Genomic DNA, 72,089 nt, shown 5'->3' with positions numbered 1-72,089 from the left:
ATCACTGCTGAAGTGGGTATCCACTTACCCTGTGTGCCAAAACTGGTCTCCCTCTGCCCCCGAGGGTTAGGGCTGCAAGGCGGCTCAGACCCCACCCTTATGCTACTTGGTCGCTGGGTTACCAGCTCCCACCCAATTCTGGCTCTGTGACCCTGAGGGCGGAGCTTGCCGGGGCAGATTGCTCACAATGGCTGCCTGTGACCCAGATCAAACACTATTAGCTCCGTCTGGCTCAGCGGTTCAGACTGGGGCCCTAGGCAAAGGCCAAAGTTCTCTGCACTCCCGCTCAGGCTCTCCCCAAGGCAGTTCAGCTGAGTGCCAAGTCCAAAGACACCAAAACAGTTCACAGGTAAGGTCTTTCTGGTTTGCAGTCTCGCTGCTACTGAACTTACAGTTGTGGGCGGGTTTTGACGGATTGAACACACGCGACCACTTTCCGTTTTTCCACTGTTTTAGTCCTCTTCTTGGGGTCCAGAAGTCTCTCGTTGACTCCCTGTATCCTCTCAGGGGTAATGATAGGCAGATCCCACCAGGCAGAGATGCCTGGAGTCCTATCTCCCCAGACTCACGGTGCCCAGATGCAAGGAAGCTGTTACTCGGCTGCCATCTTGCTCCGCCTCCGCTGTATTTAAATTTATTAAATTCTTGAGACAATTTTTGTAGTTCTCTTCAAATTTCTAATTCCGACTTTTGAATTACTCGTCGAATTTCTAGTTCCAAATTTTCTTCCTTTGTATTAATCTTGTTTGCAATCCAAATTCTGAATTTGATTTCTGACATGTCATGCAGCTATTTATGAATGGGATCTTCAGTTACATATGACATATCTTTCCCTGGGGGGGGGTGGTAGTTTGATCTATTTTGGTTATTCAGGTTACCAGTGTTTTTCCACTGATTCTGCCCCATGATTATTTTACACCGTAATAAAGAGAAATATTATAGAATGACCTCGTTTTTCTTCAGCAATATGAATGTTATATTTACCTCAATGTTTTTTAATTTCCTTTGTGTTTTCCTTGTGATCCTGGGTTATTTGTTGATTTGTCATTTTATATGTGTAGTGTGTATATAAAACACATGTATATATTGCTTCATTCCAAAGGAGTCAGAGATTCTTCATTTTAGTAAAATTGATTTCTAGCTTTTTACATTTTCAGAAAGGGCTTATATTCCTTGAAAGCATTCTTGGAATTTGTTATGATTTGCTTTATAGCACACTATTTGGTCAATTTTGTTTAAGTATATCCCTTTCAGTTTTATTCTTTTTCTTTTTTTCAGATAGGTTTTAACTGTGTTGCCCTGGGTACAGTGCCGTGGCAACCCAGCTTATAGCAAACTCAAACTCTTAGGTTGAAGTGATTCTGTTGCCTCTGTGTCCCTTGAAGCTGGGACTACAGGTGCCTGCCACAATGTCTGCCTTTTTTTTCTTTTGTTATTGTTTCTGTGTTTGTTTAGCAGGCTCCAGCTGTGTTGGAAAGCACCAGCCCGTGTTTGTGGCCAGCGCCATAACTGCTGAGCTACAAGTGCCAAACCTACTTTCACTTTTAAAATAAGTTTAACCAACCCTTTTCTGAGAATGTGGAAATCTGTATATGATGTCCTCGTCAGCTCCAAATACGAAAAACAATGGATAATCTCCAAAAGCCAAATCTCTTCTTGAGCCTATAGGAGCATAATAAGAACTTTCAAGGCGAGATCGAAAGCACAGCCGGTTCCGCATCTGCCAGAGTACCAGCTGCTCAAGAGGCAGAATGAGGCAGGGCAGGAAGCAAGAGAGAGTTTCCCTGAGTAGTGCCACAATGAAGTGGGCCAGTGGATGATGCAAGAGGAATCTTAAGTTTTTGTGGTTTGGGGGGTTTTTAGAGTCCAATGCCTAAGTACTCTAATGGGTCATCACTGTACCTCCAGATCTCCTGGATTCATTAGAGTTGGGATTTGTGGAAAATGAGCCCCCTCATCGGGGTTATTACTATTATATTTTGTAATATTAGAAAACTTGTTGTACAAAGAGTTGTAGAATATCGATCATGAAATCACATGCATGTTAAACACGCTGCTGGGTACCTGCAGAATGCTTTACACATTCAGAATAAAATATTGGGAGCCAAAGGTGATTTTCAGAATCATGAGCGTTTGTAGAGAAGGAACTGTGGGCCATGTCAACAAAACTGCATTTCAGTATGGTACTTAATTTGTATCATCCTTATTGTTGCTGCTTGGAATTCCGGTGTTGCTGAGCATGACATACAAATATTTTTATGAAGTTTTTCTTGCGTATTCGTCTCATGCATACTGAATTATGTGAGAAATAATTTCAAAATCAAGTAAGAACTTTTTATGGTGGCTTATATTTGTATGTTCATTAAGGAAAAGGGATTATCATGGGTCCAGTGTTGTATGTGTGTAATAATTTGGTGCTTCAGTAGATTTTGGGAGTTCATTGGCACTCATTAGAGCAAAGGAGGGGGGGTGATGTCGAAGACCAGAAGGGGAAAAGAGTACTTTAGATCATTTCCTCTGTTGTGGGTGAATGAGTAAAATAGGTACTATGTGAGCTATCATAAGCTAATGGTGGGTCTTACTGACAAAATTAACAAAGATAAATGGCTTTCTTGTTGTAAACAACAAATTATAAAAATTAAGGTGGAGAAAATAGTAAATAGGAAATTAAGAGATGAAAGTAGAGGAAATACTGTTAATAGACCAATCTTACAGGCTATTCCAAAAGCTGCCCTCCAATTTTCCATACAAAGGAAAAATGGGAAATTGCAGCTGTTTCATTATTTACAAAATAGTCATTAGAAAATTTTACGAAATATTTACAGAATATTATGTATGTGTTGGCCATGTCTTTGTAAAATGTTGCAATACATCTTTTGTAAATAAAGGTACATTTAACTACATTTCCATCTTCCCTGTGTATGGAAACTTTTGGAGCAACTTTTGGGACATCGTTTATTCTGACCAGTTTTTTATTTCCTGTTGATCTGTATTAAGGAACTCATTTGAATACACAGTCTAGGACCAAAATACAATATAGATATACATAAAGAAAATATTTGGAGAAACAATATTTTTAACTGCCTAGAAACTCAGATTGTTGTTCTACATAAATAACATTTAGCTGATTCTATTCTTGTATGGGCTATGGGGAAGTAACAACAAATACCACAGAGATAGATCATATCTGTGTAGTACAAGAGACTCTATGCCTAATAATTTGACAATGTGGATGAAACAGATTAATATGTGGAATCACACCCTCTCCCTAGATTTTATGAAGAAGAAATAGATCTCTTGAACAGACCGGTTTCAAGAACCGAGATCAAAGAAACAATAAGAAATCCCCCCCCCAACAACAACAACCCAAAAACAGTCCTCTTCCAGATGGCTTCACCCTAGAATTCTATCAAATCTTCAGAGAGGAACTTTTATCCATAATACAGAAATTATTCCAAAAATTGAGAATAAAGGAATCTTCCCCAACACCTTCTAACAAAGCAAACATCACTCTGAGACCAAAAAAGAAGTTTTATTTTAACTTCTATTTTTTTTTTATTCTGTCACTGCCTTATTTAACTTAGCATAATGTCTCCCAGGTTCATCTATGCTGTCATTAAAGGCAATATATCTTTCTTTTCTAGAGCTGAATAATAGATTAGTGCACCTTGATATATCTATGTGTATAGATACAGATATCACAATTTCCCTATGGGTGTATCCATCTATGGGCACTGAAGTTTCTTTTGTGAATAGTACTGCAATGAACATGAGACTGCATGTATATCTTTTATGTACTGATTGCATTTGCCTTGGGTATGCACTCAGAAGTAGGATTGCCATGTGATATGGTAATTCTATTTTTAATTTTTTGAAGAAACTCACATTGCTTTGCATAATGAATGTACACAACCACTTCCTGTCCTGATTGTGGTGTCAGGGTGATGTTGACTGCTAGAATGTCTTGGGGAGGATTCTTTCCTTCTCTGTTTTGGTATAAATTCTGCAATGCAGGGGCAAGCTCCTCTTTGAGTGACTGGTAGAATTTTATAAACCGTCTGGCCCAGGGAATTTTTTTGTAAGATCTATAATTTCTATTACAATTTTGGTGCTTGGTATTGGTCTGTTTAAAATTTCTAGTTCTTTCTGGATTGGTTTAGGGAGGTGGTGTGATTCTAGGTATTGGTTCATTTCCTTTATGTTTTCACATTTGTGGGCATAGAATTTTTTTGTTGTTGTTGTTGTAGTCAGTGATAATCTTGTGTATCTCTATTATTTACAAAATAGTCATTAGAAAATTTTACGAAATATTTACGGAATATTATGTATGTGTTGGCCATGTCTTTGTAAAATGTTGCAATACATCTTTTGTAAATAAAGGTACATTTAACTACATTTCCACCTTCCCTGTGTATGGAAACTTTTGGAGCAACTTTTGGGACATCTTGTGTATCTCTGTGGTATCTGTTCCTATTTACCCTGTTTTGTTTCTGATTGAAGCTCTTAGAGATCTTTTCTGTTTCTAGTTAATCTTGGCAAAGGTGTATCAATTTCATTAATTTTTTCAAAGAAGCAACTTTTCATTTTGCTTGTCTTCTGACTGGTTCACATGTTCTCAATTTCATTTATTTCTGATCTAATTTTAGTTATTCCTTTTGTTCTGCTAGGTTTGGGATTGGATTGCTGTTTCTTTTCCAGGTCCTTTACATGGTTCATTAGGTTGTTGATGTGTGCTTTTTTTCTGTGTTTTGAATGTGGGAATTTAATGCAATACATTTCCCTCTGACTACCGCCTTTGCAGTATCACAGAGGTTTTCATAGATTGTGGGTTCATTGTTGTTTTGTTTGAGAAATCTAATGATTTCCTTCTTTATCTCCTCCTTCGCCCAGCTGTCATTCAGCATAAGCTTGTTCAGTTTGCATGACTTTTTTTGGGTGTTAGGTTTTTGCCTGAGTTGAGTTTTACCTTAAGTTCCTTATAGTATGAAATGATACAAGGAATTATTTCTATTTTTTTTTCATTTTGTTGTAGTTTGAGTTATGGCCTAGGATATGATCTATATGGGGGTTCTAATTCATGAGCTGGTGAGAAGAATATATAATCAATAGTTCTGGGGATGGTATGTTCTGTAAATATCTATTAAGCCCCATTGTTACAGGGTTGTGTTTAATTCCCGTATTTCTTCATTTAGTTTCTGCTTGGAGGATCTATCAAGTTCTGTCAGGGGGCTGTTGAAATCCCCAGTTATGATGGTGCTGGAGGATATCACGTTAAGATTAGTGAGTATTTTTTTTTTAATGTGGAATCATTTAAATTGGGTGCAGAGATGGTTAGGATTGAAATGTCTTCTTGATGCATTGTTCCCTTGATGAGTGCATGGTGTCCATCTTTTTCTTTATTTTGTTGGTTTAAGTCCAATTTTATCTGTAAATAAGAATGCAACCCTGGGCTTGCTTTTGAGTTCCATTTCCTTTCATCCTGATTCATGTTTTGTTCTTGGAGATTAGTTGTGTTTCCTGGAGATATTGTTGGCTTGGGCTTTTTTATCCAGTCAGCCAGCCTGTGCCTCTTCAGTGGGGAATTCAAGCCATTCACATTTATTGAGAGAAGTGATAAGTATGGTGCAGTTCTGTTCATCTTGTTTTGTGGGGGTCATTAATTAGTTTTATCTAACCTTGTTTCATTTTGGACACTAGGCTTTATCTTTTAATTTTTGGGTGTCTTTACTTTTGGGGTGACCTATTTTCCTGGTCAGTGTGAAGAATAGGTCTGAGTACTGCTTGCAGAGCTGGTCTTGTAGTGATGAATTTCATCATTGTCTCCATGTCAGTAGAATATTAAGTTTCTGCATTGAATATGGAACTTATTTTTATCAGGATATAGAATCCTGGGCTCAAAATTGTTTTGTTTAGAAGATTAAAGACACATGACCACCCTCTTCTGTCTTACAATGTTTCAGCTGAAAAGTCTGCTGTCACTCATAGGTCAGAAATTGCTCACACCTGGCTGCTTGGAGAAATTTCTCTTTCATTTTGTCTTTTGCCAGTTTAATTACAATATGTCTAGGAGATGCTTTGTTTGAATTTGGGTCATGCTGGGGTTCCAAAGCTATCTAGAATGTGAATTTTTGGGTCTCTCGCAATTCTTAGATAATTCTCAACCATTATATCCTGATGTAGAGATTCCATGCTTTTAGGGCTCTCTTCTCCTTCAGGAATCGCTATCATTTGAATGTTTGACCTTTTGGGGAGGTCCCCTATCTTCTGTCAGAGACAGCTCTGCTTTCATTCTTTTTTTGTCTGCCTCTTTGAATGATTGAGTTAGTTCAAAAGTCTTGTCCTTAAGGGCAGCACCTGTGGCTCAAAGGAGTAGGGCGCTGGCCCCATATGCTGGAGGCGGTGGGTTCAATGCTGGACCCGGCCAAAAACAGCAAAAAAAAAAAAAAAAAAGTCATGTTCTCAATTTCTGAGATTCTTTTTTCACCATGTTCTACTCTGTTGCTGAGACTCTCTACTGTGTTTTTAATCTCCTCAAATACCTCTTTCAATTCCTTGATCTCTGCTATGTCCTTCCTGATTCTCAGTGACTTTGTTTTTATTTTCACTGATTTCTTGCAAGAGCATCTGGAATTCTTTCTGAATTTCGTTTTGCATCTACTTCTCAATTCAGTTCATCTTATGTTCCATCCATATTCTGAATACTATTTCTGTCCTTTCAACAATTTATGAGTGGTATAATCAGCTGTATCTCCCTTGTGGTCTCTTGGAGGAGTTGACCTGCACTGATTTTTTATGTTACTGGGGTTCTTCTGCTGATTCCTACCCATGTGTATTTTCACTTTAATTATATATTTTTAGTCTGTAATGTAAAGTTGACACTAAATTTCTGTGGAAGGATGATCTTGGTCAGGTCTCTTAAGCTTCACCCAGGATGCCTGTTTTGAATCTAAAACTGCCAGACTGAAATCAGATCCACGGCAAGCAAGATATAGAGCTAAGCACTCCATTTCATCACTGACTGATTTAATGGCTGCTTTTATCTCTGGCTGCTCCCTCACACAGTCTCCCAGAGCTCCTGCTAAGGGCTGCAGAGTGTGTGGGGCTCTCAGAACTGGCTTTGCTCTCTCAAGGGCTGGGGCAGATCCCCTGGTGTCACTCCTAGATCAAAGGCTGCTCCCAGATAGCAACTGCTTTCTTCTAAGAGCCTGCTTCCCCCAAAAAGGATTTAACAGAGCCACATTTTTGCAAGAGATTCAAAAGTCAGCAGCTTTTGGCTGCAGTTGGGGGAGTGAGGGAAATCTGTGGCCTGAGGTCTGATTCTCTAAGATTTTCAAGACCAGGGTCTTTCAAGGGTAGACTCACCACTCTCCAAGTCAACAGGAGGGGGTTGTGACGAACCACCAGAGGGGTCTGCTGGAAACAGATGCAAGATATTACCACTTGTACCATTTCCCTTCAGAGTGAAGGGAAAGTTCCAGCCTAGCAGGAGTGAGAGTCAGGAGAGATCCTGTCTTGCCAGAATCTGTGAGATGAGGCTGGGCTGCTAGCAAGCCACCAGTCAGCCAGAATTCCCTGGTCATAGGTACCATATGAACACTGTTCCTGTGACTCTAGAGAGGAGATCAGGAGCAGAGAAGTTCGGGCCAGGTTTACTAAAAGGAACAGTGACCCTCCTGGGAACGGCAAAGCTGGTGACTCTGCCAGGGGCAGGTAGAGACCACAATTATGTGAGGACATAGGGAGGGACAGATTCCACCGATTGCCCAGTGTTCTTTGGTAGGTTGGGGTCCTTTAGTACGATTTTCTTTAGGGGTATGTGTCTAACTAGTTCCTTAGTATTGTTTGTCCTAGGAGGAGAGGAAGATGAGGAGGAGGAAGGATTTGTGTGGGTCCGCATTGGGCCCCCTAACACAAACGTGCTAGCTTCTTCCTTAATGTTCCAGGATGAACTGCCCAGAAAGTCATCCTGTGACTTTGTGCATTTTATGATCACATAGCAGAATACCCAAGGCAGGATAATTTATAAGAAAAGAGGTTTTATAAAGCTCATTGTCCTGTGGGCAGGAGCATTCATGGAGTGGAACTGGCTTTTGGTGAAGGCTTTTGACCTATCACTGCTGGGCCACAGACTTGGGCCAATAAGTGAGACTGTTGCTGAGGCTAAAACAGTAAGAACCTTCAGGTAAAATTCAGCCTGGACCTTGGTAAGAAAACTGGTGAATTCTTTGCCTTTGGCTATGGGCTTGTTTATGATCATGGAAGTTTATAAATATGAATCCACTACTGGGAGAAAGAGGTATCTCTTGCTCCTTATATGAAATCAAAGGAGGAGGAAGGTTGGGATGAGAAATGTATAAAGACTCCTTCCTTTTGCTCAAGTAATTTGAATGTTAATATATATGTTACTGTTAATACCTTCTAATTTCTGTTCTATTTTCCTTCTGGCCCTAGTGCTTTATTTTGGTTTGTTACTATATACATATACAAGAATATATGCTGGAGAATCTCTACTTAAAAAAATGGATTTATAGCTTTTTACCTGTGTGTGAGGGGGATATACTGTGTCAGTGCGTTCCTGAAATTTGTTTCCAGATGGTTATACATGTTCAGGAAGAACATGTAGGAAAGCGATGGTTCTTTTGAGAACCATGAGCTGTCAGAGAAAGACCTGTGAGCCAGGTAGGGAAAAATGCATTTCACTAAATCACTTGATGATATAATGTCCCTTTTGGGGCTTCAAAACGCTAGTGTTTTTCAATATTAAAGGCAAATATTTTTCAGATGTTTACCTTGCATGCCAGTCTAAGGCACATTATATGTTGTGAGAGGTCATTTTGAGAATCAAATCCATTAGGACCTTTTTATTGCTGTTTGGATTTGTTTCAGAAAGGAAAAAAGAGCATTAAAGAAAGGATGATAAAACTGGGACATAATTGGGCTGTGCAAACAATTCTGGGATCCCAAGGCTGACTTGTCAGATGGAGAAATTAGTAAGTCAGATTATTCACTTGGTGGTGGGTGAATGACTAAAACAGGGGTTAAGTTGGCTCATCTAATGGTGTGTGTTACTGACAAAACCAAGAGACATGGTTTTGCTGCTATCAATAACAAGTTATACATATAATACTGATAAGAGTGCAAAAATACTCCAACTGTTGTTTTAAAACTGATTCCCATTCAGGAATTCACTGAAACACATAATTTAGGATGCAAACACAATACAGACATCCCTAGATCAAAACATTTGAAAAACAATACCTCTTTTAAGTCACCTAGAAATGGAAATTACTGTTTTTCAGTAATTTTTGAATTTTCAGTAATTTGAATTTTTAATTCAAAATACTAAGGCATTCAGATTTATCAGATTCTGTCCCCTTTGAGACTATAATCTTTCATTTTTTTTTGAATTTCAAAACTTCATGACCTTGATTTTTTTTATTATTATTTTTTAAGAGACAGAGTCTCACTTTGTCACACTCAGTAGAGTGCAATGGTGTCATAGCTCACAGCAACCTCCAGCTTTTGGGCTTGGGCGATTCTCTTACCTCAGTTGCCCAAGTAGCTAAGACTATAGCCGCCCGCCACAATGCCCAGCTATTTTTTTGTTGCAGTTTGGCTGGGGCTGGGTTTGAACCCGTCATCCTTGGTAAATGGGGCCGACAGCCTACTCACTGAGTCACAGGCTCCACCCTTAATGACCTTTGATTATGCCTCCCTGGCATGACCATAGCATCCGATGAAAGGTGCCTGAGCTCTCTTCTCTTCTGGCTCAGCCAATGAAGGACTCGTGATTCCTGAGTCATTGTTAATGGCTGACAATATAGGAAGGTGACCCCAGCCAGAGGAGTTAGTCAGACCTTTCTGGGTAGCCTGCCTTGCTGGTTGAATAGGGAAGTTGCTCCCAAGCTTCTTAATACCAGGGATCACTTTCAGGGAAGACCATTTTAGCATGGAAGGAGGGGATCTGACACCAGGCTGAGCCTACGTGATGTGTGGTCAAATGACACTTTGTTCTGTGGGACATCTTCCTACCTTGTCTTTATCAGGCGAGAGATGGTAATAGGTCAGCAGACACCCACTGTGTTTGGTGGATGTGATTTGTACCCCAAGATAGCAATCCAATCATGTTGAGACACATGTGACTCACTGACAGGCTCTGCACCTTGTGTGTCATCCAATCAGACAGCAAGCTGGCCCATGACGTAGCAACACTGAGCGTACATAAAGGGTGTTCCCAAACTGCCCAAACACAACACCGTCTGCTCTCCCCCAGCCTGAAAGCTGTGTACGCCATGGCTGAGCCTTCTTGCGGTATGTTGTCTGGCGCCGCCTGCCCTGGAGCCGAGGAGCCCCAAGAGGCAGAGTTATCGATGACCCAGAAGAAGAAACAGCCAGGGTGCAGCGGTCGCCGCTCTAGCTGGCAAGGGGTCAGTTTTACTACCTACTTCCCCAGGATCCTGAAATGAATCCATGTGGGTCTCAGCCTATCTCCAGAGTCCATTAGTGTCTTGGATTCATTGGTTCGCGACATCTTAGAGCAAATCGCACAGGAGGCTGGCCGTCTGACCAGCTACCATAAGCGCTCCACCATAACCCACAGAGAGATCGAGACCGCCCTGCGCCTGATGCTGCCTGGGGACATCGGCACGTATGCGGTGTCTGTGGGCAACAAGGTGGTCTCCCGTTATGCTGCCAGCAAGTGAGCTGCCTCAGGACCCCTGAGCACTGAGACCCAAAGGCTCTTTTCAGAGCCACCCACAGTTGTCCTGAAATAGCTGTAGCCCACCACGAGGAATCTGCTGGCGTTCGGGCCGGTAACAGGTGGTGCCTGATCACTTTTGTGGGGCACGTGGCAGGTGGCATCCTGCAGAGGTACTTTTACCATGAACCTTACATTGTCAAAATTATTCCATATCTGGGGTTCAATGTGTTCCAAAGGGCAGTAATGAATGTCATTGAATGATTTTGCATTTAATCCCTTTAATACATGGTCATTCTTGTCAGTCATATTACTAGGTCACCCTTTTAAAAAAAATCATTCAGGTTGTAGTTGTTTTGATAATAACATAAGTGAACTTCCTAACTCTCAGTCTTCTACATGTATACAGTGGAATTTCCCCTAAGTGTTTGTTCTTTTGGGGCGGGGGGGAGGTCGTGTGAATGGGGATTATGTGGCATGGATAAAATGGAAAAGCAGATATGAGAAATTTGTAATCCAAACTCAGCCTTTTCAACTTACATAGGAAAATTATTTATATTTATGTTTCTGAGGTCAGAAACATAATAGAAATAGCTAAATCAAAATTTCAAGAAACAATTAGTATTTCAAACTTCCCAGAGTCTGAAATTCTTTGATGGGCCCTTCCATGGGGAAGAGCATAATCTCCGGTCTGTGCTGCCTTAGCCAATGACACAATCGTAGCTTCTGAGCCATGGCTAGTGGCTCAAAGTGCTGGGCAATTGCTGAGGATAAAGAAGTAAGAACCTATGCATGAAGCCCAGACTTGAGGTTGAGGAGAAAGGGGGGCCAGTAACCTAATCCTTGGGCTACAGGGGCTGCCCGGTTGTGTGTTTTTAATCACTGTGATTTAAAAATATGAATGCAGATCTGGGAGTATATGCTACTTGCACCTTCATGAAATTATAAATGGAGGAAGGTGAGCAATTAAGAGAACCATTATAGAATGACCCCTTTTTTCTCAAGGAATAAGAATGTTACTATTTGTCTTAATGTTTTCTCATTTCCATTGTGTTTTCTTCGGGATCCTAAGGTACTTGTTGGTTTGTTGTTATATATAGAGAGAGATTCTCCATTTTAATAAAATTGATTTCTAGCTTTTTACCTCTGTGGAAAGAGCTTACATTCCTTAAAAGCCTTCTTGGAATTTGTTATGATTTTCTGTAAGGCGTGCTATTTGGTCAATTTTGTTAAGTATACCACTTTCACTTTTAAAATAAATTTAACCCTTTTCTGAGGATGTAGAAACCTGTGTATTATGTCATTATCAGCCCAAAATACGAAAAACCAAGGAAAATCTCCAAAAGTCAAAACTCTTCTTGAACCCATAGGAGCATAAGGCGAACTTTCAAAGGCAGACTGAAAGAACAGCTGGTTCCACCTCTGCCAGAGTACCAGCTGCTCAAGAGGCAGAATGAGGCAGGGCAGGAGGCTAGAGAGAGCTTCCCTGAGTAGTGCCACAGTGAAGTAGGCCAGTGGATGATGCGAGAGTGCTGTTAAATTTCTGTGGTTTGGGGGGATTTTAAATGGGTCATCACTGTACCTACAGATCTCCAGGATTCATTACAGTTGGGATTTGGGGAAAATGAGCCCCTTTATCAGGCTTATTACTATGAAATTTTGTAATATTAGAAAGCTTGTTGTACAAAGAGGTCTAAAATATCTATTATGAAATCACATGCATATTAAACACCCTGCTGGGTACCTGCAGAATGCTTTACTCATTCAGAACAAAATGTAGGAAGCCAAAGGCTCTTCTCAGAATCATGAGCGTTTGTATAGAAAGTACTGTGCGCCAGGTCAACAAAAACTGCATTTCACTATGTTACTTAATTTATATCATCCTCATTGTTGCTGCTTCAAATTCTGGTGCTGCTGAGCATGACATACTAATATTTTTATGAAGTGATTCTTTTTTTTTTTTTTTTTTGGCCGGGGCTGGGTTTGATCCCGCCACCTTCGGCATATGGGACCAGCGCTCTACCCCTTTGAGCCACAGGTGCCGCCCATGAAGTGATTCTTGCATATTGGTCTCATGCATACTGAATTATGTGGGAACTAATTTTAAAAATCAAGTAGGAACTTTTTATTGGGCCTTATATTTGTATATTCGTTAAGGAAATGGGATTATCATGGGTATTGTGATGTAACTGTGCAGTAATGGGTGCTGTGATAAATTTGGAGAGTTCATTGGCATTTATTAATAAAAAAGGGGTTGATGGGGCGGCGCCTGTGGATCAGTGAGTAGGGCGCCGGCCCCATATGCCGAGGGTGGCGGGTTCAAACCCAGCCCCGGCCAAACTGCAACAAAAAAATAGCCGGGCGTTGTGGCGGGCGCCTGTAGTCCCAGCTGCTCGGGAGGCTGAGGCAAGAGAATCGCGTAAGCCCAAGAGTTAGAGGTTGCTGTGAGCCGTGTGACGCCATGGCACTCTACACGAGGGCGGTACAGTGAGACTCTGTCTCTACAAAAAAAAAAAAAAAAAAGGGGGTTGATGTTGAAGACCACCAGGGGAAAAGAGTACATTAGATTATTCACTCTGTTGTGGGGAATGAGGAAAATAGGTATTATGTATGCTATCATGATACAATGGTGGTTTTTACTGACAAAATTAAAAAAGATGAGTGGCTTTACTGTTGTAAAGAACAAATTATAAAAATGAAGGTGGAGAAAATAGTAAATAGAAAATTAAGGAATAAAAGTAGAGGCTATTGTGTTAATTGAACAAATTTATAGGGCATTCCAAAAGCTGCCTTTAAACGTACTATACATAGGAAAAACAGAATATTTCAGCTAAATGTACCTTTATTCACAAAATATTCATTACAAAATTTTATAATATATTTAAAGAATATTCTGTGTTAGCCATCTCTTTGTAAAATGTTGCAGTCAATCTTTTTTCTTTATTAAATCATAGCTGTGTACATTGATATGATCATGGGGCATCATTCACTAGCTTCACAGACCGTTTACCAAGTTTCACATATACCCTTGTAAGATGCACCGCTGGTGTAATCCCACCAATCCCCTTCCCTCTACCCACATCCCCCATCCCTCTGTCCCCTCCCTTTCCCCCTTCCCCCTATTCTTAGGTTGTAACTGGGTTATAGCTTTCATGTGAAAACCCTAAATTAGTCTCATAGTAGGGCTGAGTACATTGGGTACTTTCTCTCCAATTCTTGAGATACTTTACTAAGAAGAATATGTTCCAGGTCCATCCATGTAAACATGAAAGAGGTAAAGTCTCCATCTTTCTTTAAGGCTGCATAATATTCCATGGTGTACATATACCACAATTTATTAATCCATTTGTGGATCAATGGGCACCTGGGCTTCTTCCATGACTTAGCAATTATGAATTGGGCTGCAATAAACATTCTGGTACAAATATCTTTGTTATGATGTGATTTTTGGTCTTCTGGGTATATGCCCAGTAGAGGGATTACAGGATTGAATGGGAGATCTATTTTTAGATCTCTAAGTGTTCTCCATATCTCTTTCCAAAAGGAATGTGTTAATTTGCATTCCCACCAGCAGTGCAAAGGTGTTCCCTTTTCTCCACATCCGCACCAACATCTCTGGTCTTGAGATTTTGTGATATAGGCTAGTCTCACTGGAGTTAGATGGTATCTCAAAGTAGTTTTGATTTGCATTTATCTGATGATGAAACATGATGAGCATTTTTTCATATGTCTGAAGGCTGCGCGCCTGTCTTCTTCAGAGAAGTTTCTCTTCAAATCCCTTGCCCACCCTGCGATGGGATCCCTTGTTCTATTCTTGCTAATGCGTTTGAGTTCTCTGTGGATTCTGGTTATTAAACCTTTGTCGGAGACATAACCTGCAAATATCTTCTCCCATTATGAGGGCTGTTTGCTTGCTTTACTTACTGTGTTCTTGGCTGTGCAGAAGATTTTTCGTTTGATCAAGTCCCAGTAGTGTATTTTTGAAGCTGCTTCAATTGCCCGGGGGGTCCTCCTTATAAAATACTCGCCCATCCCGATTTCTTCAAGGGTTTTCCCTGCACTCTCCTATAGTATTTTTATAGTTTCATGTCTTAAGGTTAAATCTTTGATACAGTGAGAGTCTATCTTAGTTAATGGTGAAAGATGTGGGTCCACTTTCAGTCATTTACAGGTTGCCATCCAGTTCACCCAGCACCATTTGTTAAATAGGGAATCATTTCCCCACTGAATATTTTTAATTGGCTTCTCAAAGATTAAATAACGGTAAGTAGCTGGATTCATCTCTTGATTCTCTATTCTATTCTAGACATCTACCTCTCTGTTTTTATGCCAATACCATGCTGTTTTGATCACTATTGATTTGTAGTATAGTCTGAGGTCTGGTAGCGTAATTCCTCCTGTTTTGTTTTTATTTCTGAGTAATGTCTTGGCTATTCGAGGTTTTTTCTAATTCCATATAAAACGAAGTATTGTTTTTTCAAGATCTTTAAAGTATGACAGTGGAGCTTTAATAGGGATTGCATTGAAATTATATACTGCTTTGGGTAGTATAGACATTTTAACTATGTTGATTCTTCCCAGCCATGAGCATGGTAGGTTTTTCCATTTGTTAATATTTTCAGCTATTTCTTTTCTTAGAGTTTCATAGTTCTCTTTATAGAGATCTTTCACATCCTTTGTTAGATAAATTCCCAAATATTTCATCTTCTTTGGCACTACTGTGAATGGGATAGAGTCCTTAACTGTTTTTTCAATTTGACTGTTGTTGGTATATATAAAGGCTACCGATTTATGAATGTTGATTTTGTAACCTGAGACTCTGCTGTATTCCTTGATCACTTCTAAGAGTTTTATAGTAGAGTCCCTAGTGTTTTCCAGATATACTGTCATATCATCCGCGAAGAGTGAAAGTTTGATCTCTTCTGACCCTATATGGATACCCTTGATCGCCTTTTCTTCCCTAATTGCAGTGGCTAAAACTTCCATTACAATGTTGAAAAGCAATGGAGACAATGGGCAGCCTTCTCTGGTTCCTGATCTGAGTGGAAATGATTTCAATTTAACTCCATTCAATATGATATTGGCTGTGGGTTTGCTGTAGATGGTCTCTATCAGTTTAAGAAATGTCCCTTCTATACCGATTTTCCTAAGTGTTCTGATCATGAAGGGATGCTGGATATTATCAAAAGCTTTTTCTGCACTGATTGAGAGAATCATATGGTCTTTGTTTTTTAATTTGTTTATGTGCTGGATTACATTTATAGATTTACGTATATTGAACCAGCCTTGAGATCCTGGGATAAAACTGACTTGGTCATGATGTATAATTTGTTTGATGTGTTGCTGGATTCTGTTTTTTAGGATCTTGTTGAATATTTTTGCATCTATATTCATTAGTGATATCGGTCTATAATTTTCTTTTCTTGTTGGGTCTTTTCCTGGTTTGGGGATCAGGGTGATGTTTGCTTCATAGAAGGTGTTGGGTAGTCTTCCTTCTTTTTCTACCTTTTGGAACAGGTTGAGTAATATAGGTACTAATTCCTCTTTAAAGGTTTGGTGGAATTCAGACGTGAAACCATCTGGTCCCGGGCTTTTCTTTTTAGGGAGGTTTTGTATGGTTGATGCTATTTCCGAACTTGATATGGGCCTGTTCAACATTTCCACTTGATTCTGGCTAAGTCTTGGAAGGTGACGTGCTTCCAAGTAATGGTCAATTTCCTTCAGATTTTCATATTTCTGAGAATAATGTTTCTTGTAATATTCATTAAGGATTTTTTGGATTTCTGAGGAGTCTGTTGTTATTTCGTCTTTGTTGTTTCTGATTGATGAGATTAGAGATTTTACTCTGTTTTTCCTGATTAGGTTGGCCAAAGGTTTATCTATTTTATTGACCTTTTCGAAAAACCAGCTTTTTGATTTATGGATCTGTTGTATTATTCTTATGTTTTCAATTTCATTTAGTTCTGCTTTGATGTTGGATATTCCTTTTCTTCTACTGGGCTTGGGGTTGGAATAGTCTTCCTTTTCAGTTGCTTGAGATGTCTCATTAAGTTGTTAACTTCCTCTCTTTCCATTGTCTTGAGGAAGACTTGCAGTGCTATAAATTTCCCTCTTAGAACTGCCTTTGCGATGTCTCAGAGTTTCTGATAGTTCGTGTCTTCATTGTTGTTTTGTTCCAAAAAATTGGCGATTTCGTTCTTAATCTCAACTCTGACCCAGCTATCATTCAGCATAAGGTTATTTAACTTCCATGTTTTTGTATGAGTATGAAGATTCCTGTTGTTACTCAGCTCAAGTTTTATTCCATGGTTGTCCGCGAAGATGCATGGAATAATTTCTATCCTTTAAATTTACTGAGGTTAGACTTGTGACCTAAGATGTGATTGATTTTCGAGTAAGTTGCATGTGCTGATGAGAAGTATGTGTATTCAGTTTTGTTGGGATGAAATGTTCTGTAGATGTCTGCCAAATCCAAATGTTGGATGGTTAGTTTTAATTCTAAGATTTATTTGCTCAGCTACTTGTTGGAGGATCGATCCAACACTGCCAAAGGAGTGTTGAAATCTCCGACTATTATGGAGCTGGAGGAAATGAAGTTGCTCATGTCTGTTAGAGTTTCTCTTATAAATTGAGGTGCATTCTGGTTGGGTGCATAGATATTAATAATTGAGATCTCATCATAGTGAGTATTACCCTTAACAAATATGAAGTGACCATTCTTGTCCTTGCTTACTTTTGTTGGTTTAAAGCCTATTGTATCTGCAAATAAAATTGCAACACCTGCTTTTTTCTGATTACCATTTGCCTGAAATATGGACAACCATCCTTTCACCCTGAGTCTGTATTTGTCTTTTAGGTTACGATGTGACTCTTGTATGCAACAGATATCTGGCCTGAGTTTTTGTATCCAGTCAGCTAACCTATGCCTCTTTAGAGGACAGTTTAAGCCATTCACATGAATGGAGAATATTGATAAGTCTGGTGAAGTTTTGGGTATCGAGTTTTTCAAAAGTCCAGTGGCCATTTTTAATCCTTTCACCAGTGTGGAATTTGGAGTTTGATCCAAAGTTTCTGAGTGAGTTTACTTTTGTGGTATAGGATTGGGTTGGTCATTATGGAGGATAGGTCTGAGAATATCCTGAAGAGCTGGTTTGGTCATGGCAAATTTCTTCAACATATGAATGTCATTGAAGTATTTAATTTCTCTATCATAAATGAAACTCAGTTTAGCTGGATACAAGATCCGGGGTTGAAAGTTATTTTGCTGGAATTGTGCTCAACGGCTTTTTCCGCCTTACTTGGTAGGAGATGGGAGCCCTCAGGCTCCGGTGATGTTGTTGACTGACCAGGTGGGCTTCCTGGATTGAGCATAGACTCCAAGGAGGACTGCTCTCCATCTGGCCTGTACTAAAGGCCATTTAGCAGTGGTGATTCTCCTGCTGGAAAGATGGTGCCAACTTCACATCTGTGACGGAGAAAAGACGACACCTGTGATGAAGATACGGAGGCAGAGCAAGAAGGCAGCCGAGTAACAGCTTCCTTGCATCTGGGCACCGTGAGTCTGGGGAGATAGGACTCCAGGCTTCTCTGGCTGGTGGGATCTGCCCATCATCACCCCTGAGAGGATACAGGGAGTCAGCGACAGACTTATGGACCCCAAGAGGAGGACTAAAACAGTGGAAAACCAACAAGTGGTCGCGTGTGTTCAACCCGTCTAAACCCGCCCGCAACTGTAAGTTCAGTAGCAGCGAGACTGCAAACCAGGAAGGCCTTACCTGTGAACTGTTTTGGTGTCTTTGGACTTGGCACTCAGCTGAACTGCCTTGGGGAGAGCCTGAGTGGGAGTGCAGAGAACTTTGGCCTTTGTCTAGGGCCCCAGTCTGAGCCGCTGAGCCAGACGGAGTTAATAGTGTTTGGCTCTGTGTCACAGGCAGCCATTGTGAGCGATCTGCCCCGGCAAGCTCCACCCTCAGGGTCGCAGAGCTAGAATTGGGTAGGAGCTGGTAACCCAGCGACCAAGTAGCCTAAGGGTGGGGTCTGAGCCGCCTTGCAGCCCAAACCCTCGGGGGCAGAGGGAGACCAGTTTTGGCACACAGGGTAAGTGGATAGCCACTTCAGCAGTGATTCCAGCGACAAGCACTTCCCTGGGAAAGCTTCTGCTCAGCAAGTGATCAAGCGCAAAATGCCTTTTAAGTGGGCTGAAGAGAGATTTAGGGTGTCTACCTGCTGGGGTTTGAGAAACTAGCAGCCTCCAGTCGTATCAGAACTGTGATTAACATCTCATACCCCAGAAGACCACGTGTTGCACAGACAATATTCAATAACATATACATACTGCTTTGTTTTTGGTTGTGTTTCTTTTTTTTTTTGGTTTGGTTGTTTTTTTTTTGTTTATTTTGATGTTGTTGATTGTTGTTTTGTTTTTTAAGTTCAACCTTTTCCATACAGATCCTTTTTCTTTCTCAATTTTTCAAGTTTAATTATAATTTCCCATTGCTGCCTATTTCAATAATTAGAACTTCATTTTTGTTAGTGTTTCTACCGCTATTATTTGGTTTTTCCAGCCAGTTTTATCCCGTAAAGTTTTCTGTTTTCCTGTTTTGGTTTGATTTATAGCATTTTTGTCTTTCCTCTCTACTTGGTGGAGGTGGGGTACTGTGTCTGATCAGGTTAGCAAAGAGCTGCTAACCTCAAGAGAACCACCCAACTGGGTGCACCCAGAAGGTGTTTTTTTTTTTAAGGTTGTATCAAAGTACCTTACTGTACACCTATATTGCTCTGTCTCCCTCTTTCTGTGCCTCTCTTCTTTTTGTCAATATTCCTTTTACCCACCCCCTCTCCTTTCACTATTTTTCTTTTTTTTTTCTTATCACTTGGTCCTCCATTCTTTCATCCCTTTTTTGCTCTTCAACCTTCTCACCCTTCTGGTCCTGTAACCCTTAGTCCACAGGCATGAGAACTTAAAGAGCAAAAGGAAGTGAAAGGAAAATTAGGGCAAGGAAACAGATAAAAGAAATCACTCATGAGGAAGAATCAGCAGAAAACTCCAGGCAACATGAAGAACCAGTCCAGAACTACCCCGCCAAGAGACCATGAGGTAGTTACTGCAGAAGATTCCACCTATACAGAAGTGTTAGGAATGACAGAAAGGGAATTTAGAATACACATGTTGAAAACAATGAATGAAATGATGGAAACAATGAAGGAAACTGCTAATAAAGTGGAAAATAACCAAGAGGAAATCCAAAAACAGAATCAAATAAGAAATGAATGATATGAAGAATATAAAAAGGATATAGCAGAGCTGAAGAACTGAAACAGTCAATCAGGAACTTAAAGATGCAATGGAAAGTATCAGCAACAGGTTAGACCATGCAGAAGAAAGAATTTCAGAGGTAGAAGACAAAGTTTTTGAGATAACTCAGATAGCAAAAGAGGCAGAAAAGAAGAGAGAGAAAGCAGAACGTTCACTGTCAGAAATATGGGACTTTATGAAGCGTTCCAACATACGAGTTATAGGAATTCCAGAAGAGGAAGAAGAATGCCCCAAAGGAATGGAAGCCATACTAGAGAATATTATAAAAGAAAATTTCCCAAATATCACCAAAGATTCTGACACACTGCTTTCAGAGGGCTATTGGACCCCAGTTCGCCTCAACTCTAACCGAGCTTCTCCAAGACACATTGTGATGAACCTGTCCAAAGTCAAGACCAAAGAAAAGATTCTGCAAGCTGCCAGGAGTAAGCGCCAGTTGACCTACAGGGGCAAATCCATCAGAGTGACCGCAGACTTCTCTAATGAAACTTTCCAAGCAAGAAGACAATGGTCATCTACCTTTAATCTACTTAAACAGAACAATTTCCAGCCCAGAATTCTGTACCCTGCTAAGCTAAGCTTCAAAATTGATGGAGAAATCAAATCATTTACGGATATACAAACATTGAGGAAATTCGCCACAACAAGACCGGCTCTACAGGAAATACTTCAACCTGTTCTGCACACTGACCACCACAATGGATCAGCAGCAAAGTGAGAACTCAGAAATTAAAGGACAGAACCTAACCTCCACACTGATGCAAAAGATAAAACTAAGCAATGGACTCTCAGAAAATAAGACGAATAGAATACTACCACACTTATCAATTATCTCAATAAATGTTAATGGCTTAAATTCCCCACTGAAGAGACATAGATTGGTTAATTGGATTAAAAAACACAAGCAATCCATTTGCTGTCTGCAAGAAACACACCTGGCTTCAAAAGACAAATTCAAGCTCCGAGTGAAGGGTTGGAATTCAATTTTTCAGGCCAATGGAATTCAGAAGAAAAGAGGAGTTGCAATCTTATTTTCAGATACATGTGGATTTAAAGCAACTAAAGTCAAAAAAGACAGAGATGGTCACTTTATATTGGTCAAGGGAAAAATACAACAAGAAGACATTTCAATTCTAAATATGTATGCACCCAATTTAAATGCTCCCAGATTCTTGAAACATACCTTACTCAGTCTGAGCAATATGATGTCTGATAATACCATATTAACAGGGGATCTTATCACTCCTCTTACAGAGCTGGACAGATCCTCTAAACAGAAATTAAACAAGGATATAAGAGATTTAAAGGAGACCCTAGAACAACTGTGCTTGATAGACGCATACAGAACACTCCATCCCAAAGATAAAGAATATACATTCTTCTCATCACCCCATGGAACATTCTCCAAAATTGATCATATCCTGGGACACAAAACAAATATCAACAGAATCAAAATAATTGAAATTTTACCTTGTATCTTCTCAGACCATAAGGCACTAAAGGTGGAACTCAACTCCAACAAAAATGCTCGACCCCACCCAAAGGCATGGAAAATAACAATCTTCTGTTGAATAACAGATGGGTGCAGGAAGAAATAAAACAGGAAATCATTAACTTTCTTCAGCATAACAACAATGAAGACACAAGCTACCAAAACCTGTGGGATACTGCAAAAGCAGTTTTGAGAGGAAAATTCATCGCTTTAGATGCCTACATTCGAAAAACAGAAAGAGAGCACATCAACAATCTCACAAGAGATCTTATGGAATTGGAAAAAGAAGAACAATCTAAGCCTAAACTCAGTAGAAGAAAAGAAATATCCAAAATCAAATCAGAGATCAATGAAATTGAAAACAAAAGAATCATTCAGAAAATTAACGAAACAAGGACTTGTTCTTTTGAAAAAATAAATAAAATAGATAAACCATTGGCCAGACTAATGAGGAATAGAAAAGTAAAGTCTCTAGTAACCTCAATCAGAAATGATAAAGGGGAAATAACAACTGATCCCACAGATATACAAGAGATCATCTCTGAATACTACCAGAAACTCTATGCCCAGAAATTTGACAATGTGAAAGAAATGGATCAATATTTGGAATCACACCCTCTCCCTAGACTCAGCCAGGAAGAAATAGAGCTCCTGAACAGACCAATTTCAAGCACTGAGATCAAAGAAACAATAAAAAATCTTCCAACCAAAAATGCCCTCGTCCAGATGGCTTCACTCCAGAATTCTATCAAACCTTCAAGGAAGAGCTTATTCCTGTGCTGCAGAAATTATTCCAAACAATTGAGGAAGACAGAATCTTCCCCAACACATTCTATGAAGCAAACATCACCCTGATACCAAAACCAGGAAAAGACCCAAACAAAAAGGAGAATTTCAGACCAATCTCACTCATGAATATAGACCCAAAAATTCTCAACAAAATCCTAGCCAATAGATTACAGCTTATCATCAAAAAAGTCATTCATCGTGATCAAGTACGGTTCATCCCAGGGATGCAAGGCTGGTTTAACATACGCAAGTCTATAAACGTTATCCACCGTATTAACAGAGGCAAAAATAAAGATCACATGATCCTCTCAATAGATGCAGAAAAAACATTTGATAAAATCCAGCATCCTTTTCTAATAGGAACACTGAAGAGTATAGGCATAGGTGGCACATTTCTAAAACTGATTGAAGCTATCTATGACAAACCCACAGCCACTATTTTACTGAATGGAGTAAAACTGAAAGCTTTTCCTCTTAGAACTGGAACCAGACAAGGTTGTCCTCTGTCACCGTTACTATTCGACGTAGTGCTGGAAGTTCTAGCCAATACAATTAGGCAAGACAAGGAAATAAAGGGAATCCAAATGGGAGCAGAGGAGGTCAAACTCTCCCTCTTTGCTAACGACATGATCTTATACTTAGAGAACTCCAAAGACTCAACCAGAAGACTCCTAGAAGTCATCAAAAAAATACAGTAATGTTTCAGGATATAAAATCAATGTCCACAAGTCAGTAGCCTTTGTGTACACCAATAACAGTCAGGATGAGAAGCTAATTAAGGACAAAACTCCATTCACCATAGTTTCAAAGAAAATGAAATACCTAGGAGTATACCTAACAAAGGAGGTGAAGGACCTGTATAAGGAGAAGTATGAAATCCTCAGAAAGGAAACAGCAGAGGATATTAACAAATGGAAGAAGATACCATGCTCATGGTTATGAAGAATCGACATTGTTAAAATGTCTATACTTCCCAAAGCTATCTACCTATTCAATGCCATTGCTATCAAAATACGAACATCGTACTTTCAAGATTTGGAAAAAATGATTCTGCATTTTGTATGGAACCGGAAAAAGCCCCATATAGCTAAGGCAGTTCTCTGTAAGAAAAATAATGCTGGGGGCATCAGCATACCAGATTTTAGTCTGCACTACAAAGCCATAGTGGTCAAACAGCATGGTACTGGCACAAAAACAGAGACATAGACACTTGGAATCGAATTGAAAACCAAGAAATGAAACTAACATCTTACAACCACCTAATATTTGATAAACCAAACAAGAACATACCTTGGGGGAAAGACTCCCTATTCAATAAATGGTGTTGGGAGAACTGGATGTCTACATGTAAAAGACTGAAACTGGACCCACACCTTTCCCCACTCACAAAAAGTGATTCAAGATGGATAAAGGACTTAAATTTAAGGCATGAAACAATAAAAATCCTCCAAGAAAGCATAGGAAAAACACTGAAAGATATTGGCCTGGGGAAAGACTTCATGAAGAAGACTGCCATGGCAATTGCAACAACAACAAAAATAAACAAATGGGACTTCATTAAACTGAAAAGCTTCTGTACAGCTAAGGAGACAATAACCAAAGCAAAGAGACAACCTACACAATGGGAAAGGATATTTGCATATTTTCAATCATACAAAAGCTTGATAACTAGCATCTATAGAGAACTCAAATTAATCCACATGAAAAAAGCCAACAATCCCATACATCAATGGGCAAGAGACATGAATAGAATTTTCTCTAAAGACGACAGACGAATGGGTAACAAACACATGAAAAAATGTTCATCATCTCTATATATTAGAGAAATGCAAATCAAAACAACCCTGAGATATCATCTAACCCCAGTGAGAATGGCCCACATCACAAAATCTCAAAACTGCAGATGCTGGCATGGATGTGGAGAGAAGGGAACACTTTTACACTGCCAGTGGGACTGCAAACTAGTACAACCTTTCTGGAAGGAAGTATGGAGAAACCTCAAAGCACTCAAGGTAGACCTCCCATTTGATCCTGCAATCCCATTACTGGGCATCTACCCAGAAGGAAAAAATCCTTTTATCATAAGGACACTTGTACTAGACTGTTTATTGCAGCTCAATTTACAATCGCCAAAATGTGGAAACAGCCTAAATGCCCACCAACCCAGGAATGGATTAACAAGCTGTGGTATATGTATACCATGGACTACTATTCAGCCATTAAAAAAAATGGAGAATTTACATCCTTCGTATTAACCTGGATGGACGTGGAAGACATTATTCTTAGTAAAGCATCACAAGAATGGAGAAGCATGAATCCTATGTACTCAATTTTGATATGAGGACAATTAATGACAATTATGGTTATGGGGGTGGAACAGAAAGAGGGAAGGAGGGAGGGTGTGGGGCTTTGGTGTGTGTCACACTTTATAGGGGCAAGACATGATTGCAAGAGGGACTTTACCTAACAATTGCAATCAGTGTAACCTGGCTTATTGTACCCTCAATAAATCCCCAACAATAAAAAGAAATAATTAAGAAAATAAGAAAGTTATTTTGCTTTAGGAGATTAAAAGTTGGTGACCACCCTCTTCTGGCTTGAAAGGTTTCAGCAGAGATATCTGCAGTCATTCTAATATTCTTCTCTTTGAAGGTAATGGTTTTCTTTCTCCTGGCAGCTTTGAGGATTTTCTCCTTCATATTAACTTTAGTGAAGTTAATTATGATATGCCTAGGGGATGTCTTATTGGGCTTGAGTCGTGCTGGGGTTCTGAAGCTGTCCACTATCTGAATTTCAGGATCTCTAGGCATGTCTGGAAAGTTCTCTTTCATAATTTCATGCAGAAGGGCCTCTGTGCCCAGCGAGTCCACTTCATCTGTTTCTGGAACTCCTATGATTCAGATATTCGCCTTCTTCGAATTATCCTAGAGCTCTCGGAGAGAGTGATCCATTTTTGCTCTCCATTTCTCTTCCTCTTTGAGAGTTTGGGAGCGTTCAGAGGCTTTATCTTCGATGTCAGAAATCCTTTCTTCTGCTTGCTCCATTCTGTTACTGAGGGATTCTACTGTATTTTTCATATCTTTGAGGGCTGCAAATTCTTGCTTCAGTGTGTCTTAAGTCTTTGGTGGTTTTGTCTTTAAATTCGTTAAATTCTTGAGACAACTTTTGAATTTCTCCTCGAATTCCTAATTCCACTTTGTTAATCTTGTCTGCAATCCATATTCTGAATTCGATTTCTGACATCTCAGCCAGTTGTTTATGAATGGGATCGTCAATTGCATCTGCCGTATCTTTCCTTGGGGGGGTTGATCTATTCTGGTTATTCATGTTACCAGAGTTTGTCCGCTGATTCCGCCCCATGGTTGTTTTACTCCCTCTGATTTTTTCCCCTGGGGCTTTGTCAAGGGCCTGTACAGTCTTGTGGCCTGAGAAACCTGGGCCATGTCCGGTGTGGTGGGGCTAAGTGGTTCTGTCTTGTTTTCAGCTGGTTTCTGTTCCACCCTAGTGAAACAGATACTCTAGATTGAAGTCTCAGCTGTGGAGAAATACCAGCAATTAAGTCACCCCGCCCCCTACTGGCAAACAATTGGAAAAGAAAAATCAAACCTTCCTACCACCATGCACCCAGGGCACCACCTGATTTGTCCGCAGGCGATTGGTTCATTTCAAGAATGTCCAAATCAATTGTCTCAGTCTGTACCTCTCTCGGGTGAGAGAGTTTAAGAGGTCTCTGGGAACTGGATCACCAGGGTCTGGTGATTACTCCGGTGTGGCTTGCTCCAGTGCTTCGTGGAGTCAGGAGATGCCACCCAGCCTATAAATCAGTCTGGGAAGGTTGCTGCCTCCTTCCCCACCTTGCACCACTTCACATCCAGTCACTGATAGCCCTGCAGTTGGCTGACCCAGTTGCCTGTAGTGAATCGGTACTCCAAGAGTTTGTACCTGCCTGAGTCAGAAGGATGTCTGCCAGGCTGCTGCGCTCTGCCTCTCTCCAGGAGGAGGAGGTGAGGCCTGACAACCTCAGGTGCTACATGAAGGTTGAGGGGTTTTCACTCAGGTCCAGTCTCGCCCCTGATTAATGTTACTGACAGAACAGAAGAGAACAACTCTGCGTTTCCCCTGCAGAAGAGAAGCTGAATTGAGTTCCAAATCAGCTTGTCTTTGCTATTGTATTGTCTATAGGCTGACGATCCCCTGAGGGCCAGGTGCGTCTTAGGTTTAGTAAAGCAGATCTCTTGGTCAGCCCCGCCCTGGGAGTTTCCCCAGTTTGCAAGTTGGAGTTGCCTCAGGCAAAGTTAGAGTCTCTGGTTGCCCAGGGAGACAGGGGGTGTGGCTTCAGAATATTCTGTAGTGAGCCGTATTGCTAGCAAAAGAGGGCTGCTGCCTTATGGCTCAGGCAATCGTTGCTCTGGTGTAGCTCCCCTCCAGCCAACCGTCCTCTCTCTGCTCCTGTATCCCAGAGTCTGCACTGACCGGCTGTAGCCCAGCACTGTCTACACCCCTCGAGGAATTGCCCAAGAGTGTGGACCCCTGGGGGACAGGCCTCCAGATCTTGGAGCGAGAGCAGAGTTTAGCGCGGGGAGCTCTGGAAGCCTGGGGTTGCGGGCAGAGAACACACACAACTTTACACAGTTTTATGCTGGCCATATTGTCACCAAAAGACGGCTGTCACACTGTGCCTCAGGGAACTGCCACTCCAGTGCAGTCCCCTCTCCACTGACCGACTGGGACTGGCCTCCAGACCCCAGTGTGAGCGAAGGGGAGCGCTGGGAGCTCAGAATTCCAGGTAGAGACTATATACAGTTTTATGCCTGGCAGGAGGATGCTGTGGCACCCTAGTAGGGGAGGTAGGTCCAGTTTTTAGAGGGTCTCTCCTCTGGAGTGTAGTGGGAGGACCTTTGTACTCTGTCCGGTTGTTTGTGGGGCACTCTGAGCTGTTCTCATGGAAGAGGGGACTCCTGTCCACTTGGTGATGGATTTTGTACCTTTTGTTTGTATCCTTGTGGTCGCAGCTCGCCTCAGCGGGGTTGACGTGCGTTCTACAACCTTCTCTCTTAGTGCAGCTCAAATCCACCAGGTTACTTGCTGAATTTTTGTCCTTTAACTCTCCTTCTGAACTGGAGCCTCTTTGGAAAGCTGGCTTCAGTCAGCCATCTTGTCTCCTCCCCCAGTGAATCTTTTTTAAATAGAGGTACATTTGGCTCGGCACCTGTAACTCAGCAGCTAGGGCTCGGGTCACATACACTGGTTCTTGAGGGTTCAAACCTTGCCTGGGCCTGTCAAACAACAATGACAACTACACCAAAAAAAAAAAATAGCCGGGTTTTGTGGCTGGCATCTGTAGTCCCCTCTACTTGGGTGGCTGAGGCAACAACATGGCTTTAGCCCAAAAGATTGAGGTTGCTCTGAGCTGTGATGCCGTGACATTCTACCGAGGGTGTCATAGTGAGGCTCTGTCATAAAAAAAAAATAAAAATAAATAAATAAAGGTAAATTTAACCACAATTACCTACTTTCCCTATGAAAGGCAAAATTTTGGGAGCTAAAACTTCAGAGACACTGTTTAGTCTGACCAGTTTTTTCTTTCCTGTTGATGTGTATTAAAGAACTCGTTTGAATACACAGCCTAGGACACAAACACAATATAGAAATACATAAATCAAATATTTTGAGAAACAATACCAGGTTTTAGCTGACTTGAAACTCAGATTACTGCTCTACATAAATAAGATTTAGTTGACTATATTCTTTTATGGCCTATAATTTTTCATTTTTTAAAATGTGAAATTTCATGATTTCTGAATAGGAATCACCAGGATGATGGGAGCATCCAGTGAGAGTAGCTCAAACACCACTCTCTGTTGAATCAGCTCTTGAAGGTTTGCAGCCCCTGAGCAACAGCCATTGTCCCACAGTTTATGGAAGTGGTCGCAGATGACCCACTAACAGGTTTCCTGTGTAGCTTGTTTCCTGATTGAATAAGAAACTGGTGTGTTTGTCTGTTGTTAGTTTTTTTCATACTTTTTGTTCTATGATCATACACATTGAAGGCATACAGCATGATATGTTGACGTATATATACATTATGGAACAATTATTACAGGTAAGCAATGCAGCATATCCATCATTTCCATAATTATCCTTGAGTGAGGGTATTCGTGCTTGTGCGTGTGTGTGCATGCTTGATCATGTGTGTGGTAAGGGCATCTAAAATCTATTTTTAGGACAATATTAAATATACGACACAATATTATTATAGTCATGCTGTTGTACATTCAATGTCAAAATGTATTTGTCTAACATAACTGTAAGTTTGTACTTCATAACATACATACATCTCTCCATTTCCTCCATTCCTCAAACCTGTGAACAACAATTGTACTCTATTTGTGTGTATTTGAGGGTTTTTTTTTTTTAACTTTGTGAATGGCTTATTTCACTTAGGATAATGTCTCAGTTTCATCTCGACTGTCATTAATGGCAGCATATTCTTCCTTTCTAGAGCTGAATAACATATTAGTGCATGTTAATAAATCTATGTGTATAGATAGATATATCAGTTTCCTTATGAGTTCATCCATTTATGTACATGGAAGTTTTTATTTGTGAATAATACTGCAATGAACAGAAGACTGAATATATCTCTTTTATATCCTGATTGCATAGTTTCTATGATGAACAGAAGACTGAATATATCTACTTTATGTACTGATTACATTTGCCTTGAGTATACACTCAGAAGTAGGATTGCCGTGTCCTATGGTTGTTCTATTTTTAAAAAGTTTTTGAAGAAACCTCACATTTCGTTCCACAATAAATGTACAAAACCAGTTCCTTTCTGATGTGGTGTTAGGGTGATGTTGTCTTCTAGAATGTCTTCGGGAGGATTCCTTCCTTCTCTATGTTTTGGAATAAGTTCTGCAATGCAGGTACAAGCTCTTCTTTGAATGACTGGTAGAATTTTGTAGTACAACCGTCTGGCCCAGGAAATTTCTTTTTTTGTAAGACTTATAATTGCTATTGCAATTTTGATGCTTGAAATTGTTCTATTCAAAATCTCTAGTTCTTTCTGGCTCAGTTTAGGTAGGTGGTATGATTCCAGGTATTGGTCCATTCCCTCCAGTTCCCGCCTAGCATGAGGCAGACTCAAGAGAGACCCTGTCTTGTGAGAGTCTGTGTAGCTCAGTCTCACTTTCCTCCCATGGGAGTCAACAGTGGGGACCCAGTTCACAGAGCCATGCCATGCAGCAGGCCCTCAGTATTTGTGCCAGATATGTTAGGGGGCATGGCAGTAGGGCCTGATTCCCTTTCCTCCATTGTCAGTAAGGTTCCTGCCAGGTTGCTCATGCCAGAAATAGTTGCATCTGAAACTTGTTTTCTAGGTTTCTCTGTGGGCTAGGTAGAATGCAAAGCTCCTTTTATGTGACTACAAAGGCCATGTTTCTAAAACATTTCTATTCATGAACACTTTAAGAATCTGATGAAAGTTATGACAGTCATCCGAAGAAAAATGAACATGCAAATACAATTTAGCAATAAGTGTGTGAAAAAAACCAAAAGTTTCTTGCATGACTCTGAATCTGTTCAATTTATGCAAATAAAAGATTGAAAGTTGCTTCTTCTGATTGGTGATACAGTTTTGTGCTGATTGGTGAATGCTGCTGAGCCTGAGTATGTGAGTCCCTAGAGCTGAGCCTTGATTGGTTGGTTCCGGTGAGCTCTGAATGTTCTGAAGTGTCGAAGATTGAGATTTATTGGATGCCATAGTAACCTGTCTTCAGCTAGTGGCTCCTTGACTGTGTTTTAAATTTAGGCCTAATTACCCAGTTATGATCCATCTTGAAAGTCTGGATCTTTAGTGTTTATATTCCTTCACGGTGTAATAAAAGACTAAGTGCATACACTGGAGCATCCATAGGATTAAACATGTAGCAGCCCTAGTGCCAATTGGCAATCCCCAGTAAGCATAGAGCAACTCAGGGCAGGTAGGGGGTGAGTAAAAAAGGATGGGAACGTCAGAGTTGTGTCTGGGCAGCTGTTTCCATAGTCCTAGAGATGGGATGCCTGAGAAAGGGGTGGGAAAACTTTGGGAAGCCTGTACAAGAGTGGTAATGGGCTGTGAGCAACCTGTTCCCTGGGAGAGAGCCCTCTTCAGTGTGGATGCCCTAGCCTACAGTGATGAGAGAAAGGATACATCAGTGAATGCACGGTAGATTTGGGGTAAGCAACAAATGGTACTTAATATACATGTGAATATTACTAAAGAGATTTATTAACTCAGTAAAGAAACCATTTCAGGTCCTTTGCTACTCTTTACAAAATGTAGGTTTTTTTCTTCAGAAAGAAAAGCCTAAATAGATGTGGGTGCTTTCTGGTGGCCAGAACCAGGATTGCATCTCTGAGCATCCCAACTAGGGCACTCAGTAAGGCGTAGGAAAGGAAGAGATTGTGATCTTGGCTGCAAGAAAGTATTTTTCTGGAATTATTCAGCTCATGGTAGCAATTTCCTGTATCCATAATTTCCTGGGGTATCCAAAACTAATATTGGTTCTGACACTGGCCTGCCTTGAGTATGAAGCTGAACATTTGTTTATTCCTGTGATAAAGTGAAATCAGACAGAAACACACATATTATCAATTCCATTTTGACTTGCTTCCTTTCACCATAAAATTCAATGATGAATTCACATCGAAACCAATGAACAAAAGCACATTACTTTTTGTCAGTCTGTGCAGTAGCATTTGTTAATTATTTTTTTTTTCTGAATACAAAGTTTCAATCGTTCTATGAAAATATATTTATAAACTGAAAGTAATGTCCATCTGTCACTGGCCAGATTCCTATTCTCTGGCGGGGCTTTTGTTGTAAAGAGAATGGTGCATACTCTCCAGAGGTATCCCTGTAGGTGTGGTGTATGTGAATATACACACCTACACTCATAGTCCATTGCAAAAGTGGTGTCAAGGCAGTAAGTTTTCTTTTTTGGAAATTATTTTTTCTACTCAGTAATATGATTGGAATTTGTATTTTTACCTTACTAGTACTTGTAGTATTAGCATATTGTAACATGCTTATTTTTCATGTCTATTTTCTTGAGAATTTCTGTGGAAATAGATGCCGGGCATGTTACAGAATGTGATTCACAAGTCATAAATAATAACCCAATATATGAATTGTAGTTTGCAAGTACTTTTCTCTTGTGTTAACACACGTATTGTGTTATTTCATTTATAATGTCTTTAAAATTTCAGCAATGTGAATTTAAAATTAGACAGGTTGGAATTTAAAAAGAACAATGTTGGAGAACACCAGGGGAACACTTCTGTCAGACTACAGGGAGATTAGACCATTGAGGGCCATGGAGTCTCCAAGAATCACTGATGAAACTTTAGAGTATTGCAGACTTAGAAGCTATTCATGAGATAACAAAAGTGTCTCCCTGATTTCTATCAACTCCTCTAAAGGCAGCATCCTAACCTGAACAATGGTCATAATGGTCGTTGTAAGGAGTAAAGGAGAACAGCTGTTAGGATTAATGGAGATGGAATAGAATGTGCACTTGCTTACAGTAGGTTAGTACATCTTAGCACATGTTAGCTCCCTCCTGTCAAGCTCACCTTACCCAAGGCCAACACCTGAGTTTCTGACTGATGCCACTCAGCCCTTCAGGGATCAGTTAACTCATGGGGCCCTGCACCCAGGTGTTTTTCCAGAAAGGCCAGCATTTAATCTCCTTTGTCTTCTTTGGTGTTTGCCTAACGACAGCTCTTGGACGGCTCGATATGTTAATAGTGTATGTTTAAGGCAACATTCCAGACACAACCAGTAGTCACCGGTGCAGGACACTCACATCATGCATTACCCAGCCATGTCACACCAGGATTTTCATTATGACTGTCTCCCTGAGAGCAAAAATACCAACTATTACTAGCATTACTTTCTCACAATTGTCCCTTCCTTTATTTACTATTAAGGATCTATGTACTGAGCTTGAAATTCCTTTATTTTAGTGGAGGCATGACATGTGCCCCAAAGTGGCTGTAAAAGGTCAGAAAGGAAATAAATACCTGGGCAACCGCAAGGTATACAAATGAGATGAGATGGCTGTTTCACATTAACTTGAATATTTTCAATGAATTGGAGATTAATAGAAAAATTCCATCTTGAACTTTTCATCCGCATTTAACCACAGCATCCTTGTCTCTATAATTATAACTGTTCCTGCGTCTAGGTCTCACTTCTCTTTCAAATTCTATGGATCAAAAAGAGTTTCCCATGTTCCCTGTTTACGATCTTCACTTCCCAGACTCCTTATTACCTTGCATTATGACTTCTGTCCCAGGATTGCCATGACTGTGATTGCACCCATGTCACAACCCACATTTTTGTCACTAGGTCAAGTTTTCAGTGCAAATGTATAAATGCAATGAGCATTACATTTAATGACCTCCTCAAATATGCATGCTTGTGCAGACTGCTTCTTTCAGTTAACAACACATCTCTGACAGTTGCTGGAGATGAGGTAGTGGGCACAAATGCAAGTTCATATCCCACTTGCTAATTTCCTCATTCTTTCTGTCCCTCAGTGTCTCATTTGTAAAATGGGCAATAGCTACAGTTTCTACATTGTAAGGGTGCTGTGAGCACTGAATGACAATAGATAAAATCATATGGTATATAAGAAATTATACTTTTAAAAATTTCCTCTCATATATTTTATTGGTTTTGGTATCTCTGTAGCCACAAGAAAGTAGGAGATAAAGTAATTTTTATTCACAAGACATGGCATTTGTAATATGTTGTCAGTAAATGTTTTAGTTTCTTAGGGCTGCCATAACAAATTAAGAGAAACTTATTTTTTCTTGTTTCAGAAGTAGGCGACAAACACAAGTACAAAGCCAAGATATAGGCAGGTCCATGCTCCCTCCTAAAGTCAAGGTGAACATCCTTCCCTACCCCTTACAGCTTCTGGTGGTGCTTGCTTTACTTGCTTTCTGGAAGCATCTCTCCATCTCTCCCTCCACCTTCCCTGATCTTCCCTTTGTGTCAGATCTCCCTTTCCTTTCTCTTTGAAAGATATCACGTCTTGTGTTCTTTAGCTTAATTGTATCTGAATAGACCACAATGCCAAATAAGGTATGGCAGGGGTTAGGGTTGAAATATAGTGGGGGATACAGTTCAACCTATCATAGTGAGACAAGTTATAAAACTAAATTCAAGACTGGGTATCTTTTGTATGTAAATCTGTAAATGCATGCAGATGCCTACATGTACATTTTTCTATTATGTAAATTCTACAGTTGTGTACCGTAATGCTTTAGGCCTCACATTTACTCAGCACTCACTCACTGACTTGCCCAGACCAACTTCCAGTCCTGCAAGCTGCATTCATGGAAATTTTCCTGTACAGGTGTACCATCTTCCATCTCTTATGTCACATTTTTACTGGTCCTTTTCATGTTTAGATGTGTTGAGATGCACAAATACTTACCATGGTGTTGCACTTACCTACAGCCTTCAGTACAGTAACAAGCTATACCTTTGTAGTCTAGGAAGTGGGACACACCATATTGTCCCGGTGTGTAGTGAGCTGTGGCATTTAGGTTTGTGCAAATGCACGTTCTGATATTTGCACAATCAAGAAATCCCCTAACAGTTCACAATTTTTTCTTATCTGAAGGGACAAATGTCTTAATATACATTCAGCTGTTAATAGTGTTTCTATGTAAGCAGAAAACTTTTAATAGTTTCTAGTGATTTTCTTTTTGCTTCCCTAACTTTTCCATTTTATTTGTAACAAAAGTGTGTTGGTTTTGAACGTGGAAATCATAATAAGACTAAATATTGTCAGCCCTAATCACAGGGAATGGCTCGTGTCAGCATCAGCAAAGGATATCAGGAACTAAGGTGGTCCCAAAACTAATGTGTAACCTTCCCCATATGAGAGCCACAACTGGGAGCTTCAGGGAAATTGCAGACACCCAGAAGAAGGGCAAGAATGTCTCTCCAATGAACCTTACCGTCAGGAGTTATATAATGTCTCCACATCCCAACACATCATTGTAGTGTAAGAGGAAAGTAGTTTTATGACATTTTTCTATCTGCAGTGTCTGAAATGAAGCCCCTTGAATTGACATCATGTTCCTCTGCTTACCCACCTTGTTAGGTCCTGTCCCCTTTCTATATCTAACTGCCACAGGGGAGGGAGGGGGTAGGGTTCCCATGAAATAGCTCAGGGCTCAGGACCACAGCTTTCAGAGAGGGAGAATCCTGATGTGGAATGGGAAGCAGGAGAAAACTTGAGTCATTCAGCTCATGTATCTGAGCAGTGTGATAAATAATCTTTTACTGTGTAAGAGATGAGGCCAGCACAGGGGAAGTGGTCCCTCCTTGGTCCTGAATACAAGGTCAGATTTGATATTGGGGACCCGGGAGCCCTGATTTCCATGTGTTGTGTGGCAGACCCGCCTTCCTGCTCTATCATTCGGTACTGTCTACTCTCTGGGCCTCAGTGGGAAGCTGCTATTTCACTGTCCACACAGGTGATAAGAAATAATGGTAAGGAAGGACAACAGAAAAGTGTAACAAGGCAATAATTTTTTTTCACATGGTAATTTTTTTATTTTTAAACACTGAAGTGTACATCTTCCATATAAAAGATGAGATTCTAGCCTTAAAAGATAATTGTTCTTACTAATATTATCTTTACATTTTTACAGAAATCAATGTTCTTTAAATCTGTAGCTTTATTCCATAGTGTTCACAGAATAATAATCTTTTGAATATATTTCCAATATTCTTTAAAAAATAAAAAATTCATATAAGGTATTTTTTATTTAACACATTGACAGGCAGTATAACTGCCCATACCTCCAGCTACCACTGAATACTTTTCCACCAAGGAGAAGCCAATTTGTTATAATAATTAATTCTCTGTATTTACTTTTATTAGAAAGAGGTTTTTGTAGTGAGAACAAATAATCTCTGGTTTGTTGCCTGAAAGCCTAAAATAGGATCATTGGTTTCTAGGCTTGCCACATGCTGCTTAGCAACCTGTCCTACTTGCCTACCTTCCTTTCGGTTGTAAAGTACAGTAGACATAGGAACAGGTTGATGATAGATAAATATACTGGACGAAGGCACTCCCAAAGGGCAGCATAAGACTAATTTGGAGCACAGGCAAAAATTTGTTTGTCTCTCTTTGATGCTTGGACATAGCCTAGCAGGGGTCCTCAAACTTTTTAAACGGGGCCAGTTTACTGTCCTTCAGACCGTTGGAGGGCCGGACTATAGTTAAAAAAAAAAACAAAACTATGAACAAATTCCTATGCACATTGCATATATCTTATTTTGAAGTAAAAAAACAAAACGGGAACAAATACAATCACACCACTGCATGTGGCCTGTGGGCCGTAGTTTGAGGACCCCTGGGTCCTAAGGCATTGAAAGTTGCAATGTGCTCCCATATATCCTCTTGTTTTCTGGAGTGTGGTTGCCAGAGTAGGGCATCGACATTATGGTGCAAACAGAACCAGGGCATTTCTTTAGGATCCAGTATGACAGAGAAAAGATACTGGTTGCTTCCAAGATTGACGACGTGAGTAGTTTTTAATGTATTGCCATCAAATCTGCATAAACTGGAGCTGTCTTCGAAGAAAATGTCACATTCTTCTAACTCTTGAGCATTACAAGGAGGTATTTCTTTATCTGGATTAGGATTCAGTTCTTCAGAGGTCAAATGCACCAAACGTTCAGCTATTGCAGCACACTAGGCTGAGTCTCTTACCAGTTCCCCTTATTTATCACCAACTACTAGTTCTGACTATGTGAGTCCTTCATTCTTCTCCAGCAAGGAAATCTCCAAGCTGTCATTCTCTTTAATTACCCATGTACTTCTTTCGTGATCAATAGGTGAATAGAGAGCTTCTTCTAAAATTTGGTGATACCTCAGCACAATGTTGATGGGATCAGGCAAAAACTGTACTTGAGGAGGCTCCTGTGGCTCAAAGGAGTAGGGCTATGGCCCCATATGCCAGAGGTGGCGGGTTCAAGCCCAGCCCTGGCCAAAAATTGCAAAAAACAAAACAAAACAAAAAACAAAAACAAAAACAAAACAAAACTGTACTTGACTGTCCTCCTTGGTACTGTTTTCTCGATGTAGCAGCCCGTATGGCCTATGGCTAGGAGCATTGAGAGTTATAAGAAATACCTGTATAGCTGAATAATGGAACACCTTGGTGGAAAAGGCATGGAGAGGGATTTAGCTCGCCAAACAAGCATGAGAGCTCACGAGATAAGAGCAGTGGTGAATTGGCAGTCTCTACACCTGTGGTGTTGAGAGGTACGAGATCAGCTTTATTTTAGGCTGGAGGAGAAGGCATTCAGGAGCATACACATTTTTTTTTTACCCTATTTTTATTAACAAAGTAAAGAGTAACTCCTTCTCAGGACTGATTCAGGGCGATGTTAACAATTTATGGAAGTGAATTTTCTCATCTGCGAAGGGCTTTCTTTGTCTGGTAAGAATTTCTTCTTGTCATTGTTTTTCAGAATGTTCCAAATTTAATCAAAGAAAAGCTTTTGAAATGTCATCTACAGTTAAGTTTCTCCTCTTGCTTTTTTCCCTCTGTACTTATGGAAACAACTCAGTTTTAATTGTACAGTTCATTATGGACAGACTGAATTAACTGTTTCAGTACATTTTCTAGATGAGATGGGAAGATAGCCAATGCACCCTTCCTCTCATTGGCTTTATTTTTTTTATTGTTGGGGATTCATTGAGGGTACAATAAGCCAGTTTACACTGATTACATTTGTTAGGTAAAGTCCCTCTTGCAATCATGTCTTGCCCCCAGAAGGTGTGGCACACAACAAGGCCCCACCCCTCTCCCTCCTTCCCTTTCTCTGCTTTTCCTCCCCACCCATGACCTTAATCGTCATTAATTGTCCTTATATAAAAATTGAGTACATAGGATTCATGCTTATCCATTCTTGTGATGCTTTACTAAGAATAATATCATTCTTGCTTCAGTGTGTCTAAGTCTTTGGTGGTTTTGTCTTTAAATTCGTTAAATTCTTGAGACAACTTTTGATTTTGTCCTTGGATTCCTAATTCCATTTTATCAATCTTGTCTGCAATCCAAATTCTGAATTCCATTTCTGACATGTTTGCCAGTTGTTTATGAATGGGACCTTTAATTACATCCACCGTATCTTTCCTTGTGGGATTTGATCTATTCTGGTTATTCATGTTACCAGAGTTTTTCTGCTGATTCCGCCCCATGGTTGTTTTAGTCCGTTTGATTTTTCCCCTGGGGTTTTGTTGAGGGCCCATTCAGTGTTGTGGCTTTAGAGACTGGGGCCCTGTCTGTTGTGGTGGGGCTAAGTGGTTTTGACTTATTTTTAGCGGCTTCTGTTTGACCCTAGTGAAGCACTTACTGTGGGTTGAAGTCTCAGTTCTCTGATTCGGCCCTGCCCTGGAAGTTTCCCGGGTCTTTGAATCACCTCAGGCAAATCCTATACTCAGGGGTGGCCTCCTCTGGTTCCCCAGGGATGCAGGGGATGTGGCTTCAGCTGCCTCAGGGAACTGCTTCTCTGATGTGGGTCTCCCCCTGCTTCACTCCTGCGTCCCAGAGTCAGGACCAACCATCTGCAGTTCGGGCACTGTCCACGCCCCGACAAATCCCCCAAGGATTTGGAGTCCCAGGAGACAGGTCTCCAGATCCCAGAGTGAGGGTGTGGTGGGGTGCCAGGAGCCCAGAGCTGCCGGTAGCTCGCACACTCCGTTCCTCCCAATCTTTAGCTCTGCTGCACCGCCGCAGCCCAAGTCTCCAGGTTTCAGAGTGAGGGCGGGGTGGGGGGAGCGGTTGGAGCCTATGTCCGCTGGCATTGAACACACTCAGTTCCACTTAGTTCCTTGCCCGGTTGCACGGCAGACGCTCAGGTCTCCAGATCACAGAGTGAGGTGGGGGGAGTGCCGGGAGCCCAGAGCCGCCGAGAATCCAGAGGTGCATGGAGCCCAGAGCCACTGGGAGTCCAGAGCCGTAGAGAGCCCAAAGCCGCTGGCAGTGATCACACTCAGCTCCTCCCAGTCTCTCGCCTGGCCGCGCGGCTGCAGCTAAAGCCTTAGGGCTTCAGAGTGAGGGCGGGGTGGGGGGAGCGGTGGGAGCCCAGAGCTGCCGGCAGCGAAGATACTTAGTTCTACCCAGTTCCTTGCCCGGCCACTCGGCAGGTGCTCAGGTCTCCTGACCACAGAGAGAGGTTGGGGGGAGCGTCGGGAGCCCAGAGCCGCCAGGAGTCCAGAGCCGCAGGGAGCCCAGAGCCGTCGGCAGTGAGCACATTCAGTTCCTCCCAGTCTCTCGCCCTACCGCACTGCTGCAGCTCAAGCCTTCAGGCTTCAGAGTGAGGGCAGGGCGGGCGGAGAAGCTGGAGCCCAGAGCCGCCGCCAGCGAACAGACTCAGTTCCACCCAGTACCTTGCCTGGCCACATGGCAGGCGCTCAGGTCTCCAGACCACAGAGTGAGGGCGGGGGGAGCGCCGGGACCTCAGAGCCGCAGGGAGCCCAGAGCCACCGGTAGTGAGGTCACACAGTTCCACTCAGTTTTATGCCTGGTTGTATTGTTGCCCAAGGAGGGCTGCTGCACCATGCCTCAGGGAAGCGCCACCCTGGTGAGTGTCGCCCTCTGCTGATTGTCCTCATCTCTCTCCCGTGTCCCAGAATCAGCGCTGACCAGCTGCAGCTCCAGGACTGTCCTCTCCCCTCTAGAAGTCACCCAAGAATCCAAACTCCTGGGGGACAGACTTTCAGACCTCAGAGAGAGTGGAGGGAAGTGTTGGGAGCTCAGAGTTGCCAACAAAGGATATTTACAGTTTTATACAGTTTTATGCCTGGCAGGAGAACGCCTAGGCACCCTAGTAAGGGAGGTAGGTCCAGATTTTAGTAGGTCTCTCCTGTGAAGTGTAGTGGGAGGGCCTTTGATTTCTGCCTGTTTGTTTTGCAGCTCTTAAGCCGATCAGATGGGGGAGGGGGAGTCCTGTCTGCTTAGTGATGGGTTTTGTACCTTTTGTTTGCATCCTTGTGGTAGCAGCTCTCCTCAGTGGGGTTGATGTGCGTTCTTCAACTTTCTTGCTTGGTGCTGCTCGAGTCCATCAGGTTACTTGCTAAATTTTCATCCCTTAACTCTCCTTCAGGATGGGAGCCTCTGTGGAAAGTTGGCTTCAGTCCGCAATCTTGTCTCTGCCCCCACCCAGGAAGGCAAATGGAAAGTACACAGGCAGGACAATGAACTGTGGCAAAGCCTTTGTCATATGATAGTGACTTTCACCCCGATGAAGTTTGGGGCTCCCCCATTGGCCAAGAGCTGCCGCCAGTGTGAGGGCTCTGCTGTTGTTTTCCTGGGGCTGCTCCAGCCTGCACCCTGGCTCCCTGCCCTTCTTGGGCATCGCTGCCTGTGTGCCGAGAGGTACTGGTTGCAAACGCAGCCTGGCACGGCTGGCGAGGTACTCCCCAGGTTAGCCCGCAGCCTCCCGCTTGCAGGGCACTGCCACTGTGCCCCCGCCCTCTTCCCAGCCCCCACCTCTCTCAACCCAAAATTTTGGTGGAGGGGGAAAGTGCCCAGGGAGCCAGCCAGCCAGCTCCGGACCCACGGGGTTCCCCCAGTCTTCCTCAAGTCCACCCTACCAGCTGCCGCCATTGCAGCCGCTCCTGCCTCCAAGTGATTTCTTTTATCTGTTTCCTTGCCCTAATTTTCCTTTCACTTCCTCCTGCTCTTTAAGTTCTTGTGCCTGTGGACTAAGGTTTCGATGAGCCCTTTTGGTATAGGACCAGAAGGATGAGAAGGTTGAAAAGCAAAAGGGATGAAAGAAAGAAGGAAAGAACGAAAAGAAAATAGAGAAAGGTGAGGGGGTGGGTAAAGGTAATATTGACAAAAATAAGTGAAGCAACACCAGCGGTGCATCTTATAAGGGTATATGTGAAACTTGGTAAACGGTCTGTAAAGCTAGTGAATGATGCCCCATGATCATATCAATGTACACAGCTATGATTTAATAAAAAAAACAAATACTTGAAGCACAGAAAGACGGAGACAGAGCAATATAGGTGTACAGTTGGGTACTTTGACACAACCTTAAAAAACCCCAACCTCTGGGGGTGCCCAGTTGGGTGGTTTCCTTGAGGTCAGCAACTCTTTGCTAACCTGATCAGACACAGCACCCCACCCCCACCAAGTAGAGAGGAAAGACAAAAATGCTATAAATCAAACCAAAACAAGCAAACAGAAAACTTTCTGGGATAAAATTAGGTGAAAAACCAAATAATAGGGTTAGAAACACTAGCAAAAATGAAGTTCTAGTTATTGGAAAAGGCAGCAATGGGAAATTGTATTTATGCTAGAGAACTGGAGAAAGAAAAGAAAATATCTGTACGGAAAAGGTTGGAATTAAAAAACAAAACAACAACAGCAACATCAAATAAACAAAAAACAAACAAAAAAATAAAAAAACAACAAAAAACAAAGCAGTATATATATCTTGTTGAATATTGTCTGGACAACAGGTGGTCTTCTGGGGTATGAGATGTTAATTACAATGCTGATACGACTGGAGGACTCTGCTGATTTCTCAAACCCCACAGGGTAGACACCCTAAGTCTCTCTTCAGCCCTCTTAAAAGGCACTTTAAGCTTCTAACCTTGTTGAGCAGAAGCTTTCCCAGGAAAGTGTTTGTCACTAGAATCACTGCTGAAGTGGCTATCCACTTACCCAGTGTGCCAAAACTGGTCTCACTCTGCCCCTGAGGGTTAGGGCTGTAAGGCGGCTCAGACTCTGCCTTTAGGCTGCTCAGTCACTAGGTTACTAGGTCCCACTTGATCCTTGCTCTGCAACCCCTAGGGTGGACCTTGTTGGGGCAGTTCTCTCACAATGGTTCCCTGTAGCCCTCAGCAAAACACTATTAGCTTTGTCTGTCCGGCTCAGCAGCTCAGTCTGGGGTCCCAGACAACGCCCAAAGTTCTCCGCACTCCTGCTCAAGTTCTCCCCAAGGCAGTTCAACTGAGTGCCAAGTCCAAAAACACCAAAACAGTTCACAGGTAAGGCCTTTCCGGTTTGCAGTTTCGCTGCTACTGCACTTACAGCTGTTGGCGGGATTAGACCGATCAAACACACGTGATTACTTGCCAGTTTTCCACTGTTTTTGTCCTCTTCTTGGGGTCCAGAAGTCTCTCACTGACTCCCTGTATCCTCAAAGGGATGATTATAGGCAGATCCCACCAGCCAGAAATGCCTGGAGTCTTATCTCTCCAGACTCACGGTTCCCAGATGCAAGGAAGCTGTTACTCGGCCGCCATCGTGCTCTCCACAACGAGCATACGCATTCTATCATGGACTCACTTACTCTGACTCTGTCTCTTCTCCTGTCTGCAAAACGCTAGCACAGCGTCTCTCTGCTGAACATTACCAAGCTCTGCTAAAGACTATGATCTATCTTTCTAAGAAGACTGCTTTACTCTCTCTCTGTCCACCTAAAGTAGATAGCCGTCATGCACCTAACAGACCTGAGCAAGGTAACTTAGTCCGCGTCCGGAACCTAGTTAAGCCGGGCTGAGACCTGGCCAGTCTTGGGCCCTGGCAAGCTGTGTCAGAAGTGAGGTGTGACAAATGGCGTAGTTGGCAGGATCCGGTGAATGCGGACCAAGAGGGAAATAAGCTTTAGCAATAAGAGAGAAAAGAGAAATAGAAATACTTAGAGGGAAAAGAAACATCTAAGATACCCAACAATAGTGCTTTCTCATTTCGTTTTTCCTCATCTTTCCTACGTTTTCTCTTTCCAAATCCTAACTACTTATGTGGGAAAAAAGCCAATAAAATCCTTTAGCCTCTTCTGGGAAGCAGATGGTAAAAAAACAAAACAAAATTTAAGAAAAGCCTTTAGACAAGAGGGAAAGGGAAAAGATACAACTAGGACATGAGTACCTTTAGCAAATAGCCTTTAGCCTCAGGGGTGCGAAAAACCATCGGTAAAACAGCAAAGAGAAAAGTTTGGGAATCGGTTGCAAAAGTTTATTAAGGTAGGGAAAAGAACTTCTAACTGCCTTACCATGTATCTTTACCCATTTCCAGCAGGAAGTAGTTTTTGAGAGACCTACGTCTGAGTCCCTTTTTGGCAGTTAAGAGTTCTGATTAAAAGAAAAGAATTGAGGTAGATTAAGGGGGCTGGTGAAGAAATAGAGGAAGTGAAGTTTTGTAAAACAGCTAGACTCCAGCGTAAAAAGAAACAGCTAAAGAGTTCCTGTCCCTTTAAGGCAGCCATAGGTTCTAAGAGTTGAAAAGGTAAGATTGGAAAAAGTAGAAGGCTGAAAGAAAGTCAGTAGAGAAAAATCATGGTAAATGAGATACAGCAGTTGAAGTATCAGATGGAACAGCTTAAAGATTAAGATCATGACAGCTGATATAAAACAGTTAAGAGATTAGATGAATCTTATAGTTTAAGCAGGTAAATGCTATATTGACATGACAATTCAAATTGGGCAGCTTTGTAGATCAGAGAGTAAATCCTCCAGTTAACATCAACTGCCATAAGTTGGGAAGCTAGGCCTTAAGAGAAAAGAGTGTTTAAAAGGAAAAAGAATGCTGAATGATAAAGAAAAGGAACAAAGCGCATGTAAATCTCCAGGTGTATGTCCCAAGTATAAAGGCTTTCATTGGGCAAATGAATGCCATTCTCAATTTGATAAAGATGGAACACTTTTATTGTAGGGAAAATTATCAGTTGGAGCAGAATCAGGACCCACTGGTAAATGAAAAAAGTTAAAACATAGTTTCTTTAATATTTTCATTTCAAACTATTCTCAGAAAAAAATAGCATAATTCAATTCTATGCCATGGGAGCAATCTGCCAGCTTGGTTAGACCTGTGGTGTCTCAGCATAAAACTGAGGAAATTCAACCAGACCAGTGGATGATGATGGAGAAGAATTAGCTTAAATAAGTTTGTGGAATATTTGGTTATCCTGCGTGGTAAAGGGGTAACCCACCTCTTATCAGTATCTGTGTACTATAACCGGGTCCAGCTAAAGAGCCTGGACACAGCCCAAAGGGGAAAGGGACACTCTGAAGCAAGTGACTCCTTTGGAAGATTATGAGAGGGAGAGCAAAGGGAGGGAAGAGTAACTAAGAATTAAACCACCTTTGTGCTAGGGAGCTTCATTTGAAAAAAGTCTGGAATCAATTTGCAAAAATTCCACTGGAAAAGCAGCTTGAAAGCAGGAGAAACTCCGCTACCGAGGAACTATGAAGTGTGGGACCACTGAAGGACCACGAGTAACAGAGCCTTTGAGAGGAACTGTGAAGTGTGGGACTGTTAGTCCACGAGTAACAGTCTTTTGAGATCGTTTTAAAAATTTTTTTATTAAATCATAGCTGTGTACATTAATGCGATCATGGGGCACCATACACTGGTTTTATAGACCGTTTGACACATTTTCATCACACTGGTTAACATAGCCTTCCTGGCATTTTCTTAGTTATTGTGTCAAGACATTTACATTCTACATTTACTAAGTTTCACATATACCCTTGTAAGATGCACCGCAGGTGTAATCCCATCAATCACCCCCCCTCCGCCCACCTCTTCTCTCCCCTCCCTTTCCCCCTTCCCCCTATTCTTGGGTTATAACTGGGTTATAGCTTTCATGTGAAAGCCATAAATTAGTTTAATAGTAGGGCTGAGTACATTGGATACTTTTTCTTTCATTCTTGAGATACTTTACTGATTGTTAGGACCACGAGTAGCAAAGCCTTTCGAATAGCAAAATCCTTGCTTGCAAGGATATTCCTTTAAGTAAATATCAAAAGGAAGTTCGTACAGTTAAATAAATGGTAAATTCTCTCAGCAAGATTTTCTCTGTTTTCTCAGTTTAAAAAGAACTTTAAGGGAATTAACATTACAATCATCGGTTTTCCCTAGCAGTGGCTAATAGTTTACATCTGTATTGGGCTTCCTCATTTAAAGAGGCCATACCTGGAATTCTGAATTTTGACAATTATCATATTCTTTTGCCTGGAAAGAAAAGGGCTAGATAACAGGAAGAACTGCCTTTACCACATTAAAAATTATTTTGTTTGTATATAAAAAAGGGGGGAAAAAAAAATAAAAAAAAAAAGGGGGGAAATGTAGCAGCTCAGATAGTCTATGGCTAGGAGGAGTGAGAGTTATAAGAAATACCTGTATAGCTGAATAATGGAACACCTTGGTGGAAAGGGCATGGAGAGGGATTTAGCTCGCCAAACAAGCATGAGAGCTTGCGAGATGAGAGCAGTGGTGAATTGGAAGTCTCTACATCTGTGGTGTTGAAAGGCATGAGATCAGCCTTATATTAGGCTGGAGGAGAAGCTATTCAGGAGCATACGCATTCTATCACAGACTCGCTTACTCTGACTCTGTCTCCTCTCCTGTCTGCAAAATGCCAGCACAGCGTCTCTTTGCTGATCACCAAGCTCTGCTAAAGACTATGATCTATCTTTCTGAGAAGACTGCTTTACTGTCTCTCTCTCCACCTAAAGTAGATAGCCGTCATGCACCTAACAGACCTGAGCAAGGTAACTTAGCGGTCCGCGACCGGAACCTAGTTAAGCCTGGCTGAGACCTGGCCAGTCTTGGGCCCTGGAAAGCTGTGTCAGAAGTGAGGTGTGACAAATGGCGTAGTTGGCAGGATCCAGTGAACGCAGACCAAGAGGGAAATAAGCTTTACCACATAAGAGAGAAAAGAGAAATAGAAATACTTAGAGAGAAAAGAAACATCTAAGATACCCAACAACAGTGCTTTCTCATTTGTGTGTCAGGAATGAGATGTGACACTGGGAGCCATATTGTTACTGTCAAGTTATCTTCGGTCTGCTGCCAGTGTAATAGAGAGGCTGTTTGATTTTCTCTGACAGGTATTCATATTTTCTTCAAGAGCTTGACCAACCTGAACAAATTTGAAAACCTTATAGGAGACAATCATTAGGCCACTTCCACCGGGCTCAATAGCAGCATAGTGTGGTAATGACTTCCCACGGAGAATATCATGCTTAATAATTTAATATTTTTGATCTTTATTTTTCTTACCGATAGTGACCTACTCCAAGGAAACATAAAAACCACTTCCTTTTATATCCAATTCTTCTTCATTCGAGAAGTAAGGTAGCTATTGAATGTTCTTCAGCTTTGAACAATGAAATACTATGAATTACAATAAAAGGACTCCCAAGCTCTTCATTAAACATAATCTCCCATTTTCCAGAAGCACTATTTCTATGTTCACCTGTTCCAATGACATACAATCTCCCAGTTCCATCTGACAAGGTCACCAAGGTAGAAGATGAGAAATGGATGGATGCACAAAGGCGGTTATCAGAGGCTAAGTCTCTGGGAAGTTGGAACATCTTTTGTGGTTTTCCTAAGGCACTGCCCAGCATCACTGTTAAGTTCCTAATTCTTCCAAGGTTATCAATGTAGTAGACAGTCTTGATACCACGAATGACAGTACAGGTAATTATACATACAAAAGCATGCATGTGTTCCAGTGTATACTGATAATCTTGAAGTTTTACTTCTTCCACAGCTGCATCAAGTTCCAGCTGGCAACAAGGCAGCGGCTCGAGGGAGACCTTGGAAGCGGGGATGCAGCAGAGGTATCTTCACTTGCAGGGAGTAGTTTGTCACCACCTCCATCGCCTTCCAGGGTCCTAGCCTGAGAATTAATAAAGCTTTGGTTGAAAGGTCCGTGCTTCGCTCCCTGCACTGTCACTGGGAAGTGGTGTGGTCCCATCCCAGCACAAGGCAATAATTTGCTGCCTCCTTTTCACCATCCTCAGATAGCTCATCCTGCAATGAATTGGCACTAAAGCTTATACTTCATACAAATATCTATACTTTCCTTTCCCTGATGGTTAAAATCTCATTGATCTGTGTGAAATGTTCCTGTTTATCTGTTGTAAGAGGTAGATCACAGGGGAGACCATATATATACTCACTGAATAGTCATATTTCAGGTATTTTCTATGAGTTTTTTCATTTTTTCATTGCTCATAATGGTCTCTAAAGTAGATCTGATTATGTCTATATTATGGATGAGCAAGTTCAGGTTCACCAAGGGTAACTCACAACTGCAGGATCACACAGATCTTTCTTTTAAGAGGCAGGAGTGGAGTTCTACACATTACTGTATTACACAATACATGTTCACTTATGTATGATTCTTCCCAAAGTTATCAATATATATTTCAGCAGTTTTCCTTTATCAGTCATCATGATAACCTAGGATATTAGTTTGCATACCTGTAGTTAATTTGGCATATTTTTGAACATTTAATATGTAAGTATGAGGTCTGACAAATAAATTCTCGAATTCATCCTAGAAGAAGTGTTACATACTTCACTACTGAATATCACAAGGATCACCTTCAACATATTCCCTATGTCCATCTGGTGACTGTAGTGATATTCAGCAATTGGGTAGGTAGCACTTTTTCTAGGGTGAGTTTCAGAACATAATTGTCCTATTTGACATATTTTTTAATAGAGTGAATTACCTGTTTCTACTATTTGACCATTAATAAGGGAAATTTCATATCAAAAGTATTAAGTAGTATAGTTGAGGAATTGATGTAAAAGTAAGCACTGAAGCAAGGGAATAAACATCCTAAATACTAAATAGAGAACTCAAAACACATGAATTAGTTAAAGATTATATAATTTGTGTTTTTAGAATTTGGAATGCCTAAATACAAAGAAGCAGGCCCATGATTTTTTTTTTTTTGTGTGTGTGTGTGTGTGTGTGTTTATCTTCCACCGTTTTGTATTTTGCATTTTTTTTTTTGAGACAGAGTCTCACTATATTTCCCTTGGTAGAGTGCCATGGCATCTAATTTCTGTTTTTAAACACAAAACTGAATCTAAGTGCCCAAAGACTTTGATTATACCAATAAAGTTCAATGGGCTTCACTCTTCTATTTCACAAAAGGTATTTGCAGATTTCCCATTGAAGCACAATCCAAAACTATGCTTTTTCAGGAGATATTTCTTAAATAAAATCAGATAGGTTAACAACATATAAATAAGTACCCACTAAATGATTGGTCATTATAAGAAAGCATTGGCTATTTTTTATATTTCAGAGAATAGAATTGACACCAAAATGAATTTAAAGAGATGAAAAAGTACAGTTGATAATGCTGAGGGCCACAATTCACAAGAAACAGTGACATGTTAATAAAGATAGAGGGTGCCAAAAATGTATAAAAGCTTTAAGAAAGGAAAATTAGTATAATTACATTGTAATATTCAATATATACTATTAACAAAAGATGAATTCAAGCCACATCTCAGCAGCACCTGTAATTTTGCGAATGATTCCTTCAAAGACTGGGATGGAAACAAGAAAAATGTTTTTTTTTTTTACTTTTCCAGGTGGAAAAGTGCCAGCCCAAAAGTGGGAATTCTGGCAGAGAGAAATTAGGTACTCAGACTTTGTATGTAGTGGGTATAAAGCAGGTGAAGAAGATTTATGGCTGTAGCCAAATGAACAGGGTAGTGTGAAATGTTGTATCCCCTCCTTTTCTCTTAATGGCTGGCTGGCAAGGGAAGCCACAGACCGACTTATGACTGGGGATTGTATTATTGTCAGTAATTCTGCCCTAGAGATAGGGGTTTTGAGTAGAAACTGAGCACTTTAGGTTTTATAGCACTTTAGCTTTTATATATTGACACCTGTCAATTGGTCAGTCAAATGTGTATTATTCAGCAATAAAAAAATGAAGTAGTGATACATGTTGTAAAACAGACCAACCTTGAAAACATTATGTGAAAGGAATTAAGCCAAATGCAAGAGACCAAATACAGTATGATTCAATTTATATAACATGTTTAGTATATGCAGATCCAGAAAGAGAGAAAGCATATCTGTGGTTCTTTGGACTACAAATGTGTTCCGATTCACCTGTATTCAGGCACAGATGAATTGTTTCAGTGATAGAAATGTTTTACACTAGATTATGGTGATGGCGGCACAATTGCGTTTCTTTACTACAAATCATAAAATTCTACCATTAAAATGCCTTTATTTTATTACACGTAAATTACAATGTACTGGGAAAAAGCTGTTAAAAATGTGGGAGTGCTCTGGACTTAGGTCGTACCACAGTTATGACCAAATTCTTTGTACAAAGGCCATAATGCATATGATTTTTATAAACATGAATTATATAAAACTGTAGCTGTATCCCAACCTTGTCACCTATGCCATGTGTTCCTACAAGCATCAACCTTTTCTACATAAACCCTGCTCAGATGTTTCTTTTAGTTTAACTTGCATAAAATTGTATTTTCATGTGATTTTTTTTATTTTTGACATCTTCCAGTTTTGACAGTGGCTTCAGAGTTGGGACCACAGTCTAGGGCCTTCCCTCTGTGCCAGGATGTATGCATTATTACTTTATTCACTTCCCTGGTGTCTTCTCATGTGACTTCCCTTGTGGAGTCCAATTTGCAGTACATTTATGGGTGTCGGTGTGGTAGTGGTTAACGGAGGACTATACAGGTGCACACCCTTTGCAACAACAGTATACTTTTTGTGAGGTTATCTCCAGGACGTTGGTAAGGATGTGGGTAAGATGTAATCATAAAGACTACCATTCTGACAATTCTCTTTCTTCACTTATGAGCCTTGAAAGAGCTAATCCCTCAAGATGATACCTGAGTGGTAAACTGGGCCTAATCTAAACTGGAACCAAAATGCCATTAGTTGACTAGAAGTCAAACAAGTAGAAGTTCTGGGGAAGCCTCACATCTGCTTAACTTTGTGACTTTCCCAGCTACCAGTTACTGTTCACACTGCCTGCAACAATCAATAGAATGTTACCTACATCAGCCAATCAGAACTTATCAACATCAGCCAATCACAGCCAAGCAAGTTTGAATCCTTATCTTGCATATGTCTATGTGAGTGGATACTTCCTCAGGCACCTTCTCTATATTTTTAATTTTTTAATTTTTTTTATTAATATTAAATCATAGCTGTGTACAGTAAAGCAATCATGGGGCACCATACACTGGTTTTATAAACAGTTTGACACATTTTCATCACACTAGTTAACATAGCCTTCTTGGAATTTTCTTAGTTATTGCGTTAAGACATACTCTACATTTACTAAGTTTCACATGTAACCTTGTAAGATGCACCACAGGTGTAATCCACCAATCACCCTCCCTCTGCCCATCATTCCCCCTACCTCCCCTCCTGTCCCCCTTCCCCATATTCTTAGGTTTTAACTGGGTTATAGCTTTCATATGAAAGCCATACATTAGTTTCATAGTAGGGCTGAGTACATTGGATGCTTTTTCTTCCATTCTTGAGATACTTTACTAAGAAGAATATGTTCCAGCTCCATCCATGTTAACATGAAAGAGGTAAAGTCTCCATTTTTCTTTAAGGGTGCATAATATTCCATGGTGTATATATACCACAATTTATTAATCCATTTGTGGATCGATGGGCACTTGGACTTTTTCCATGACTTAGCAATTGTGAATTGGGCTGCAATAAACATTCTGGTACAAATATCTTTGTTATGTTGTGATTTTTGGTCTTCTGGGTATATACCTAGTCGAGGAACTATAGGATTAAACGGCAGATCTATTTTTAGATCTCTAAGTGTTCTCCAAACATCTTTCCAAAAGGAATGTATTAATTTGCATTCCCACCAGCAGTGTAGAAGTGTTCCCTTTTCTCCAATCTGTGCTAACATCTCTGGTCTTTGGATTTTGTGATATGGGTAATCTTACTGGAGTTAGATGGTATCTCAAGGTAGTTTTGATTTGCATTTCTCTGATGATTAAAGATGATGAGCACTTTTTCATATGTCTTTAGACTGTGCATCTGTCTTCAGAGAAGTTTCTCTTCAAGTCCCTTGCCCAGCCTGCGATGGGATCACTTGTTCTTTTCTTGCTATACTTTTGAGTTCTCTGTGGATTCTGGTTATTAAACCTTTGTCGGAGACATAACCTGCAAATATCTTCTCTTATTCTGAGGGCTGTGTGCTTGATTTACTTACTGTGTTCTTGGCTGTGCAGAAGCTTTTTAGTTTGATCAGGTCCCAGTAGTGTATTTCTGAAGCTGCTTCAATTGCCCAGGGGTAGAGGCGTCCTCCTCAAAAAATACTTGCCCAGACCGATTTCTTCAAGGGTTTTCCCTGCACTCTCTTCTAGTATTTTTATAGTTTTATGTCTTAAGTTTAAATCTTTAATCCAGTGAGAGTCTATCTTAGTTAATGGTGAAAGATGTGGGTCCAGTGTCAGTCTTCTACAGGTTGCCAGCCAGTTCACCCAGCACTGTTTGTTAAATAGGGAATCTTTTCCCCACAGAATGTTTTTAATTGCCTTGTCAAAGATCAAATAAATGGATTCATCTCTTGGTTTTCTATTCTTTTCCAGACATCTACCTCTCTGTTTTTGTGCCAGTACCATGCTGTTTTGATCACTATCGATTTATGGTATAGTCTGAGGTCTGGTAGCGTGATTCCTCCTGTTTTGTTTTTATTTCTGAGTAATGTCTTGGCTATTCGAGGTTTTTTTCTGATTCCATATAAAACGAAGTATTGTTTTTTGAAGATCTTTAAAGTATGACAGTGGAGCTTTAATAGGGATTGCATTAAAATTGTATATTGCTTTGGGTAGTATGGAAATTTTAACAATGTTGATTCTTCCCAGCCATGAGCATGTATGTTTTTCCATTTGTTAACGTTTTCAGCTATTTCTTTTTTTTTTTAAACTTAATTATTCTTATAAAGTTTATTTATTCATTTATTTATTTGGCAACATACAAATGAGGTGAAACTGTCATTGCAAATCACTGGTACATAAAACCAATAAGTCACAGTCTAAATTATAAATCTGGAGAATATTGATATCCCCTTACATAGCACATAATTTTCTTCTAGGAAATCTCCATCTGAAGCAGCATGGTGGTCACTACTTGTATAATTGGGTCACTTACTTACATTGGCTTGGAGCCCCCAATTGTGGATATTTCGTAGAATTAATTGTCTCTTTTTTTTATTAAATCATAACTGTATACATTGATATGATCATGGGGCATCATACACTCGCTTCATAGACCATTTTACACATTTTTATCACAATGGTTAACATAGCCATTCCGGTGTTATCTCAGTTAATGTGCCAAAACATTTACATTCTACATTTACCAAGTTTCGCAAATACCCCTGTAAGATGCACCACAGGTGTGATCCCACCGATCCCCCTCCCTCTAACCCCCCCTTTTCCACTTCCCCCTATTGTTAGGTTGTAACTGGGTTATAGTTTTCATGTGAGAGCCCCAAATTAGTTTCATAGTAGGGCTGAGTACATTGGGTACTTTTTATTCCATTCTTGAGATACTTTACTAAGAAGAATATGTTCCAGCTCCATCCATGTAAACATGAAAGAGGTAAAGTCTCCATCTTTCTTTAAGGCTGCATAGTATTCCATGGTGTACATATACCACAATTTATTAATCCATTCGTGGATCGATGGGCACTTGGGCTTTTTCCATGACTTAGCAATTATGAATTGGGCTGCAACAAACATTCTGGTACAAATATCTTTGTTATGTTGTGATTTTTGGTCTTCTGGGTATATGCCCAGCAGAGGGATTACAGGATTGAATGGCAGATCTATTTTTAGATCTCTGAGTGTTCTCCATATATCTTTCCAAAAGGAATGTATTAATTTGCATTCCCACCAGCAGTGCAGAAGTGTTCCCTTTTCTCCGCATCCACATCAACATCTCTGGTCTTGAGATTTTGTGATATAGGCTAGTCACAGTGGAGTTAGATGATATCTCAAAGTAGTTTTGATTTGCATTTCTCTGATGATTAAAGATGATGTGCATTTTTTCATATGTCTGAAGGCCACGCGCCTGTCTTCTTCAGAGAAGTTTCTCTTCAAATCCCTTGCCCAGCCTGCGATGGGATCCCTTGTTGTTTTCTTGCTGATGAGTTTGAGTTCTCTGTAGATTCTGGTTATAAAACCTTTGTCAGAGATATACCCTGCAAATATCTTCTCCCATTCTGAGGGCTGTTTGTTTGCTTTACTTACAGTGTTCTTAGCTGTGCAGAAGCTTTTTAGTTTGATCAAGTCCCAGTAGTGTATTTTTGAAGCTGCTTCTATTGCCCGGGGGGTTCTCCTCATGAAATACTCACCCAGACCAATTTCTTCAAGGGTTTTCCCTGCCTTCTCCTCTAGTATTTTTATAGTTTCATGTTTTAAGTTTAAATATTTAATCCAATGAGAGTCTATCTTAGTTAATGGTGAAAGGTGTGGGTCCAATTTCAGTCTTCTGCAGGTTGCCAGCCAGTTCACCCAGCACCATTTGTTAACTAGGGAATCTTTTCCCCACTGAATGTTTTTAATTGGCTTGTCAAAAATCAAATAGCGGTAAGTAGCTGGATTCATCTCTTGGTTCTCTATTCTGTTCCAGATATCTACTTCTCTGTTTTTGTGCCAATACCGTGCTGTTTTGATCACTATCGATTTGTAGTAAAGTCTGAGGTCTGGTAGTGTGATTCCTCCTGTTTTGTTTTTATTTCTGAGTAATGTCTTGGCTATTTGAGGTTTTTACTGATTCCATATGAAACGAAGTATTGTTTTTTCAAGATCCTTAAAATATGACAGTGGAACTTTAATAGGGAGTGCGTTGAAATTATATATTGCTTTGGGTAGTATGGACATTTTGATAATGTTGATTCTTTCCAGCCATGAGCATGGTATGTTTTTCCATTTGTTAACATTTTCAGCTATTTCTTTTCTTAGAGTTTCATAGTTCTCTTTATAGAGATCTTTCACGTCTTTTGTTAGGTAAATTCCCAAATATTTCATCTTCTTTGGCACTACTGTGAATGGGATAGAGTCCTTAACTGCTTTTTCAACTTGACTGTTGTTGGTGTATATAAAGGCTACCGATTTATGAATGTTGATTTTGTAACCTGAGACTCTGCTGTATTCTTCGATCACTTCTCGGAGTTTTGTGGTAGAGTCCCTAGTGTTTTCCAGATACACAATCATATCATCTGCGAAGAGCGAAAGTTTGATCTCTTCTGACCCTATATGGATAAGCTTGATCACCTTTTCTTCCCTAATTGCGGTGGTTAAAACTTCCATTACAATGTTGAAAAGCAATGGAGACAATGGGCAGCCTTGTCTGGTTCCTGATCTGAGTGGAAATGATTCCAATTTAACTCCATTCAATATGATATTGGCTGTGGGTTTGCTATAGATGGTCTCTATCAGTTTAAGAAAAGTCCCTTCTAGACCAATTTTCTTGAGTGTTCTGATCATGAAGGGATGCTGGATATTATCAAAAGCTTTTTCTGCATCAATTGAGAGAATCATATGGTCTTTGTTTTTAATTTGTTTATGTGCTGAATTACATTTATAGATTTACGTATATTGAACCAGCCTTGAGACCCTGGGATAAAACCAACTTGGTCATGATGTATAATTTGTTTGATTTGTTGCTGGATTCTGTTTGTTAGGATCTTGTTGAATATTTTTGCATCTATATTCCTTAGTGATATTGGTCTATAATTTTCTTTTCTTGTTGGGTCTTTTCCTGGTTTGGGGATCAGGGTGATGTTTGCTTCATAGAACATGTTGGGTAGTCTTCCTTCTTTTTCTACCTTTTGGAACAGGTTGAGTAATATAGGTATTAATTCCTCTTTAAAGGTTTGGTAGAATTCTGATGTGAAACCATCTGGTCCCAGGCTTTTCTTTTTAGGGCGGTTTTGTATAGTTGATGCTATTTCTGAACTTGATATGGGTCTGTTCAACATTTCCACTTGATTCTGGTTAAGTCTTGGAAGGTGGCGTGCTTCCAAGTGTCGGTCTATTTCCTTCAGATTTTCATATTTCTGAGAATAAAGTTTCTTGTAATATTCATTAAGGATTTTTTTGATTTCTGATGAGTCTGTGGTTATTTCGTCTTTGTTGTTTCTGATTGATGATATTAGAGATTTTACTCTTTTTTTCCTGATTAGGTTGGCCAGAGGTTTATCTATTTTATTGACCTTTTCAAAAAACCAGCTTTTTGATTTATTGATCTGTTGTATTATTCTTTTGTTTTCAATTTCATTTAATTCTGCTCTAATTTTGGTTATTTCTTTTCTTCTACTGGGTTTGGGGTTGGAATGTTCTTCCTTTTCCAGTTGCTTGAGATATCCCATTAAGTAGTTAACTTCCTCTCTTTTCATTCTCTTGAGGAAGGCTTGCAGTGCAATAAATTTCCCTCTTAGAACTGCCTTTGCGGTGTCCCAAAGGTTCTTATAGTTTGTGTCTTCATTGTAGTTTTGTTCCAAAAAATTGGCGATTTCTTTCTTAATCTCATCTCTGACCCAGCTATCATTCAGCATAAGGTTATTTAACTTCCATGTTTTTGTATGGGTATGTAGATTTCTGTTGTTACTCAATTCAAGTTTTATTCCATGATGGTCTAAGACAATGCATGGAATAATTTCTATTCCTTTAAATTTACTGAGGTTAGACTTGTGACCTAAAATGTGGTCAATTTTGGAGTAAGTTCTGTGGGCTGATGAGAAGTACATGTATTCAGTTTTGTTGGGATGAAATGTTCTGTAGATGTCTGCTAAATCTAAATATTGGATGGTTAGGTTAGGTTTAAATCTAAGATTTCTTTGCTCAGCTTCTTGCTGGAGGATCGATCCAACACTGCCAAAGGAGTGTTGAAATCTCCAACGATTATGGAGCTGGAGGAAATCAAGTTACTCATGTCTGTTAGAGTTTCTCTTGTAAATTGAGGTGCATTCTGGTTGGGTGCATAGATATTAATAATTGAGATCTCATCATGTTGAGTATTACCCTTAACAAATATGAAGTGACCATTCTTGTCCTTCCTTACTTTTGATGGTTTAAAGCCTACTGTATCTGCAAATAAAATTGCAAACCTGCTTTTTTCAATTACCATTTGCCTGAAATATGGACGACCATCCTTTCACCCTGAGTCTGTATTTGTCTTTTAAGTTAAGATGTGACTCTTGTATGCAACAAATATCTGGCTTGAGTTTTTGTATCCAGTCAGCTAACCTATGCCTCTTTAGAGGACAGTTTAAGCCATTCACATTGATGGAGAGTATTGATAAGTCTGGTGGAATTTTGGGTATCGAGTTTTTCAAAGGTCCAGTGGACATTTTTAATCCTTTCGCCAGTGTGGAAGTTGGAGTTTGATCCGAAGTTTCTGAGTGAGTTTACTTTTGTGGTATAGGATTGGGTTATTCATTGTGGAGGATAGGTCTGAGAATATCCTGAAGAGCTGGTTTACTTATGGCAAATTTTTTCAACATATGAATGTCATTGAAGTATTTAATTTCTCCATCATAGATGAAACTCAATTTGGCTGGATACAAGATCCTGGGTTGAAAGTTATTTTGCTTTAGGAGATTAAAAGTTGATGATCACTCTCTTCTGGCTTGAAAAGTTTCAGCAGAGAGATCTGCAGTTATTCTAATATTCTTACCTTTGTACGTAATAGTTTTCTTTTGCCGGGCTGCTTTGAGAATCTTCTCTTTCATGTTAACTTTAGTGAAGCTAATTATGATATGTCTGGGGGATGACTTATTGGGGTTGAATCGTGCTGGGGTTCTGAAGCTGTCTGCTATCTGAATTTCAGATTCTCTAGGCATGTCTGGAAAATTTTCTTTCATAATTTCATGCAGATGGGCCTCTGGGCCCTTCGAGGCCACTTCATCATTCTCAGAAATCCCAATAATTGGTATATTGCTTTTTTTCAAATTATCTGAGAGCTCTCTGAGTGAGTGATCCGTTTTTGCTCTCCATTTCTCTTCCTCTTTGAGAGATTGGGAGCATTCGAAGACTTTATCTTCAATGTCAGAAATCCTTTCTTCTGCTTGCTCCATTCTGTTGCTGAGGTATTCTACTATATTTTTCATATCTTTGAGGACTGTAAATTCTTGCTTCAGTGTGTCTAAGTCTTTGGTGGTTTTGTCTTTAAATTCGTTAAATTCTTGAGACAACTTTTGAATTTCTCCTCGAATTCCTAATTCCATTTTATTAATCTTGTCTGCAATCCAAATTCTGAATTCGATTTCTGACATCTCAGCCAGTTGTTTATGAATGGATTCTTCAATGACATCTGCCGTATCTTTTCTTGGGGGGGTTGATCTATTCTGGTTATTCATGTTACCAGAGTTTTTCCTCTGATTCCGCCCCATCGTTATTTTACTCCCTTTGATTTTTCCCCTGGGGCTTTATCAAGGGCCCGTACAGTGTTGTGGCCTGAGAAACTGGGGCCCTGTCTTGTGTTGTGGAGCAAAGTGGTTCTGTCTTGTTTTCAGCTGGTTTCTGTTCAATCCTATTGCAACTTCTACTCTGGCTTGAAGTCTCAGCTGTGTGGAAAAATCAGCAATTAAGTCACTCTGCCTGCCCCCCTCTGGCCCCAGTTGGAAAAGGAGAATCAAACCTTCCTACAACCGCACACCCAGGGCACCGCCTGAAAAGTCCTCAGTCTATTAGCCCAGTTCAAAAAGTCCAAATCAACTGTCTCAATCGGCACCTGTCTCGGGTGGGAGAGTTCAAGAGGTCTCTGGGAACTCTATCACAGGGGCCTGGTGACTCCTCTGACACGGCTCATCCCAGTGCAGCGTGGAGTCAAGAGGAGCCACCCAGCAAACAGAGTAGTCTGGGAAGTTTGATGTCTCCTTCCCCACTTTGCCCCTCCGTCGGACCCAGTCACTGGTATCTCTGCAGATGGCTAACCCAGTTGCCTGCAGTGAACAGACACTCCAGGGGTTTGCACCTGCCTGAATCGCAAGGAAGTCTGCCAGGCCCCCGCAGACTGCCCCTATTTAGCAGGAGGAGATGGGGCCTGACATCTTTGAGTGCTTGATGCAGGTGATGGGAAGGAGGTGTTCACTCAGGCTTAGCCCCATCCCTGATGGATGCTGTTAATAAAACAGAACAGAACAGAACAGAACAGACAACTTTGCGGGGTTCTGTCTATGTTCCTGCCAAAATCACCTACAGAAGACGGGCTGTTCTCAGTTCAAACGTCTTTGCTGCTGGAGGTTTGTGTCCTCTTTGCTGCTGAAGGTTTGCATCCGATCACCTCTCTGGGTCGGCCCCGCCCTGGAAGCTTCCCGTGTTTGTGAGCAGTGTCAGGAAATCCCCCGCTCACCGGTGGCCTCCTCTGGTTGCCCAGGGAGACAGGGGGTGTGGCCTCAGAATATCCAGAAGTGAGCCGTTCTGCCGTTAAATAAAAAAAGGCTGTTCCTCTGCCTCCAGGGAACTGCCGCTCTGGTGTGGGCACTCAGCCGACCCTTTTCTCCTCTGTCTCACGCCCCAGAGTCAGCACTGAGCAGCCGCAGTTTATGCTGGGTCCACACCCCTCGAGAGATCCCCCAAGAATCCGAACTCTTGGGGGACAGGCCCCCAGACCCCGAGTGGGAGTGGGGGGAAAGCTACAGTTTCATTCAGTTTTGTGCCCGGCCATATTGTTGCCCGCCCGGGGAGGGCTGCTGCACCGCACCGCAGGGAAGTGCCACCAAGGCTTGATTTCCCCTCAGCAGAGTGCCCTCTCCTCGCTCACATGTCTTAGAGTCAGCGCTGACCTGACACAGCTTGGGCACTGTGCACTCCCCTCGAGAAATCACCCAAGGATCCGAATTCCTGGGGGATAGGCCTCCAGACCCCGAGTGAGAGTAGGGGCGCTCAGTGGGGAAGCTAGAGTTTTATTCAGTTTTGTGCCTGGCCAGCCGTAATGTTGCCCAGGGAGAGCTGCTGCACCGCACCACAGGGAAGTGCTGCCAAGGCGTGACTCCCCCTCAGCCCGGTGCCCTCTCCTCGCTCGCGTGTCTCAGAGTCAGCGCTGACCAGTCGCGGCTCAGGCACTGTGCGCTCCCCTCGAGAAGTCACCCAAGGATCCGAACTCCTGGGGGACAGGCCCCCAGACCCCAAGTGAGATTTGGGGGGGAAGCTAGAGTTTCATTCCATTTTATGCCTGGCCGTATTGATGCACGGGGAGGGCTGCTGCACTGCACCACATGGAAATGCCTCCCAGGCGTGACTTCACCTCAGCCCGTTGCCCTCTCCTCACTCGCGTGCCTCAGAGTCAATGCTGACCAGTCGCAACTCGGGGACTGTCCACTCCCCTTGAGAAATCACTCAAGAATCCGAACTCCTGGGGGACAGGCCTCCAGACCTCAGTGGGCGGGAGGGGAGTGTTGGGGATTCAGTGTTGCCAGCAAAGGATTTTTAAAGTTTTATTCAGTTTTATGCCCAGCAGGAGAACGCCATGGCACCCCAGTAGGGGAGGTAGGTCTAGTTTTTAGAAGGTCTCTCCCGTGGAGTGTAGTGGGAGGGCCTTTAATTTCTGCCCGTTTGTTTAATTGTGGGACTCTTGAGCCGGTCTCATGGGGGAGGGGGACTCCCGTCCACTTGGTGGTGGATTTTGTACCTTTTGTTTGCGTCCTTGTGATCACAGCTTGCCTCAGCGGTATTGATGTGCGTTCTTCAACCTTCTCTCTTGGTGGCTCAAGTCCACCAGGATACTTACTAAATTCCTGTCCCTTAACTCTCCTTCTGGACGGGAGCCTCTGTTGAAAGCTGGCTTCACTCCGCCATCTTGTCTCCCTCTCCAGCTATTTCTTTTTTTAAAGTTTCATAGTTCTCTTTATAGAGATCCTTCACGTCCTTTGTTAGATAAACTCTGAAATATTTCATCTTCTTTGGCAGTACTGTGAAAGGAATAGAGTCCTTCACTGTTTTTTCAGCTTGACTATTGGAATATATAAAGGCTACCAATTTATGAGTGTTGATTTTGTAACCTGAGACACTTCTGTATTCCTTGATCACTTCTAAGAGTTTTGTAGTAGAATCCCAGGTGTTTTCCAGATATACAATCATATCATCTGTGAAGAGTGAAAGTTTGATCTCTTCTGCCTCTATATGGATACTCTTTATCGCCTTTTCTTCCCCAATCGCGATGGCTAAATCTTTCATTACAATGTTAAAGAGCAGTGGAGACAATGGGCAGCCTTGTCTGGTTCCTGATCTGAGTGGAAATGATTTCAATTTAACTCCATTCAATACAATATTAGCTGTGGGTTTGCTGTAGATGGCCTCTATCAGTTTAGGAAATGTCCCTTCTATTCCAATTTTCTTAAGTGTTCTGATTGTGAAGGGATGCTGGATATTGTCAAAAGCTTTTTCTGCATCAATTGAGAGAATCATATGGTCTTTGTTTTTTAATTTGTTTATGTGTTGAATTATACTTATAGATTTACGTGTATTAAACCAGCCTTGAGACCCTGGGATTTAACCAACTTGGTCATGATGTAGAATTTGTTTGATGTTTTGCTGGATTCTGTTTGTTAGGATCTTGTATATTTTTGCATCTATATTCATTTGTGATACTGGTCTATAATTTTCTTTTCTTGTTGGGTCTTATTCTTGCCGCACCCACGGCATATAGCCGTAGTGAGGCAGTGCTGTCTGCGTTACAGAACGACGGGAAGGTGGTTTGTGCTCCCCGGAGCTTTGCCCCCAGCGCCCCCAGTATGCACAGCATCAGAAATGTTGCCTAGCATACTCAGTTACCCGCTTAAGTTTAAAGATTGTGGCGTCTACTCATGTGTTTGTCATCCTGTACCAGAAGTCTGTTTGTTCTGATAAATTGTCAATATGTACTTTCCTAAGAATGAGCACAATGCACTACTAATCCAGATAAAGCACAGCCTTGTGAGCTGCTAAAGATGTTTTCCCACCAGTGAGCTAAGACGATAAGCCCAAGGACATGAAATACAAATTATCTACATAAGTTACAAAGTCACTGAAACACATCCACCCACCATAAAGTCCTATTCAGAACATCTTGTTTCACCAACTGTCACGCATAATAAAAATCAATAGGAAAAATAATACTTGTCAAGGAATTTACTCTAAATCAAAATTATAATTATCAATAACAATAAGATCAAATAGTAAATGTAGAATTAGTCAAGCATTAACGTAAAGAAGATGTCAAGCTGTTCTAAAAAGATAATAAGAAACTGAGATAGGAGGAAGCGGGCAAAGTTGACTAATAACCGCCACCCTCCGGAAGCGGAACGTTAAAACATAACAATGCATGATAAATCACACTTGTAAACGCAAAGATAACCCGCACACGTAAGCAAAAAGATTGCATTATGTAAGCTCTGTAAAAATGTATAAATACCAACATGTGTACCCAATAAATTTACAGCTGCTTCCTTCATCACATGCTGTGTGGCAGTCTGTCATTTTTCCTGCGCCGACCTCTCAACTTTCCTCGTTCCTTCTCCCTGCACTCCCTCGGACTGAAGGCCACCGACAGGGCGGTCCGTTGCATATTCTGGTTTGGGGATCAGGGTGATGTTTGCTTCATAGAACGTGTTGGGTAGTCTTCCTTCTTTATCTACATTTTGGAATTGGTTGAGTAATATAGGTACTAGTTCCTCTTTAAAGGTTTGGTAGAATTCTGACATGAAGACTTCTGGTCCCGGGCTTTTCTTTTTAGGGAGATTTCGTATGCTTGATGGTATTTCAGAACTTGCTATAGGCCTGTTCAACATTTCCACTTGATTCTGGCTAAGTCTTGGAAGGTGACGTGCTTCCAAGTATTGGTCAATTTCCTTCAGATTTTCAATTTCTGAGAGTAAAGTTTCTTGTAATATTCATTAAGGATTTTTTTAATTTCTGAGGAGTCTGTTGTTCTTTAGTCTTTGTCGTTTGTGATTGAGATTAGAGATTTTACTCTTTTTTTCCTGGTTATGTTAGCCAAAGGTTTATTTTATTAACCTTTTCAAAAAACCAAGTTTTTGATTTATTGATCTGTTGTATAATTCTTTTGTTTTCAATTTCATTTAATTCTGCTCTAATTTTGCTTATTTCTTTTCTTCTACTGTGTTTGGGGTTGGAATATTCCTTTTCCAGTTGCTTGAGATGTCCCATTAAGTTGTTAACTTCCTCTCTTTTCATTCTCTTGAGGAAGGCTTGCAGTGGTATAAATTTCCCTCTTAGGACTGCCTTTGCAGTGTCCCAGCGGTTCTGATAATTCGTGTCTTCATTGTCATTTTGTTCCAAAAACTTGTCAGTTTCCTTCTTGATCTCATCTCTGATCCAGCTGTCATTCAGCATAAGGTTATTTAACTTCCATGTTTTTGTATGACTATGCGGGTTCCTGTTGTTACTGAGTTCAAATTTATTCCATGGTGGTCTGAGAGGGTGCAAGGAATAATTTCTATTTCTTTAAATTTACTGAGGTTAGACTTGTGACCTAAGGTGTGATCAATTTTTGAGTATGTTCCTTGGGCTGATGAGAATTACGTGTATTCTGTTTTGTTGGGATGAAATGTTCTGTAGATTTTTGCTAAACACTAGTGTTGGATGGTTAGGTTTAAATCTAAAATTTCTTTGCTCAGCTTCTTATTGGAGCATCTATCCAATCCTGTCAAAGGTGTGTTCTAATCTCTGACTATTATGGAGCGTGAGGAAATCAAGTTGCTCATGTCTGTTAGAGTTTCTCTTATAAATTGAGGTGCATTCTGGTTGGGTGCACAAATATTCATAATTGAAATCTCATCATATTGAGTATTACCCTTAACAAATATGAAGTGACCATTCTTATTCTTCCTTACTTTTGTTGGTTTAAATCCTATTGTGTCTGCAAATAGAATTGCAACACCTTCTTTTTTGTGGCTACCATTTGCCTGAAATATGGACGACCATCTTTTCACCCTGAGTCTATATTTATTTTTTAAGGAAAAATGTGACTCTTGTATGCAGCAAATATCTGGTCTAAGTTTATGTATCCAGTCAGCTAATCTGTGCCTCTTTAGAAGCCATTTTAAGCTGTTCACCTTAATGGAGAATATTTACAAGTCTGGTAAAATTATGATATCGTGTTTTTCCAAAGTCCATTGTACATTTTTAATCCTTTCGCCACTGTGGAAGTTGGAGTTTGATCAATAGTTTCCACGTGAGTTTATTTTTGTGGTAGAGGATTGAGCTGGTCATTATGGAGGATAGTTCTGAGAATATCCTGAAGAGCTGGTTTGGTTATGGCAAATTTCTTCAACATATGAATGTCTTTAAAATATTTGATTTCTCTATCATAAATGAAACTCACTTTAGCTGGATACAGGATGTGGGGTTGAATGTTATTTTGCTTTAGGAGATTAAAAGTTGATGACTACCCTCTTCTGGCTTGAAAAGTTTCAGCAGAGAGATATGCTGTCATTCTAATATTCTTCTCTTTGTAGGTAATGGATTTCTTACGTCTGGCTGTTTCCTGAATTTTCTCTTTCATATTAACAGTAGTAAAGTTAATTATGATATGCCTGGGGGATGTCTTATTGGGATTGAGTCGTTCTGGGGTTCTGAAACTGCTATCTGAATAGAGAGACAGGGGTTGTGGCTTTGGAATCTCTGGGGGTGGGCCCTATTTTTGCCAAAAACTGGCTGCTCTGCGCCGCAGGGCACTGCTGTTCCAGTGTGGTTCCCTGTCAGCTGACTGTTGTCTCCTCCCGTGCCGCAGAGTCAGCACTGACCACTGCAGCCCAGGCCCTGTACACACCCATCGAGAAATCACCCAAGAATCTGGATTCATGGGGGACAGGTGTCCAGACCTCAGAGTGAGAGTGGAAGGGAGTGCTGGGAGCTCAGAATTGCAGGTCGAAACACCAAACTCATTGAGAGCAAATGAGCAAATAAACAGATAAAAAGGCTACCAGACACACAAGCCCACAGATGCACAGTCAGAAACATAGACATGCAGACGACACCACCACCACCAACAACAAAAACTAGCATATAAATGTTAATCATAAAATAAGTGAGAAAAAAAGGTAAAAAACATACAAACAAAACGAACGAACAAACAAAACCCTCTAGAAATCTTATGTTAGCATTCTCAGAAACCATAAGAAGGGAGGAAGAGGAAGAGAGAAGGGAAAAATAAAAAGTGGTGTTCATAAAAAAGTTAAAAAAAGATATAATTAAAAATAGGAAAAATAAAAAATAAAAATAGTAAAAATTAATGATAGCTCCTCCTAGAAAATGATGAGAAAAGAAGAAAAGCTCCAACCACAAAAATTTTATTCTTGTATATATGTAGAAATATACATCTATATATATAATGTAGGGATCAACTTTCATAGGAATATATTTATAATGCAATATACTTTCTGGACACCAGGTGGCACTGTGAGTAGTTCCCAGGCTTACACCTGATTCACTGTTTATACTGTTACCACAATAACCACCCTACCTGGCCATAGCCATTTTGGAGTTTCTGTAAAAGTATTTTTACCTAATTGTTGTGTAATCTCAGCTGCTTTGTTCCAGAAAGCACTCCTATCCGACCTCCCAACTCAGTGCAGGAGTCCACGCTTCACAAATCTTTCCACTCTGCTCCTGCGTTCTCCTGCAAACAGGCAATTGCAATTGGCTGTGAGGGAGGGTGCCGGCTTCTGAGGCTTCTGCTGGGTCCCGGACATGCTGCCAGGTCTCACTGCCTCTGCGTCTTGCTGCCGCCGTGGATGTGGCCCACAGAAACCTCATACTCAGTTTTTGTGGCTCTGAAGTTTTGAGTCCAGCCACCCTCCAGTTTGCCACACAGTCTGAACTGTCAGCCCACACCAATATTCCCCACCTGGAATGGTCTAGGCTATTTAGTCACTCTTGTTTTTCTGGGGGAAGGTGCCCACCATTTCAGAGAATTCAAAATGTCTGTTTCCCGCAGGATCCCTGCCCTTCAATTTTCCATTGGGCTGCTTAGTTCCTTGTGATTCTGAGTGGCTCCTCTTTCGGGTGCCAAACTCCTCTCAGGAATAAATTTTTGTCAGTTGAGTTTTGCCAGGAATTGTAAGCTGCTGTCCTCTATGAGGGAGGGGCCTGCCAGCCAGCATGCCAAGCAGGGAAATTCTCTTCAACAGAGTCCGTGGTTTTAAGTTACACCTCATATACAGCAATCTGCCAATTCGCTGTGCGTCTCCAGCTGTCTGTCCACACCAATAATCCATGCGGGGAGAAAGGCACCTTCTCTATTATAGAGACACCTTTACTTTGTTCCTTGTAACTGCACTTTCATAGCCAGCTGTTGTGGCAGGCTCGTGTAGTCCCAGCTATCTGGGAGGCTGAGACAAGATAATTGCTTGAGCCCAGGAGTCTGAAGTTGCTGTGAGCTCTGACGCTAGAGCGCTCTATGGAGGGGCGACAAAGTGAAACTGGGTCTCAAAAAAAAAAAAAAAAAAAAGGAAAAGCCACGGATGCCATCTGGTTGCCAGATTCAGGTTTACAGCTATGAGTTTTCAGTTCTGGTGCTTCAGTAAGGGGAAGTACAGAGAAGGGAGGTTAAGATCTTGACTCGAAGAAGCTATCAGACTTTTCTGGAATTGTTCATCTCATTGTAGCCACTTTTTGTAGCTGTAATGTCCTGGGATATCCAATACTGAGACTGGTTCCATATTCTTCCTATATTGTACTTATGCTGAATTTGTTTTTAAGTGAGTGACAAAGTGAAATGAAAGAGAAGCACACACCTTATCAATTAAATTTTTATCCACTTTGTTTCTCCAAAAAATTGAATAATGAATGCATTTTGTTAATATTGAATGCATTGCAGATTATTTTTGTCAATTTTATTGCAAGTGTTTATTAAAAAGGCAAGATGCAGAAAAATGTGTAGAGATTATGACGCCTAGTATGGTTGGCATTGGCTATTGATAACTTATTCCTTCTCACTTACAAAGTATATCCATTCTAGCCCAATAGTCTCCGATGACTTTTATTTTTATTTATATATATATTTTTCATTCATTTATTTATTTTTTTCAGTTTTTCATTTTTTTATTATTAAATCATAGCTGTGTACATTAATGCGATCATGGGGCACCATACACTGGTTTTATAGACCGTTTGACATGTTTTCATCACACTGGTTAACATAGCCTTCCTGGCATTTTCTTAGTCATTGTGTTAAGACATTTATATTCTACGTTTACTAAGTTTCACATGTACCCTTGTAAGATGTACTGCAGGTATAATCCCACTAATCACCCTCCCTCCGCCCATCCCCCCCTTCCCTCTCCCCCTTCCCCCTATTCTTAGGTTATGACTGGGTTATAGCTTTCATGTGAAAGCCATAAATTAGTTTCATAGTAGGGCTGAGTATATTGGATACTTTTTCTTCCATTCTTGAGATACTTTACTAAGAAGAATATTTATATATTTTTTTGCAGTTTTTGGCCGGGGCCAGGTTTGAACCTGCCACCTCTGGTATATGGGGCCAGCGCCCTACTCCTTGAGCCACAGGCACCTTCTGACTTTTATTTTTCATTTTTTTTTATTAAATCATAACTGCACAGAGATGCATTTATGAGGTTCAGTATACTGATTTGATACAATGTGAAATACTTACATTGACCTGATTAACACATCCATCACAGTTATATTATTTTCTTAACTGTTCTGAAATGTACCATTGCATCATGCACATTAGGTGAGGTCCCTGCAACAATTACCCTCCCTCCTCTTGCCTCCCCCCTTCCTTCCCCTCTCTCCCCATTCACCTTTCCCTCTTTCTCCTCTTCCCTTCTACTTTCTGGACTATAGTTATGTTTCATCATTCATATGAATGCATAGATGGTTATATATTGATTTCATAGTAGTATTGAGTAAATTGGATACTTTTTTTTTTTCCTTTCTTGAGATAATTTACTAGGAAGAATATGTTCCAGCTCCATCCAGGTAAACGTAAATGTGAAGTCTCCATTTTTTTATGGCTGCATAGTATTCTGTGGTGTACATATACTACCATTTGTTAATACATTCATGGGTCAGTGGGCACTTGTACTGTTGCCATGTCGTGGCAATTATGAATTGGGTTGCAATAAACATTCGGGTGAAAATGTCTTTTTTGTAAAATGATTTTATCACCTAGTAGAGAAATTGCAGGATCGAATGGTAGGTCTACCTTTATTTATTTATTTATTTATTTTGAGACAGAGTCTCAGTATGTTGCCCTCAGTAGAGTGCTGTGGTTTCACAGCTCACAGCAAAATCAAACTCTTGGGCTTAAGCGATTCTCTTGCCTCAGCCTCCCAAGTGGCTAGAACAGTAGGCATTCGCCACAATTCCTGGCTATTTTTTGGTGCAGATGTCATTGTTGTTTAGCTGGCCTGGGCCTGGTTTGAACCTACCACCCTCGGTGTATGTGGCTGGTGCTGTAACCACAGTGCTACAGGCACTGAGCCACACCCACCCACATTTTATTGGAAAGTAGAAGTACTTCTCACCGGGAGAGATGGATCATTCTTCATGAGTGGAGAAGACTGGGAAGTCTTAGTACCCACAGTCCAACCTAAATGTTCACTAGTTTTTTCTGCCTATCTCCTGGATAGGATTGGTTACTGTTTCCTACCATTTGGTGACTGAGGTGTTGAAATTATGTATAGGTTGTGGTTACATAACAATACCTTTCCTGAGCATGTGTCTTGGCAGAATCCCTTATGAAAATCTGCCTGGGGGGAAAAGTATAATGCCAATTAGATGGTAATGAGCTCCAGGACAGTTAAGTCATCAGAAGCTTTGTATTTTAGGGTTCCCAGTCAGGGAAAATTCTTTAGCCATAAACACCTGATATTGTGTTTTCTTTTCTGTGTTATGTTTAATTCCCACTCTCCATCCTCAGGCATCACCTCTACTTGCATGGCCACTTTTGTACCCTCTTCCCTGCATAATAGAGACTGTCAGAAGACTTTGAATAATTTTGGGTTGTGAAAATTGTTTATTACATCCATAAGATGGACCTCTAGGTCCGCAACCTGGAGGACAATAATGAACACAATAGTTGAGGGATAATATTTGCCTATCAAATTAGCTACCATTTCTAGTTTTCTGAAGAGTGTAGAAACAAGAACTTTCCTAAGTATGTAAAGTACTAATAGTATTTTGGATTGGCAATGTTAAGAAAATTTTTATAGTTTCCAGTGTTTTGAAAGTACTTCAGGAACTTGTATAGAAAAATTAGAAGGCCATTTTCATATATAGGAGTGAGTATTAAGTACACTAATCTCAGTAATAGTAATTGCACTCAACCATGGTCAGGGAACCAAATACTTACAAGGTACTGGGGGGAAAGTTTAGGGCATCTTACGATGAAACCACAGGTTTATTTTAAAATATTAACATTTTATAGTGAAGTAATTAAAGATGTCATTACGGTACTATATCTACATCCAAGGTCATTATAAAGGCAAACGTGGACTACAAAATTATATGTTTATTGGTATTTATCCATGGATCTCACAGCATAAAAATAAAAATGATTATTTTATTGCTATCACATAAAGCTTTCTCTTTAACACAGTAAGCAATTGAACCATCTGGAAGCTATCAGACACTGCAAATGTCTTTTTTCCAAATAAAGTACCACAAAGCTCTGTAGGGAACTCCCTCCTACTGTCTTGCTCAGTGATGTTCTAGCTGCCATTCAGGTTTCCCACCGGAGGGGCAATCTGCAATCATCATACCTACGTTTTTTTTTTTTTTAATTTTTTATTGTTGGGGATTTATTGAGGGTACACAGAACCAGGTTACATTGTTTAATTTTGTTAGCTAAGGACCCTCTTATATTTGTGTTGCGCCCCTTTTTGAGACCGAGTCTCACTCACCGTTGGTAGAGAGCCTTGGAGTCACAACTCATAGCAACCTCAAACTCCTGGGATTAAGCGATTCTCTTGCCTCAGCTTCCCAAGTAGCTGGGACCAGAAGCGCCTGCCACAACGCCTGGCTATTTTTTGGTTGCAGTTATCATTGTTGTTTGGCAGGCCCAGGCTGGATTCAAACCTGCCAGCTCCCGGGCATGTGGCTCGCTCTCTAGCCACTGAGCTACAGGCACCGAGCCCTTACCTCAGTTTCAACCACTGCAAAGAAGTACGAGTGTATATGTCCACCAAAAAAATGGTAGCTCCTTTTAAACCTAGTTTATTAACCTATTTCTGAATGATTCTCTCTGCAATGCTGGTTAAGCGTTGTTGGGAAAAGTTCTCTAAAAAGCAATCTGGAGGAAAGAAACTTTATTACTGTAATAAATGATGCAATCACAGGTAAAACCAGGCACATTCCAGAGAAAACATGAAGCCTAAAGTTTCTGTCCAGATTTTCTGTATTGTTTATGCAAATTAGGTTTTGAAACTTTCTTAGTTCTGATTGGTTAAGACAGAAGAGTTCTGATTGGTGAATATAGCTTTGTTCTGCATGGTTAATGTCGGTAAGTCATGATTGGCTGATGTCAGGGAGGAGAACTCTGACTGTTTCTAAGTTAAAAATATTCTGGGGCCTGATGCAGATTCACACAAGTCCATTTCCCCACACCCTACTTGTTCTCTCCTTCTAGGAGAAAGACAAAGAATCTGGCTAGTCCACCCTGTAAGAAGTTTATGCCACAAGACCCTTACTTTAACGGTAAGCTTTGGAATTCTCCCACCCCCAATAAAGCAGTCTCTATCTGCGTCTGGTGTTCAGATGACATCTTTGCACTGCCCAGATGGGTCATCTCCCCTTTCAATAAAGCTGACCTAAATTTATGTACTCCTGCTGGTGCATCTAGTCTTGGTGCCATCGTTTAAACATTTCAAAAAAGTTGTGTGTGTGTGTTTGAGACAGAGTTTTACTATGTTGCCCTTGGTAAAGTGCGGTGGCGTTACAGCTCCCGGCAACGTCAAACTCTTGGGCTTAAGTGATTCTCTTGCCTCTGCCTCCCAAGTAGCTGAGACTACATGCACCAGCCACAACACCTGGCTGTTTTTTGGTTCTAGTTCCCATTGTTGTTTGGCAGGCCAGGGATGGATTCCAACCCTCCAGCTCCAGTGTATGTGGCTAGTGTCCTAGCGTTTGAGCTGTAGGCACTGAGTCTTTGATTATTATTTTTTAGAGACAGAGTGTCATTATGTCGCCCTCATTATAGTGCCGTGGCATCGTGACTCACAGCAAGCTGAAACTCATGGGTTTAGGTAATTTTCTTCCCTCAGCCTTCCATGTAGCTGGGATTACAGGTGCCAGCCCCAACACCAGGGTAATTTTTTGTTGTTGTTGTTGTTTAGCAGGCCTGGGCCATGTTGAAGTCTGCCAGCTCCAGTGTATGTGGCTAGTGCCCTCACCACTGAGTGACAGGCCTCGAGCCAAAGTTGTGGGTTTTCAAGAATTTAGAGTACATGTGTAACTTCTTTTCTTTTCTTTCTTTTTTTTTTTTTTGTTTATTGTTTGGGATTTATTGAGGGTACATGAAAACAGGTTACACTGATTGTTAGGTAAAGTCCCTCTTACAATCGTGTCACATGTGTAACGTCTAGTCAAGCAGATGGCTGCTTTGGTAGGATTGAAAATTAGGCATAATTAACTTATGATCCATTTTGAACGGATGCCTCTTTCAGGTTCACATTCCTTCTCAGTGTAAAAGGAGACTAAACATGAATAGTTTGACATCCAGAGGATTAAACGGTAGGTTTCTCTAGTGCTCCTTGGTAGTCCCTGGCAGGTTCAAGGCAGCATGAGGTACGTAGGAGCTAACTGAGAGAGGATGTGGGCTTCTGAGTGAGGCCTGGATACCTTTGTCCATAGTCTTGGAGAGGGGATGACCATAGAGGGTGAGAGAAAGTCTGGGAACCCTTTACAGGGATGGGTAATGGAGTGTAAAGACCCTGTTCCCTGGGAGGGGGCCTTCTACCATGTGGATTCCTTAACCTTCTCTGATGAGGAAAGAGATGAATGAATGCAGTGTACATTTGGGGTGAACAGCCAAAGGAAGTGCTTTAATATACATGTGAATATTACCAAATAGATTTGTTACCATAGTAAACAACCCATTCAGAGTCCTCTGATACTCTTCACAAAATGTATTCCTTTTTTCTTAAAAAGGAAAAGTCATGAGGGCCACATGCGGTGGCTCATGCCTGTAATCATAGCACTCTGGGAGGCCGAGACCAGGCTGAGGTAGAGCGAGACCTCTATTGTAAAAATAGCCAGCCGCTGTGGCAGGCTCGTATAGTCCCAGCTATTTGGGAGGCCAAGGCAAGATAATTACTTGAGCCCAGGAGTCTGAGGTTGCTGTGAGCTCTGACGCTAGAGCACTCTACGGAGGGGCGACAAAGTGAAACTGGGTCTCAAAAAAAAGGAAAAGCCACGGATCCCATCTGGTGGCCAGATTCAGGTTTACAGCTGTGAGTTTTCACTTCTGATGCTTCAGCAAAGGCAAGTAGAGAGGAGAAGGGAGGTTAAGATCTTTTATTTATTTATTTATTATTAAATCATACCTGTGTGCATTAATTCAATCATGGGGCACCAGACACTGGTTTCATATACTATTTGAAATATTTTCATCACACTGGGTAACATAGACTTCCTGGCATTTTCTTAGTTATTATGTTGAGACATTTAATTTCTACATTTAGTAAGTTTCACATGTACCCTTGTAAGATGCACTGTAGGTGTGGTCGCACCAATCACCCTTCCTCTGCCCATCCTCCCCACTCCCCTCCCCTCCCTCTCCCCCTTTCACTGGCAGTTGAAGCTGCATCAAAAATACACTACTGGGACATGATCAAACTAAAAAGCTTCTGCACAGCCAATAACACAGTAAGTAAAGCAAGCAGACAGCCCTCAGAATAGGAGAAGATATTTGCAGGTTATATCTCTGACAAAGGTTTAATAACCAGAATCCACAGAGAACTCAAGTGTATTAGCAAGAAAAGAACAAGTGATCCCATCTCAGGGTGGGCAAGGGACTTGAGGAGGTTAAGATCTTGACTGCAGGAAGCTATCAGACTTTTCTGGAATTGTTCATCTCATTGTAGCCACTTTTTGTAGCTGTAATGTCCTGGGATATCCAATACTGAGACTGGTTCCGTATTCTTCCTATATTGTAGTTATGCTGGATTTGTTTTCATGGGAGTGATAAAGTAACACACACTTTATCAATTAGATTTTTATCCACTTTGTTTTTCCATAAAATTGAACAATGAATGCATTTTATAAATATTGAGTGCATTGCAGATTATTTTTGTCAATTTGATTACAAGTATTTATTAAAAAGCTTTCTTTCCCCAAATACAAACTTGAAAACCAGAGGAGTGGAAACATACAAATACAAACCAGTAAGAGACACAAAAAAAATCCTGAAGAGAATCTACCTCCTACGGTTCTAGGCAGATATAAGGTGTAATGTGATCTCTTCTGTGCACTGCAATGTAGTCATCTCTAGAATATTTTGTTATGTGAAAAAGGCAAGATGCAGAAAAATGTGTAGAGATTCTGACGCCTAGTATGGTTGGCACTGGCTACAGATAACTTACTCCTTCTCACATACAAAATATATCCATTCTAGCCCAACAACCCCTGATGACTTTTTTAAAATTATTTTTTATTAAATCATAACTGTACAGAGATGCATTTGTGAGGTTCAGTGTACTTATTGAAAATATTTCACATTATATATCCATTTAACTGATTAACACATCCATCACAGTTACATTCTTTTCTTCATAGTATTGAAATGTACCATTGCATCATGCACATTAGGTGAGGTCCCTGCAACAAATACCCTCCCTCCTCCCATCTCCCCTCTTCCTTCCCTTCTCTCTCCCCCTTCCCCTGTTTCTCCTCTTCCCTTCTAATTTCTGGATGGTAGTTATGCTTTACCATTCCTATGA

General features: G+C 40.8%; 1 pseudogene; it reads right to left on the bottom strand.

Moving 5' to 3' along the window:
* Positions 1-35,222: 35,222 nt before the first annotated feature.
* LOC128578355 (nudC domain-containing protein 1-like) lies at positions 35,223-46,008 on the bottom strand (annotated as a pseudogene).
* Between the last annotated feature and the right edge of the window lie 26,081 nt (positions 46,009-72,089).

Source organism: Nycticebus coucang, chromosome X, assembly GCF_027406575.1.
Source record: "Nycticebus coucang isolate mNycCou1 chromosome X, mNycCou1.pri, whole genome shotgun sequence".
Classification (NCBI taxonomy): Eukaryota; Metazoa; Chordata; class Mammalia; order Primates; family Lorisidae; genus Nycticebus; species Nycticebus coucang.
This window is presented reverse-complemented; position numbering and strand designations above follow the sequence as displayed.